This window comes from Furipterus horrens, unplaced genomic scaffold (assembly GCF_987537825.1).
Source record: "Furipterus horrens unplaced genomic scaffold, mFurHor1.1.pri manual_scaffold_3, whole genome shotgun sequence".
In the NCBI taxonomy this organism is placed as follows: domain Eukaryota; kingdom Metazoa; phylum Chordata; class Mammalia; order Chiroptera; family Furipteridae; genus Furipterus; species Furipterus horrens.
In genome coordinates this window covers 72,920,494-72,982,605 of record NW_028327173.1, presented here as the reverse complement: position 1 = coordinate 72,982,605, position 62,112 = coordinate 72,920,494, and the positions used below count along the sequence as shown (strand labels likewise).

Genomic DNA, 62,112 nt, shown 5'->3' with positions numbered 1-62,112 from the left:
CCAGTCACCAAGTCCTACCCACTCTACTTCCTAAATATTCTATCCTCTCCACATCCATTTCACCTGCCCTCACCCAACCCCCATTGGATCTTTCATGGTTACCTCCCAGTGGTCATCTTGCTTTCACTTTCAGTCTCTACAATCCAGTCCCCAAAGACAGGCCAGAGTGACCATTCAAAAACTAAAATGGAGTCCTTTCCCTTAGTTTAAAACCCTTCAGTAGTTTCCCCATTTCTCAAAAGGTGACGTCAAAACTCCTTAACGTGGCTCACAAAGCCCAGCATGGTCTAGCCCTTGCCTACCCACCTTGCCTCGTTTAGAATCACTTGAGCTCTTCATCCACCATGCCCCAGACACAGCTACCTCTGATAGTTCCTAAGCAGAAGACTGCTTAAACTAATCAATTTTAACGTGGCCGCCTGACGCTTTCGTGCAGCTGTGCAACACCTGTGCTGTGCGGAGCAGATGTGAGGTCCCCAGTCGCCAAGTCCTTACCTGGAGGTGCACCTGGAGCGGCCCGAGTTCGTTGACCAGCCTCTCTCTCGTCTCCGATGCAGCATCTGAGAGGGGTCCGAGGTCCCCCCCGTGGTCCCTTCTCCAGGGGCAGGCGCTTACGGGGGTACTGTGCACCACCGAGGCACCGCTTGCTGCACTTCGTGGCCGGGGGCCGAGAGCCAGCACAGCATGAGCAGCGAGCGAGAGCGAGCCCAGGGCAAGGCAGGCGAGCAGCACGGCCAAAGCTTCACCTTCCTCGCGGTCCAGATCTGCCTGGGCCCCGGCGTGCACCCGCCCTCTGTTCTCAGTCAGCTGTCAGCGGAGCCCTGTCTTGCTCCGAAGGTGGCCCGGACTCTTTCCGATCTGCTTGCTTCAATCCCTCAATCCCGAGATGCCTATTTCTCCGACTATGCCCGGGGGTTCCCAGCTGGCCCTGCCCCGCGCTGAGCCGGGCCCTCACGTCCCTGGGCTGGTCCTGGCTGGGTACTCATTAGCTGGTCTGCCACTGCCGTGAGCAGGAGGTGAAAAGTCTCAGCAAATGTGTCTTGAAGAGGGAGGACTGGTATGGCTCTATTAGCCATAGTCAATGTGTAAGAAGCACTTACTCTGTGCCATAGTCTGTTCTAATTGCTTTACAGGCATTATTAAATAATCAACATGGCAGAAACTATCGTTCTCTCTAATCTGGAGATGGTGCTGTTAGGAGAAAACCCAAAAGTCTAATCAGGATCAGTTCTGAAGAACTGACATGCAACTTTATTCAAATTAGTAAGAGGTTTAATAGGAGAAACTTTCATACACAGGCAAGGCAGCTGCCACACCCCGTTCATTCCGAAGGAGGTAACACCCCTGCTGGGCCTTAGGCCAGTGATGTCTCCAAACCCATTGGTCTAGCCAAGGTGCCACACTCACACAGTTTCCGTGCTCCTCGTCTCCTCTCCAAGCCTATCTGGGCCCCCGGTGCTTCTGTAGCACTTTAGCCATAACATTGCTCCTCTTCTACATGAATCCCTTCAACCCCTCCTTCACACTGCCTCTTCTGCCTGTCTATCCCTAGGTTACTCATGGTTAACTTTCCTGATATTCTAATCCATATTTTTTCCAAAGGCCTCTGGCACTTTTCTGACTTCTAGCTTCTCTCCAATGATGTTGGACGCTAGCTCCTGCCCCACTCCACTCCAGCCAGACAGAGATGAAATTAGAACCATTCGAGAGCTTGCTTTCCTTCAGTCGCCTGATCATTACCGCTGTGGGTCAGGTCTCCGGGTGCAGACCACAGCTTGAGCTAAGCTTTATTGACTGACTTTGGGCCCAGCACCTCGGAAAAGCTTAGATATTCCACCTTTCATGGCACTTTTCTCAAGCTTCCGTCCCCTCTCCACCAGCGCCTGTGGCTGAGTGCCCAGCGTGCTTTGAACCATGATGTTGGAATGTGATAAAACAATTTCTCTTCCAATTTCTAACTTGCACCTTAGAGAGTCAATTAGAGGCTCCGGGTGGGGACGTGGTGGGTGGAGACCATTGACTCAGGCCTAAGATCCTTCACCACCTTGCCTTCCTTGTCAGTTATGAAGACTCATTACTCAGACTGGAAGCCAGAAATAAAATGAAGGATACAAAAGGTCTGTGTAGTTGGTTCAGAAATGGCTCAAGATGCACTAGACACATAAGGGGTCCATTTGGCTATGAGCCAGGAAATGGGGTGGGGGAAGGGAGTCAAGCTGGTGTGTGTGCACAGCAGTCCCAGCCCTTCGGAGCTAGGTCATGGTGATTTCTGAATGAGGAAGTTGGAGGCTCAGAAAACTCTTTTTCTCCTTGAAATTTTGGATCAGAAATCTGGTCTCTGTAACCTTGATTCTTTTTAGCCTATCTCCACTTAATGAGGTTTGCCTGAGCATTTGCTTTGTGCAAGGACTTGGGCCAACTTGGGGTCGCAAACACCAAGCAGGAAGATTTGCCCCTTCCAAGAGGTTGTGCTCCTCTGGGGGTTGGTGATGAGACATGTGATGAGGGTCCTTTATCCAGTGCAGAGTTCTCGGAAACCTTCCTGGGAAAGGGTGGCTGACTTGAGTGACAAAGGGTGAATAAGAGATGGTGAGGCAGAGAAAGGTAGGAAGAGCATTCCAACCAGAAGAGACAGCAGGGACAATGGCTTGGATGCATGGAACTGCACAGAGAACCCCAAGCCATGCACTATTGCTGGGGGATAAACATGAGTGAGGGAAAGAGAAAGGGTTTGGTTAATCTGAGAGCAGGGACCCCCCAGCCATGTAGGGCCTGGCGTGGCCAACCAATGAGCTGCTTGTCTTTCTATAGTTACATCTTTACCATTCATTCTCCCTCACTTTGTAGAACAGATTTTGGAAAATGCTCCCCTGCCCTGGTTGTGTTCGGAAGACTGCAAGGGAAGGGGCTTGTTTTTGCCTTGTATCTCAGAAGAGTCAGGAGCAAAGGTGACAGTTTCAGGGATGGGCTTGGTAGGGGCAGCAAGAACGAAGTGAGAAAACCCATAGGGGGCAGTGGGACACATGGACAGTAAAGCCAACATACTCCCTAAATGTGATCCTCGGAACACAGCTCTTAAGCCCAGAAGGACTTCAGTTTCGTTAAAAAAAAAAAATTATTACAAAGGATTATGTATATTAAATTACATTATTTATGTTATATAATTTACTGCTAATCTTTCCTGTGAACAACTCTGTCGTTTGAAAGCAACTTTAACCGAAAGCAACCTTCCTTAGTCAACAGAAAGGGTGTCATCTTCCATCACAATAATGCTCATCCTCACACGGCTCAACTCACCAAAAATTTCTTGAAAGAGCTTGGTTGGGAAATGTTGCTTCATCCTCCATATTCTCCTGACCTTGATCCTTCTGATTATCACTTGTTTCGGGGACCACAGAACCATTTTGATGGTCTTAGGATGACATCAAGAGAAGAGGTTGAAAATGAGTTGGATTCATATTTTGCTTCAAAACCTAAAGAATTTTACAAGTGTGGCATTTATAAGCTAGTTGACAGATGGAATGAGGTTCTAGAAAGCAAAGGAGGTTATGTTAATGAATAAATATTTTCATAATCATGGGCTTTTTTATTTTTAAAATAGACCTCAAAATCAGACATTACTTTTGCACCAACCTTATATAATCTTTTGCATATATCAAATATTGCATAATAAAATTATATATAACACATGTTATATATGTAACATTTACCCTGGCTGGTTTGGCTCAGTGGATTGAGCGTCGGCCTGCGAGCTAAGTGTCGCTGGTTCGATCTTCCAGTCAGGGCACATCAGAGAAGGAAAACTCTGATTCCAAAAAACCTCCGCTGCCTTGCAGCATACCTCTTCAGGGGAAAGGCTAAGGGAGTAAACCCCCGACAGAAAATCCGGAGCCGGAGTCCCTAAGGCGGTTTGACGTTGTAGTCAACACCGGCAACTCCTGCGGCGCACCTGAAGCCAAGCTGTATCGACTCCGTCTTTCCCTTGGACCCTTCAGCTGCGAAGAGAGGGGGGGTCTGCTGCATGGGCAACAGCAGACCCTCCATATCACCCTGCCCAGGCTCTGTAGCTTCAGCTTCACTGGAGAGGACACTCCAGCGTCATCACAAGATGTCGATTCAACACGGGAGGAGGGAGGAGACAGATACCGTGTCACTCCCGAGTCGGACTGCACAGCCATTCTTGGCGGTGCAGATAGACTCTTAAGAAGCTACACCATCGTCTCTCGAGACGGACGGCTGCCGACGACGATATGTAACATAGGTATGTTTTTAGGCATAATAACATGAACACTCTGAACCCACTGCCCAATTTAAGAACATGAGCATTACAATAATATTCTTCCCAAACACAAGCCCTGCCAAACCTTCAGTCTTGGAGGTCACCACTGTTTTAAATTTTGTTTACCAATCCCTTGCTTAAACATGCTTATCTCACATTATTTTATTCCTTAAAATATATACTTTAGTTTGCTTTTGGGGGGATGACATAAAAATGGTGGTATATGGTAGTATAGAGTCATATGGAATTTTTTTCACTCATCATTGTTTTGGGGGTTTTTTTTGTTTTTTTTTGTTTTTTTGTTTTTTTTCATGCTTAGTTTTAAAAGTGAGGCAGGTCCTGCACAGACTTAAGAACCAATTTAATCAGACTTTCTAACTGTAATATGGAAGAGCAGAACAATTAGATTCTGAGTTCTCAAATTCTGTTAATGATAAAATGTTTGCATTGCTAGGGCTTCAGTGCTTGGTCCAATTTGTTGGCTTTCCTTTGTCCATGTCCATTTCCATTTCGTCAGATTGTAGTGTTATTTGTATATTAATCAGATCCCTTATCCCCTAGGTTTCTGAATTTGTGCAGAGGAAGCACTTCTATGAATGACCTCAAGACATGACCTCTAGACACTTCCTAATTTCCTTCACTGAGTTTGTTTATTTATGTTTAGAGAGAGGAGAAGGGAGGGAGAAATAGAGGGAGAGAAACATCAATGTGTGGTTGCCTTTCATGGGCCCTCCTAACTGGGGATCTGGACTGCGACCCAAGCCTGTGCCCTGACTGGGATTCGAACTGGTGACCCTTTGGTTCACAGGCCAGTGCTCAATCCACTGAGCCACATCAGAAAGGGCTCCTTCACCAAGTTTTGTACCTGTCTCTAAGATACCTCTTGCTGTAAACTTTTACCTTCACACCAGTCTTCAGAAACTGTTTTCTTCTTTCTATGTCTTTTAGTGAATAATGAGAGTTTCACAGCAAAACCATAGGGAAGCCTTTAGAAAAAAATCTTTGATGGGGCTGGAGACTGAACAGAGGAAGGATCTAACCTGATCCCTCTTGGTGTTCTGAGTAACATAGGTCTCGTATTAGTTTCCTAGGGTTCTGCAACCCATTACCACAAACGTGGTGACTAGAAACAGTAGAAATGTATTTTCTCACAGTTCTGGAGGCTAGAAGTCTAACACAGAAGTACTGTCAGGGCCCCACTCCGGAGGCGTTAGGAAGGATCTATAGTGTTCCCTGGCTTGTAACTGCATCACTTCAACCTTTGTCTCTTCCTTCATGTGGCCTTAGTTTCTGTGGGTGCCATGTGTCTTCTCCTTTTCTCTCTCCTATAAGGATACCTGTGACTGGATTTAGGGCCCACCTGAATCAGTACAGGATGATCTCATCTCAAGATCTTTTTTTTTTTTTTTTTTTTTTTTGGTTTTTCAATTACAGTTGTCCCATTTTTTCCCCATTTGTCTCCCCACCCAGCCCACCCCTTCTCCCATAATAATATTCCTCCCCGTTGTCCATGTCCATGAGTCATCTATACACGTTCTTTGACTAGGCCCTTCCCTTACTTATCCCCCTTCTCTCATCTCAAGATCTTTACCTTAACTACCTTTATTCTAAAAAAGAGTCACATTCTGAGGTTCCATATAGACATATCTGGGGGGATTATTTTTCTCACTAGAGACCTACGGAAGCTACAAAAAGAAAATGCCCTGTGGTTAGATAAGTTTTTTAAATATTCTTCTCTATATCTACCTCAGAGCTTCACGCTGTTTATCAGTACGTTAGAGACAGCATCACTCTGTGTGTGTGTGTGTGTGTGTGTGTGTGTGTGTGCGTGCGTGCACGCACGTGTGCACAAATGACTATTAACGCTGTTTTGGGAAGTGCTGTTAGGGACTACACATTTTTGGAGGGCATGGCCAACTTAACGTGTTGAAACTGGCAGGGTCTTAGTTGGAGTGTGCGGAGTGATTGCCAAGGCCTTGGGAAGGCCTCCCCGCCAGGTGTGTGGCCCAGCTTCTGTGCCCTGAAGAGCAGACTGAAGGTCACCCTAAATGTTCCTTGGGTAAGTTTCAGCAAAGAAAAACTAAAGATCATAAGTGATCATTTGCTGCTCTTGTTGTGTATATGCAAATGAACAGAATAAATTAAAAATGGACTTAATGCAGTCCCTTTAATGACAAGGAGGGTAATCTTAGGGAAAAGAACCATTATTCAAGGAAAATCACAATGATCAGCGGTAGACTATAAAGTAGGGCAGCTAACTGTCTCTAAAGTTTCTTTTCATTTAAAATATGTTTTCACTTGAAAGTTAAACCATGTCTGTGGTATCATCAAAGATATTTAAGTTACAGGCAAGAAGAATGTCAAGTGCCTTGCAACTGGATGTCTTTCCAATAAGACAGTCTTACAGATTTAGGGACTTGTTTGTAGGTTATAATACATAAATTAACGTGTTTTCTGTTTGCAAAGGGCATAAGCCTATGACTGCATTACCCGACTGATTGTCTGTACGTATAGGCCTCACTTAATCCTGTCTGCAGCGCTGCCTCCTGAGACTCAACGGTTTGGCTGAACTAAGTGGCTGGGTTGGCGAAGAATGGGGTGGTCTGTGGGCTTCACTTTAAAACTGGTTTCTCTTTTCTATCCTAATGGCGTGGACTGAAAGGGCCCAGAGGTCGGAGAGGGGGGAAACCTAAAATATTTCCCTCAGCCAAAACTAAGTATAATGAGCAAAAGGGTTTTGGACAAGTGAGATGTGCCTAGCACACCTTCCTCCAAAGAAGCCTTTTTTTTTTTTTTTTTTTTTCCCCTAATGTGGAACATTGAAAAATTAATCCCTGCCTTTTGTCATCTAGTGGTTATGGATTGAATGATGTCTTTTAGCCCTTTTTGCCAAATAGGTTGCCCCCAGAACACAACAAGGATGCCAGCCTGTTTAACCAAGCATGCCGTTGTCCGGAGACAGCCAACTGACCTGGAGTCTGCACGATCCTTCCCCATGTGGGAAGGCCACCCTCCCCTCCACACCCCCACTCTTATTAGGGATTTCTGGACCCAAGGGTAGGTAGGATGATGACCATGTCCAGCTTGAAGCAGCTAGAGGAGCATGAGACCTTCGCCCATTGTCCTTTATAAGATTATAAAGGGTCTTAATATCTAAGAGGGAAGGGTTGTTATTTTTTATTCTTAAAATCATTAATTATTTATTAAAAGGGGAAGAATAAGAAAAAGAATAGAAGGGTGAAGCAGGAGAACTTGTACGTACGAGCCATGGGTATGGACTTGGGGGCGGATTGCTGGGGCGGGGGTGCTGGGTGGAGGGGAGTAAAGGGGAAAAAGTTGGAACCATTGTAACCATATCATATCAAAACACTTCTTGAAGGACATCGATCAGAAGCCCAGTGCCCGCATGATCCAGGAGCGCCGCCGATGGCAAGTGGGCAGGTTCTCATCATTAGGACTCCCGTGATGTATGATGGCTGAGTCCCCATGTGGCAGTGGCGATGAGTTCAGCCAACAGCTGGCCAGGATGTTGTCCTGGGCCTGGGCCGCACAGATACATACTGAGGCTTCTGGGTCGTGTCTCAAGTTTTTCAGAGCTGGGTCATGGGAAGGAAAGGGGCCACTTGTGAAGACCAGGTCTCCACATGGGTCTCACACCTTACCTTCCTTCTCACTTCCATGACATGGCTTCGGCACCCTTTGTTCAACCTCCTCTCATCTTACTTTCCTCTCAGCTTCTTCAACGCCTGAAGCAAAACCTGCCTCCTCCAGGAAGTCTTCTTGGAGTGCCCCAGCCTACCTTCAGTTTTCCCATCAGCTTTCCCAGTTACAAAATTAATCTGCCCCTTTTAAGAGTCTGAAGTGCTTGCCCTGAACTAAGTGATTTTGAGTCTGGTTCTCTGAGTCTGGTTTCTTAGACTATAAGCTCCCTTAGGATGGGGCTATGTCCTCTGTCTTGGGGACTCCATGGTACATAACATGTACTCATCTGCATAAAGACTTAACACAACTGAATTGAGCTGAGGACCCTTCCCTTGGGACTTATCCCTTTCCTCTTCTATGACCCACTGTGGGCCTACGCATTCTCTCACTGGCCCCTGAAATCTCACCAACACAGAGCACAACTTACCGGCGTTAACTTCATGCAGATGCTCTTCCGTCATTACGCTCTTCATGGAGGGGACCAGGGACCCTTGAGAATAATCCGAGAGGTGAGCATACCTACCTCCTTACTCTGACCCCACCCCCATCCCACCCTCGGACCAGACCTCCTCAGAGGAGCTCTCCCTTACCCTTCTCCAGCCTTGCCAATGAGGACACAAAAGGAGAACTTTATTCTGACCCTGCAACGGAGTCCCCAAGAGAGGCCCTGGGAGAGGTGGCAGGCTCAAAGGGCAGGGATGGCACCAGGACAGGGGCACGATGTGGGCTGTAGCCAACTCTGACAGACAGCCCCAGGCAGTCACTTAGTCAGACTGGCCCTTAGTATCCTCACCTGAGACTGGAGGCGGTGCTGCCCCAGCTGCCCCTTCTCTGGGGAGTTTGAACCACAATAACATGAAAGACACCAAGTGCCTGGCATACCCTCCAGGCAGGCAGTTGGCAGGGCCCATGGAGGGGCTGAGACCCAGCTCCTCAGCGATGTTACTTAGCCCTCCCCTGCGCCCAGCCTGCATGCCTGGCTCCCAAAGTGCCACCAGATCCTTAAATGGCCTATACCTCTTGCAAGGCCCTTCCTACACTTTCTTACCTGGCTAATTCCTATTTATTTTTGAATATTCAGCTCAACATAGTTGCTCCTCCATGAAATCATTCCTGCCCCTGCCCCCAAGCTAGGTTAAATGCTTCTCTGGGTTCCCAGAGTCCCTGTGAGTCTCTCTCTATCTGTATATGGTCTGTTGTATTTTACATGTGACTTATGAATCTCCCATCAGACCAGGGGTTTCTTCAGCTTCAACTCCCTGGGGAGAGGTAGGGCAGTCTCCAAGGATCCTAGAGCATGGGCACAATTGTATGCAGATATGCATTTTCCTAGAATAGGTGTTCCTAACTTTCTTCAGAGTCTCACAAAAGATCGGTCACCCATGGAGGCTGGAGTCTTGCCCCACAGTGGGCGCTGTCTGTGGGCAAGGCTGGCACTGCTCAACTCTGTTCCCCCAGCACAGTGCCTGGCAGAGAGGAGACTCCTGCGGTGTTAAACTCCAACACTTTTAGAAGTGATTAATTTGGAACGAGATTGAGGAAGTAATGTCACTCCCCGGGAGAAGCTGCCTCTGAACAGGCCCCCACATTCTGAGGGCTCCCCCAGTCCGGGCATGACTCCTCTGTCCCATCACTGATCATGTGAACGGCATCACCCCCTGAAGGGTTCTTTGTTTCCCTGGACTAAGCATAGTGACTGACACAGAGTAGAGGGTCAACCACCATTTGCTAAACAAACCACTGAAGGGATCCACGGATGGATGGATGGATAAAAAACTGCAACTGATTTGAGGAAAGTCAAGGAAACATCACTTTACAAAGTACAGGGCTGGGAGCATCATCCTCTCTAAGCCTCTTTGCAGCAGGGCTTCCTGGTCTTCGGTGAAGGGTATGTAATTATTTTGTGGGGAGCGGGAGTATAGCTGGGAGAAGACATACCCAGCATGTCATCAGAAGGGTCCTGCAGGGGATTCTGGGTGAGGGGACTCTGCTATTTGTTTTTTCCACACAGAGACAGAGGCTGGCACTGTGGCGAGAATGAAGGTAACTAACATTGAGTGAGTACCGTGACGTGCCAGGCTTCACGTTAAAAAAAAAAAAAAAAATTCTTGTCTAGTCTGTGAAACAGGAGTTGCTCCCCATCTCACAGGTGAGAAAACTGAGCTCAGAGAGGGGGCATCATGGAGCTGAGATTCAACGTCACTTTTCCACGTCCACAGTGGCAGGTCCCCGCTGCGCCAGGGCCCAGGCTGCACTCCAGGGGGAACTGTTCTGCTGTGTATATTTGTCAAGGTTCTGACCTGCACAAGGACTCCAGGCTGAATTCAGCCTGTGGTCCACGCAGTGATCTCAGAGGAGAGAAGACCTTTCTAATTTGCACCACAACTATCTGCTAACCTAACCAACCCTCAAACCCCAGGGGAGGCACCCATCCAGGTGCCCAAAGGGCTGGCAGCTTCCTTCCACGTTGGAGATTGTGCAGAGCCCCAGGAGCAGCACTAGTGCCCAGGTAGGTTACCTATGAACATGACGGAGGACTTCCGGAGAGAGGCTCGGGAATTCTTGGCGTACTCCAGGCTCTGGTTGAGAAATGTGAAGGCGCTGTCTCGGTGGGTGTTCACCTGGGACAAAGAGAACCCCCAAAGTGCTGAGCCCTCATGAGAACTAATTACTCATCCACTCCTCCCGAAGCTGGGAATGGTGACTGTCAGGCAGCCAAGCCCTGGCCTCTTGCCTCCTGAAAATCTCTGCCTGAGCCCCCAGAGGCCAGGCCTCATCTTCTCCTGGCGGATTACAAAAATCACTTTTGTGGTCTTTCTGCCTTGAGTGTCTCCTCTTCCAACCCACCCCCCTGCTGCAGCTGGAAGGAAAATTCTAAAATGCAAGTCCATTCAGAGGTGAGGATGCACATGACGTACAAGGGACATGATCGATAAGGAGAAAGGTCTGACCAGGGTGAAGGATTCAAGTGGCAGAGCAGGTGGGAATAAACTGGAAAGTGAGGAAGTTCTTAAAGACCCTTAAAAGCCAAGCAGGCAGAGGGCTGACTTATGCTTTAGAAAATAGGAAGCCGGCATTCATTCATTTTTTTTTCTTATTTTTAGATTTTATTTATTACTTTTAGAGAGAGGGGGAGGAAGGGAGAAAGAGGGAGGAAAACATCAACATGTGGTTGCTGCTCACGCGCCCCCAACCGGGGACCTGGCCCGCAACTCATGCATGTGCCCTGACCAGGAATTGAACCAGAGGCCCTTTAGTTTGCAGGTGAGCGCTCAATCGGCTAAGCCACACAAGCCAGGGCCCAACATTCATTCTTGATAAGGTGATGGCAAAGCAATAATTTGGGCAAAATAATCTGACAGTGGTGCTTGGGATGAATTTGATCAAGTAGAAACTAGGGGGCAGACATCTTGCTAAGAGGCTGTTGTGGGAAATGAAGAGAAATCTGATCTGATCACTCCCCTGTTGACAATCTCCACATCAGGGAGTGAACTCCTGGGCATGATGCAAAGCCTTTATGATCATGTTCCTTCTCGGCCTCAACTTCCGCACTGCCTTCACCTGCCATGCACATTATGCTCCAGTCCCAGGATGTAGCCCAGTTCTCCTCAGATCTGTGCCTGATACAAGCAGTTGCTCCTAACTGCAGCGCCCTTCCCTCTCTTCATCTGAGGAATTCCCTCTCATCCCTTGAGGCTCAGCTCAGAAGCCAGCTCCTCCCTGAAGCTCCCGCAAACCTCAGGCAGAGCTGATCCCAGCACCTGTGATGTTTCTGCAGCATCTTGCACAATCTTTGTCACAGCACCTATGACATTGTGTTGCAATTATTTATACCCGTTTCCTCCACCAGAGCCTAAGCTCCCCAGAGAGAAGGAGCCGTCTCACTGCACTCAGGGCCTCAGTGCCCTGCACAGGACTTGGCATGCTGCAGGTGCCCAGAAACTGTTGGATGATGGATGGATGAGTGAGTGAGTGAATGAATGAATTGATGACTAGGTTCCCAACCCCTTCCTAAACCAAACGGTAGAACTTAACCTTCGCGTGAGCAAAACTAGGGACAGAGAATCCTGCAGAGTCACAAGCTGGCAGCCCACGGGCCATAAGTGACCAGCCAAGTGGTGACCCACACAGTGTTTTAAGCAAGCTAAACTGATTACTGATTAATGTCTTATAAAAATCTGGGTTTCACTCTGGCCAAGTAGCTCAGTTGGTTAAAATGTCTTCCCAATAAGCCAAGGTTATGGGGTCAGATCCCTGGTCAGGGCATATACAAGAACCAACCAATGAATGCATCAATTAGTGAAAAATAAATCAATGTTTCTCTCTCTAATAAAAAAAAAAAAAATCTGGGTTTCTAGCTTCTCTTGTGAAGGCGAGGACCTGGCAAGAGTGGCTGCACAGTGAATTGGAGCACTCCACTCGGGCTTTCAGCAGGGACTGGGCCCTGCAGGCTGCCACAGGCACTGCCACTGCCTCGTCACTCGTGATGATGTCTGCCCAGTCCCTGGGCACTGCAAGTATTTGAATTAGCGCCCCGGCCAAGCACTTCCTCCAGGGCGTTTTCTCTCTGTGTAAAATGATGGTAACGATATTAGACACTGGGTGAGGAGATTCTGAGCATTCCTGAGAATGGTGGTCCTGAAACATCTTCCCAATCTGATATTTTGTATATATTTGTTAGGTTGGTATGGGGAATACTGACATGCTCGGTCCAAATCTCCCTTTGGGTTTGAAAAATGTATTCTCCCAGCTATGGAGATTGCTTTGGCTTAAGAAAACCGTTAACCCAAGGTCACGTCCCTTCACAGGGGGGCTGGCGGCCAGAGACAGGCAGGATGTAAAGATATGACCCCCGACTCCAATTTGGGGAATCTCACGAAGTGCTGGCTGAGGCCTCCCTGCAACCACGAGGAGGCTTGACTGCTCTGCCACTCTTGCTCCTCGCTTTCCCTTCTGCAGGTGTTAACCCCAAGGGTGCACCCTCTTAAACCCCGTGCGTGCTAATTTGTCTTAGAGTCTGCATCCAGGGGAACCCTGCCCATGACAACAGGGAAGGTAAATGGGACCAGATGGCAAAGCTTCCTAAAAGTTATGCGGAGGTACTGGGCCATATCCAGCACTTTACTACCTTAGGATGTTCTCAGGTGTTACCTAGAAAAGGGGTTCTGTGTGGTCAGATAAGTTTGAAAAACCGTAAATTAAACAGCCATGAAACGTGCCCTTAGCACGGAACATCTCAGAGACTTCAAAGAGCTGATGGTGCTGCAAATACCCAAGAGGAAGATGACAATGCAGTGTTTCCCAAACCTAGTTTGGGACGTCTGAGAACGTCCTTTCTCCCCAGTAGGGCATATCCTATAGAACTGGTGTCATAGCCCTGGCTGCTGTGGCTCACTTGGTTGGAGCACCATCTCATAAACCAAGAGATCTCGGGTTCTATTTCCAGTCAGCGTACGTGCCTAGGTCTGGGGGCTGGGCCTGTCAGGGTGCATACAAGAGGCAACTGATCGATGTTTCTCTCTCATATCGATGTTCCTCTCCCTCTCTCTCTCTCCCCCTCCCTTCCCTTCTCTCTAAAAACCAATAAGCATGTCCTCAGGTAAGGATAAAAAAAAAAAAGAATTGTTGTCATAGACAAGACACTCTGGGAATTACTGTTGTAGAAAAGGGAGCCGGTAAAGCCCTTTCAGCAAGATAAACAGATGTGTGTTTTCACCAGACCACTCTGGTGGCCTGAGTGGGGAACGGATTGGAAAGGTGAGATTAAAAGCTGGGAGACCCACTGGAGGGCTAGACCCAAGTCCTAGCTGAGAGACATCCATGACCTGAACTAAAGGCAGTGACAGTGGGGGTGGGGAGGGAAAATCAGATTCAGACGTATTTAAGATATTTAAGATTGATCCAGTGTGGAAGGTGAGGGAGATGAAGGCGTCTAGGCTGATTCTGGGTTTCAGCTTTGGGGCTCAAGAGGGACAGAGCAAAATGGCAACAGGAAGTCATAAGTTCGGAAGAGACATGCTGAGCTCGCAGTGCGTGTGGTTCAGTTTGGGGTTGGGGGTTGTGTCTGGTAAACCCCTGGAAAGGGAACACTAGGAGTAAGGAGAGAAGTTAGAGACCGAGATGAACATTCAGGAGCCAACAACTCATGGGTGCTATTGGATTTCCAGTCAAGATGTAAAAAAAAAGAAGAGGAAAGGAAAGAACTGCCCATCTCCAACATACTCATAAGGAACCACTGGCATCTTGGAAGCACTCACAAGGTAGTTGCAAATCTTGGCCACCGTCCGTTGCTGGTTGTCCCAGGGCTTCTGGCTATAAGCTCTTTTTGGCAAGTCCCACGCCATGAAGCAAGAACAGCGGGACAGGGTCTTCACGCAGCACTGAGGACCAACAGAAAGAGAATACCAGAGCTGTGGAGTTCCGGGACCGCCAGAACATGTTCCAGAAGAAAGTCGTGTGAAACGGCACTTTGGAAAATCAATTCCCATTTGAAGTGGACAAGCGCAGCTGGTGTTTGGAAGAGGAATCCTGACACAGGTGCTTTCGGAAAACAGACTTCTCACCATAGTGGTTAGTGACTCCGGATCAGTTTCCATAAAGGGAGAGGCGCCCGCAGGGCCAGGGGCCTGCGCACACTCACCGGGCCCACCTTGGCGTTGCCCTCTTGCATGGTCAGCAGCAGGGGAACCAAGGTGCTGATCAGCTGTTCCTCCACGGCAGGGGTGCGGGGCAACGACCGCAGCTTCTGGACCACCTTGCCGTACAACTTGATGCAGGAGGAGCGCACATCTTCTCCTGACTGGGAGAGACGTGGAGGCTCAGGCATGCTCCCTCCTCCAGGAGGCAGCCTGGGCCTCTGCGCCTCACAGGGACACACCCCGGCCTTCCTTCCACTCATTCTGAGCGGCCCTCCAGGCACAGGAGGCACAGAGACAGAGAACAGCAGAGCCCCCTGGTGGGCCTGAGCTGGGGCCAGTGTCTCCCTGCTGGAGCCCAGGTCTGGAGCTCCTCCTGCTCTTCCCAGCTGGGCCTCCTGCTCACCCAAAACATGTCTTAGAGTCAAGTGGGAAAATGAGCCCTCTGCCTGGACCAATAAGAAATGCACCACCTGCAGGTGGACCAATAGCAATGAAGCAAGTCACTGGGAGACTTGATTATAAAAGAAGAGCTCCCTCCATGCGAGCCAATTAGAAAAGGACCTTTCTCTATGCAAACCTATTACAAAAAGATGCAGACAAGTTGGAATGATGAATGAGGTACCCCTTCCCCTGGGCTGACTTGGCCCTGCCCACTTGGCACTGCCCAGGTGCCAGTGGGCCATGGAGGTATTGCAACCTGCCGGGCAGTAAAGAACCATCCTCTATAGCCAACTCCCACCCCTCCCACCCACACCCAAGGGGGTCCCTTACATCACTGAAGTGTGGCAGCAGGATCTGCAGCAGCTCCACATAGGCTGAGCTGTCATTCAGTTTCCTGCGGTCCAGCCCCTTGAAGATGGTCTTGAGGTTTTCGCATGCCTCCATCAACAGCAGCCCATCCACATTCTTCAGAGCCTTCACCATGAAGGGCAGAAGAGCCTGCACCTTGGTGGTCTGTGGGGCAGGAGCATTTGGGATGGGGCCTCCTACTTGGGCTAACAGGTGGGAGACCCAGCCTCTGCTTCACCGAGAAGAACTCAGTGCAACAAGGCTCACTTCCAGGCCTTTGCTTCTGCCATCCCGCCGGCCTGGGACACCCTCACTCAAGCTCTTGCTGTCCCCAGAGCCTTCTTTGGCCCTGCTGACTCCTTCCTGGCCTGAATACCCGAAGCCCTTGGCTGTCTACTCCCTTCTTTGTATAATTATCAGTTAGCTTTAGAGTCTACATCTTGCCATTTCACCTGATATATATATATATATATATATATATCATGAGCTGTAACAGTGCTTGGTAGAAAAAACAAAGCACTTTAAGAAATGCTAATGATGTCCCAACAATCCTAGCCTTGGTTTTCTAATCTGTAAAGCAGGAATAATTACTGCCATCCCCAGCCCCTCTCACACACGCTGCTTTTAGGGACATTGTGAAAACTCTGGATTACAAACTACTTCAAAACAAATGAAGTATTTAGGGAATTATTAAGGGATATCTATTTTACAGATGGAGCAGCTGAGGCACGGACAGAAGCAGGCTCCGATTCTGATTCCAGCCATCGGCACCTGAAAGTCGATGACAGCCAGCTCCGTCCTTCCTCCAACCCAGAGTCCAGCTGGGCTGGGCTTTCCTCTGCCCTCGGCTTACCTTTCCAGTCTTGCGGGCCAGGGTGGCCAGGCCTCGGATGGACAGAATCTTCATGATGGGATCGCGGTGGTTCAGGCCTTCCGCCATCCGCCCCAAAGAGTATTCCTCAGGAATCTGCTGCACCTGCTCCATCTGGAGGAGCTAAGGGAGAAACAGTGATTACTCCCTGGACGGAGGGGATAGGCAGCCCTCTGGGTCCCATGCACTGGTAGCACAGGCCGGATGACCAGGGGCCGGGTGTGGGGCACAAACAATTACTGCCCAGTCAGCACCGTCCAATGCAAGCCACGTGTACAGGCCTAAATTTCCTAATAGCCACATTAAAAGAGTGAAAAGAAATAGGAAACATTAACTTTACTAATACATCTTATTTAACCCAGTATATCCAAACTAGTATCATTTCAGCATGTAATCAATATAAAACTTATTGATATATTTCACACTGAAACTTGGTGTGAATTTTATACTCCGGACACATTTCAATTCAGACTGCATTACAAGGGTCAACTAGGTCCCATGTGGCTGGTGGCAACCGTATTGGACAGTCCAGGTTTGGTTGGTGAGAGCCACTGGTCCTCTGTCTCCACCCAGCACTCAGTGGTGACGGCCCTGCGCCCTGTCCTTTCTGCCCACTCTTCCCAGTGAGCCCCCCATTCTCAGAATCTTAACTGCTGTCCCCGGGTAAATAACTCCTAAGTCTGTGCCTCCAGCTCAGCCTCCATCTGGAGCTTCCAATTTGGAAAACCAACAGTTCACCGCACACCTCCACCAGATGTCCAGCACCTCATGTCAGAGCTGAACATGTCACTACCCAGCTGAGCCCCCATTCTCCCCCATTGCCTTCCTCCATCAACCCTAATTGCTCTGGGGCCCCATTCATGCCTGCCTGCCCTCTAGCCCCACTTGCTATAAACCAGCTTCTAAACAAGCTGCGCACCATTCATGGAATGACCCAGACTGTTTTGTCCCTTTAGGGTGGACAGGATGCCCTTCTGCCACAGCAGCCACCTCCACTCTAGCCCCTGCTTACTTTGCATGACTCCATCTAGAACTCAGCCCCTGAGAAGCCACGTCTGACGGTGCCCCCAAGACTCACCTCGGCTGCTGGCTCCCTTCTCTGGGCCCCCTAGGGCCCTGAACATGGAGACCTTAGGGCTCCCCTCTGTTAATGTGTCTGCCTGCCCTCTCCCATTGTGGGTTTCCTTGAGGACACAAACAAGTGTTTCTCCTTTGGGTCCCTTTGAGACAGCTGTGGTGTGGCATATATGCTTAGGGGACACTTGTTGCCTGAAACATGAAATTTGGTTCCTTTCCTCATTAGAATTGCCCTTCCTCCTGTGTCCCCATTGCAGGGTTAGCAACCGCCACCCCCCCAATTCTTTTCCCAGCCCCAAACCACACATCACTCTCATCTCCTTCCTTTCCCTCCTCACCCTCCCCACCCACCACAACCACCGGTCTTCAATTTCTGCCTAGTTGTCCTCATAAACACTTCTCCTACCTGTTACCCTGCCCTATATCTACTGAGACTAGTGAGACCGTGTGTCTGTATAATGAGAAGAGAGAGCTGGGGAGAGGGGCTCCTACCCATCCATACAGGATACTCAGGCCTGCTATGCACCAGGTTCTGTGCTGGGCACTAGAAATACAGGAAAGAGTAAAGATGATGATGATGGTAATAATAGCAACAGAGCTGACTCACAGAGAGCACTTCCTGTGTCCTGGAACTGTTCTGAGTGCTGGATGTAAACTCACTGAATCCTCATCGAAACCCTATGAGATGGGCAGTTCATTATCCCCACATTACAGGTGCGGAAACCGAGGCACAGGCAGGTTCCGTGACTCACCCAAGGTCACAAAGCTCCCTAGAGGAGTTCCCTGGCCATTGGTAGAAGCAAGTACACACACGACACCCACAGCACAGGGGCCTGGGGAGCCAGGGAGGAACATCTGAGCCTCATCAAAGTTCCAGAGTGTATGCAGCAGGCCTGGCTCTGGCCAGGAGCAGACCACCACCTCTTCTGGGAAGTAGGAGAGCCTAGGGGAGGACCCTTGCTCCTGGAGGAAGGGCCACTGCTCAGGGTTCCAGGCGAATGCTGGGGAAGATTAAGTCTAGAGTGGTGAACACAAGAGCATCCCCCGAGATCTGGCAAGGTCCAACTTCCCACGCCCTCCCTGAAGAAACTGTGCAGCAGCCACTTAAGACTAAGGCCGATTGCAATAGAAGAGCCAGTCATGGAGACGTGGTCTGAAGCTCTCTGGACTCCCTGAGGTGCGTGACCTGGAAAAATGCCCCTAAACTTGAGCCTCACAAGTCTTCCTTTGCAGCACTGCTGTGCAGATTAGAAGGGTAACTAACAAATGAAAGCAGTCAGCACAGGGTTTGGGACATAGTAGGCCCTCAAGAAATGGCATTTTCCCTTTCCACACCAGAACCATGCGGAAAATTAGAAGTAAGACCCATGCTTATCATCCTGGAGGTGATGTTCTGCTGGTGCCTGCAAAGCCAGGCAAAGTGTCCACTCTGACCCTCACTTCTCTATTCAATCTCCCCATCTGGGAGCCCTCTGAGGACTGGGTCTGGGGCTGCAATGCATGGCCCCTGTTCTGCAGACTCACAGTCCAGAAGAGGACTTCTGCAGAGGCGGAAAATATGCAAGGAGTACCTGGAATGCCATGCTGCCTCCTGTCCACCTGGCAGACTTTGCTCACCTGTCAAGGCCTGTCTCAGATGGCACCTCCTCCAGGAAGCCTTCCTTAACTGAGCCTCCTGCATCTGAGCCCCACTGTACAGACCCCAGTGATAGCCCTGACCCACTCCATGGCAATCAGCAGGTCAAAAGAGGCACACAGGGGTAGGTTAAGAGAGTGGGTTTTGCAAGTGTCCGTCAACTGATGAATGGATAAACAAAACATGGTATATACATACTACGAAATATGATTTAGCCTTAAAAAGGAATGAAATTCTACAACATGGGTGAATCTAAAAAACCTTATGATAAGTATAATAAGGCAGATAGTGTAGATTTCACTTATCCAAAACCTAGAAAAGGCAGATTCACAGAGACAGGAAGTAGAAGGTGGTTCCAGGGGCCAGGAGAGGGGGGATGGGAAGTTTCAGTTTGGGAAGGAAGATGAAAAAGTTCGGGAGATGATGGTGGTGATGGCTGCACAACACTACGAATGCACTTAAAGCCACTGTGCTGTGCAGTTAAAATTATAAAAGTAGCAAGTTTTGTGATATACATGGTGGGGCAAAAGTAGGCTTACAGCTGTTGGTATGGAAAATAATACAATAATTAATAAATAATAATACAAAAATAATGTACTCACAAGTGTAAACCTACTTTTGCCCCATGTGTATTTTACCACACGCGCACATACGCGCGCACACATACACACACATACACACAGTGTTCTAAGAGCTCAGATGTCTGTGTTTGAATTCCGGATCTGCCACTTACAGGCTGCATGGCCTTAGGAAAGTTATTTAAATCTGTGCCTGTTTATTCCTCTGAAATGGGAGATAGAATGGTATCTGCACCATCAGATTATGTGAGGATTACATGAATCGGTATGTGTAAGGCTCCTAGAATGTGCCTGGAAGATAGTAAGTGCTCAGTACGTGTTCTATTATTATAAGTCAGTCTCCCCTTCTGGGTCTGACCCTAGCCATGTCCTGACTCATCTTTCCCCAGCAACCCCCTCCTAGTACCCACACACACACTCACTCAGCTTAGATGTCACTTGCTCAAGGAAGCCCTCCCTGATGATCCCCATCATAGCACACATCACTCTACAGCACCCCATGTTATAATGGGGATGTCCCCTCGCTCCTTTGTGGCACCACGGATTCATTGAGGGCAGGCCAGAATCAAACGTATGTTTATACCTCCAATCTGGTGCTTGGCACACAGAAATGCCCAGCAAAGGATAGCGGTTGCCTGGGGAACAGAAGGGGTCTGAGAAGAGTGGAATGGGGTGAAGGAGTGGAGAGAGGAGGAGAAAAGGGAGGGAAGAAGGAGCTCTTCCTATTCAAGAGAAATCATGCTCACCACAGACTGTCAATTGTTAAGTACTATTTGCGCAGGAGAAAAGACCACTAATGTGAACTGAAGCCTATGCTCAGGGGAAGGCCTGGGAGCAGCCCCACCGTGCACGCAGTGCCCCATTGGTACCTCCACTAAGAAGGCGGTGGCGGTGATCTTGTGCTTCTCGTCGCCTCGCTCCAGGAGCGGGATGAGCAGGTAGAGGATGCGGCCCAGGTCCCGGCAGGAGCAGTGCACCATGGCCCTGCAGGTGGGGAAGGGGAGCAGTCCCTCAGGCTCTCTGGCCCCAGGGAGGCCTGCTGTGTGGGAGTCTGGCCGAGACACTGGAAACCATGGACAAGACAGGGTCACCTGGGCTTCTGCATTCCCAGGATTTCCCACCTGGACAGGACCTCGGAGGCCATCTAGTTTAACTATTTTGTTTTACAGATGGGGAAACTGAGGCTTAGAGTAGGAATGTGGCTTGCCCAACAGCACAGGGCAAATCAGTAAGACAGCCTGGCTTCAGACTGCCCACTGAACAGGACCACCCCAGGAGGAGGAGGCCGGAAGGAGAGGGTGTGAGGACCCGCTCACTAAGCGCCCGGCAGCAGCCAGGTGCTTTCACAGTGTTATTGCATTTGATCGTCCCCATTAAGCCTCGAGCAGATTACCATTATTATTCCCATTTTCATAAATAAGGGGACAGGGGCTTCAAGTGTAACCTGCTCAGGATCACAGAACCGGAAAAATGGCACAGCTGGCACCCCAGCCCAGGGCCCCCCACTCCAGCTGCCTTGTTCGTTGTACCAAGTCAGTGGTTCTCAAAACGTGGCCCCTTGATCAGCAGTATCAGCATCCCTGGAAACGTGTCAAAAATTCACATTCTCGGGCCCCCATCCCAGACCGACTGAATCAGAAACCCTGAGAGTGGGGCCCAGCAATCGGTGTTTCCACAAGCCCTGCTTGCTAAAGTCTGGGGACCACTGCACTATGCTCCATTATCAGCGAACCCAGGAAGTGTGGCAGTTGTGCACAGAGACTGGAGTAAGGCAGCTCGGGCTCAAATCCTGGCCCCACCACTAGCTGTGTGACTTTGGCAAGTCACTTAACTTCTCTGTGCCTTGGTTTCCTCTTTGGTAACACTGGGATAACAGTAGTACTATTTCATCGGTCACGGTGAGAATTAAATGGAATAATTCACATACATACAGCTCTTTGCACGGTGCCTCAAGCATAGTAAGTGCTCAATAAATGTGCTTGTATCCTGAGACCCCAAGGAGACCCCATCCTGGGCACTTGGTGCAGGGCTGAGGCAGGCATTCCTGCAGGACTCACATCTTTAAAATCAAGGTGTCTGTCCTCTCCTGACTCCATGGGAGGCTGTGTGTGGTTGCAGGAAAGAGCCCCATTTGGGGTCAGCAGGTCATTTCCCAGCTTGGCCACTTCCAGGCTCTGTGACCTTTGGGACACAACTGTCCCTCTCTGGCATCCTCCTCTGCATCAGTAATTCCTGCCCCACCAGGCAGCATAACGATAGTAAGAGCTAACCTGTGTGTCTGAGCTCTGACCATATGCCAGGGGCCGTGCCAAATTCTTTACTTAATCCTCACCCCAAATCTTGGCTGTGGGTCCTATTATTATTTCCTTATGACTAAAGGGAAAGCCGAGACATGGACAGGGATGTAACTTGCCCTGGGTCACACAGATGGGACGCAGCAAGCGGGCATTCAGACGCAGGCAGACCACCTCCAAGGCCACACTCTGACCCTCTCAGCCATCCCATCATTTCTGTAGCACTGGGGGTATTAAATTCATGATGCTGTGAGGGAAGGTGCTTTGTAAACAACCCAAGTGCTCTGTGGTTGCCAGGTCCTGTGATACCCGGTTTGCTCTGAAGAGCGTGCACCGTCGTTCACATCTGTGTTGTCTACCCACCAAGGCAGACGGGATCTGCTGGTTTTAGAGGAGAGGTGATGGACTGAGGGAAGGGTTTTGCCCAGAGGCCTGCAAACCCAAGTCTGTCTGAAGACGCTGAGGTCCCTCCCCTCCCTCCAACCCCTGCCTTGGGGGCCCCTGGCCTCACCTAGCCAGCAGGGACACTCCTCGGTGGTGGTTCTCCGCTTGTCCCATGAGCTCCCAGCCGCCCTGGTCATCCAGAAAGGTGGCCTCGGACGAGCAGCCCATCTTCAGCAGCAGGGTTTTCACCACTTTGACCACCCAACTGCCAAGATAAGGGGGCTGAGACCTCATGTCACCCCGCTCCCAGCAGGCTGGGCCGCCCTCCACCCAGGACTCTCCCACCATCAGCTCCCATCTGGCCAGACAAGCTCCTCTCTGTCATGCTAATCATTAGCTAGTGGTGTCCAGTGTATCCACAAAAAGTGGCTTTTTTACAAACAATTATTAGCTTTGAGGACAAGAGTGTAAACAGAAGCAAGATGTCCCTCTCTTTGGAGCTGCTGCTTTACCCTCCCTTTTCCCTGAGTTTCTTTACTGAACGGAGAGGTCGGATTGGAGCCTCCCGCCTCCCAGGTCCTGCCTCAAGCTTGCCCTCCACCCCCATCAAGCCCATGGCGGGGGGAGCTCCATGGGACAGTCCTTTCTGCTCCTTCAGACACAGTCTCCTGTCCAACCCTGAGTCCTTCATTCGCTCAGGACACTTAAGGAGTGAGTCCCAAGTCTAGGTGCACAACAAAAGTCCCTGGGGAGCCTGCACCACCCGGCGACTATCAGGCTGGGACGCCGGTCTGTGCTTTGAAGGCCCTGGGTGAGCCTGAGGAGCCCCGGTACGAGGGAACAGGAGGAGGGCTCCGCCAGGGGCTGTCATCCGCCTGCATGCACGGCCCCGGCTGCTCATGGGTATATATTGTATATGTGTGTGTGTGCGGACATGCACGTGTGTAGATCTGTGAGTGTGTGTATGAGCCTTTAGTAAAATAAAAACCGACAATGTGTGGAATAAAGTTTACATTTAAACACAGTTTTCCAGAAAGCCAAACCCTTGCTTTAAGCGTTTAAGACACGGTTTTGTGGGCATAGTTCAGCTGATGCTCAGGGCTGGTGGTTCTCAGGATCCAGGACAAGGCATCAAAGCATTTTGGAACTCAGGTGATGTTCAGGAATTTGCTCTGAGTTTTTCTCTTTGGGGTTTTGTAATGAATATGAGTCCAGTGTAGAAATTCAAGTCATGCAATCTTTGTGCGGATTCTTTGAAACATGTGCTGTCGGGGACAGTCCTTCACCAGTCATGCCATTAAGAGTTTAAAGTTACACACACACACACATATGCATACATGCACACACATGCATACACACACACACACACACACACGAGGGGATGGAGTGGGGTAGGCCCCAGATGTTGTTCACCCTAACAGCCGAGGGCTCACCCTCCCCAACTCTCCCATCCACTGTCCTCCCTCTGCCCCTGAAACTCCCAGCACTGGCTAAGCTGAGATTTATGCATTTTGTTTAGAGAAGGAAGGTTATACCTTCCAGTTCCAGTATTAGCAGCACCTTTAACTAAAACAGAACAAACCACCTGCGTGTGCTCTCTGTTATATGTCTCCATGTCCGGTGGCAGTTGGTCACCTCTCGCTAACTGGTTTGGTGACAGCATTGAGCTCAGGGCTCAGAAGCTCAACAGGGAAGAATGTGACTTAAGAGGTTTCAGACAGTCACAGCAGACCCCTGACCTCATCTGTGCAGCCCACAAAGAATGTAGATTTAGGCCAAAGCTTCCAAACACAGAGCTACATCATTCATAGTTTGTCTTCTCCCACTTCACCACTTTCTCAATAAGGCTCCAAAGTTTAACAAAAATGACCTTCTCCATCACCCTTCCTCCCACCTCACTCCCGAAGAGACACCTGGAAAAGCTCAAAGAAGGCCCTGTGCTGCTTTGTAAAAAGGCAGAGGTACACTGTTGGGAGAAAGCTGCGGGGTAGGGGGTGCATTTCCTTTGGCTCCCCAAACACCAACTCAGCGGGCTTCACCTTCCTGGAAGGTTCTTGGCTTTTCCCAGCAAATGGAGCCAGTGTTACCCTGTCCCTGCACTGAGATGGGGGGTGGGAAGCGGGCAGGGAGCAAGGATCCAACACCAGCTGCTTCAGAGCCCGAGGCTGCTGCACAGCATGGAAGCTGAACTGCACGGGATGCACTGTCAAGCTCTATCTATGGTGTCCGGTCCGGCAGGACGCCCCCACTCCCTTCAAACCCAAGTCCGTGTGACAGAGCTGGGGCCCACACTCATTGCCTCCACCCACCTCTCCTCACGGGAGGCTGTGACAGTCTCTGTGCACTTAGCCATCTCCTTAGAGCTTTTCCTTTCCTTCACCGGGGCCTGGAACACCCACGACCCACTTGACTTCCACGTCCCGGTGCCTAGTTTCCTCGGGCTGCCCCAACCAACGGCCACATAATTGGTGGCTTAAAACAACAGAAATTTATTCTCTCTCCATTCTGGACGCCAGAAGTCCCAGATCCAGTTGCCAGCAGGGCCCTGCTCCCTCTGAGGGTCGAGGAGAGGACCCGTCCCGGCCTCCGCCTGCTTCCGGTGACTCATGGCGTTCCTTGGCTTGTGGCTGCGGCTCTCCGGTCTCTGCCTCTCTTCACGTGGCCTTCTCCTCCGTGTGCGTCTTTTCCTCTTCGTATAACAACACTTATTGCTGCATTTAGGACCCACCTGGCTCATCCAGGATGATGTCATCTCAAGCTCCTCAATTATCTTCAAAGACTCTTTTTCCAAATAAGGTCACACTTGGAGGTTCCAGGTGGGACCCGCCATGCAGCCCTCTCCACCCAGGTACCACCTTGTGGCTTTTCTGGTCCCCTTCAGCGTGGCACTTGCCCACCTCTGGTTTTCTGTCTCAGATGCTGCCTCCTGCGAGGCAGAGGTGAGGGTGGACGCTCAGGCTCTCTTCCAGCTCCCTGGTGCAAGCATCAACAGATTGAAGCCCTCCATGTCAGGAGTTTGCACCTTCACTCGGCAGCCCAGGACTTTTCCACGATGTGTTCCTCTTCTTCCTCCTCCACTGCCCCCTCCACTTTCCTCTGGTTTTGTTTTCCCTCCAGCCACCAGCTTTCTGAGTCAGGGGTGACACCCTCATGGCAGCACCTGTGAGCACCAGGGGAGTGAGTGCCAGTGTCCCGCTGTGATGCCATCCTATTTAGTCCTTACAACACACCTAGGGGGTAGAAATCCCTTACCCCATTTTATAGGCAAAGGAACAAGCCACCAAGACGTTAAGGTAGTTTCCCTAAAGTGCAAACCACAAAGTGGTGGAAGCATGACTCAAATCCAAGCCCAGCTGCAAAACTGCTTGCCCTGTGCCCCTCAAAGTGCACCTCTGTGAGCATAACACGCAAGAGAAGCCAAAAAGGAAAAAGCTAACAAACTGGTCTACATACATTTAAAATTTCTCAGTGGCAAAAACAAACAAACAAAAAAATAAATAAACAATAAAATAGTTGCCAGTCATGTAACAAACTAGAATATAAATGACAAAGAGCCGTGTCCTTAATATATAAAGCACTTCTACAAATAATTAAGGAAAATTCCCAACAGTTTTGTATAAAATTGGACAAAGGACAAGAACAAGTGACTCACAGAAAACACAAATAGCATCTCAACCTCAACCCCACTCACGATAAGAGAAACACAAACTAAAAATGCAGCAAAATACAGTATTCTCTCACTTATCGCAGGTATTATGTTCTAGACCCCCCCCCCGTGAAGTAGGAACCTTACATTTATTCTACACTCTTAAATCTACGTAACTTTAACACCATACGTATACAGTACCGCAAAATCCCGCGATATAGCGAAAAATCCGCGATAAATAATTAAATATATATATTTTTTAATTCCGCGGTGCAGTGAGACTGCGATAAGCGAACTGCGATATAGAGAGGGACTACTGTACCTTTTGTTCCCCAGTTCTCAGACTGGCTGAGATGAAAATGTTTTATACAGTATTGTGCTGGCAAAATGCGAGGAGACAGACACTCATACACCACTGGTGGCGGTGCCCTTGTTGGAGGCTATTTGGCAAGTTCGGTGCTTTAGGATATATTGCAATTCCTCTTCCATCACATCACTGGTCAGGAACTCTTTTCCCCACACATTCCTATTCCACCTGACTATTTAGATGCAGAGACCTTCTTTGCTGCAGCCACCCTGCTGTCAGGAATTCCTCCTATACATACGATCGCATGTGTGCACATACAGACATGTGGACAAGCAAACTCACTGCAGCATTGTTTGTAATCACAAAGGGCTTCAAAGTGCCTAAACGAAGAGGACTCTGGTAAAATAAATTACGGTACATTGAAATTAATATTGAAATTAATTTTTTTACATGGAAATATTATGCAGCTGTGAAAAATGATGGGTGGCACTATATGTAATTATCTCCAAGACATAATATATGCTAAAAGCAAAAATGTGTAACTGCGTAAGGGTCACAGTTCCATTGGTAGAAAAACAGAGAAATAAATGTGTGCTTATCTTTGTACACACCACCTCTGAAAGGTCATAAAAGAACTCTGTCCTTCTGGGGAGGGTGACTGGGTGAAGAAAATATCTTTTGAGATTTTTACCATGTGCATATATTACCTACTCCAATTAATCATTTAAAACCGGATGTTCAGGCCTTAGATAAAACCCCCCTGGGGAGGGCCGATTCTCTCCCGCAGCCCAGCACTAAGCAGAGTCTGACACACAGCAAGGGCTCACAAATAGTTGCTGAACAAATGATTGCCTCTCATAGAAGTGTGGTTCTGTTTTCTCTTCCAGTCTCACAGCTGATTTCTATTTACCGATTGCCCTAAAGACTTTCAGAAGGGCCCTTGGGGGGGGGGGGGGGCCCTCCCTGAGCCAAGAACAGCAGGAGCATACCGCACAGGTACGAAGGCAGACAGCTGTGCATCCTTCTTGGCGTCCTTGTGGGAACCCACGAGGCCAGACAGGTTGAGGCCGATGTGGTAATGGACCTGAACGAGCAAGGCCAGGAGCAGCTGGGGATAGATGCGCCTCACATGGTCCAGGCAGCTGTTGACGGACAGGAGCTCACACAGGCCGCTGGCTGCCTGGGGGCAGAGAAGAGGCGTGTGGGAAGTCCTGGCCCACTGTCTCAGCATTGCTGGCAGGGGATGGACTGCTTCTCTAGGAGGTCAGACCTGGATCTTTGCTCTACTCTGGCGTGGCCTGGGAAAGCCCAGATCTCCCCGAATCCTGACTCCCACTCCTGGCTTTGTGGGTGAGCCCTGTTCTGGAGCTATAACAAAAGCCTGCCTCTTTGATGTTGACACACCCCTGGAAGATCATGGTGGTGGTCTTGATCCCACTGTGCCAGTGAGGGGACAAGAGCAGAGGGGTGATGGGGCTTGCCCAAGGGTCACCTAGCCCCTGGGGTGCAGGGCTGAGTCTTAAACCTAGGATTTCAGATATGGCTGGAGCGTGCCCTTCCTCTTCCTCTTTTGTACCACAGACACACAGACCGTGCTTCCCCAGCTGACCCTTTACTTTTGGGCCATTAAGGTGGACTGCCCTCACTGCCTCCCCATGTGGCCAGCAGCTAAAAGAAACAAGCCACAGCCTGGAGCAGGAGCCAGGAAGGACCTGTTCTGAACTCCATGACAACCTGCCTCACACACCTCCCCCGACACCAACCCTCCCAAGCCCTGGGAATTTGGCTTCGTTGGCATTTGTCCCACCAGGTTCCCAAGGACCAAATTTGCACTCACCGCTGCCCCCCTCCAACTTCCCCACCTACATTCACTCTGGTCCTGGCCTGGGCCCACCCCTCACACCTGGCCCACTGAGTCCTCCCTAACTTGCAGGACAATGTGGGGGCAGGGAGCAGGCAGTGATGGGTTGGGGTCACAAGACCTGATGGCTCTTTCTGGCTCCACCGCTCCCTGCCCCCCTTTGAGCCTCAGACTCATCCTCCATAAGGTGAGGTTACTGGGCCTCGTCCAGCCAGCCCCACAGCTGTGGTGAGAAGTGACTGAAGGAGAAGGGAGACTGCTTCCTAAAGGAATGATTGAAATCTGCGCCACCATGCAGCTGGCCCATTTAATTGTGAAGTGAAAGAGCCCATGACTTGTTCCCATGGAAATAAATGACATAATGTGGGCTGGAGGAGAACAATAAACAGCCCTTATTTGTAATTCACGGCTTAGGAAACCCTTTCATGCGTCCACTATCTCACTCTTCTCAACAGGTAGAGACAGAGAGGCAGGAGTTATTACTACTCATTTTACAGATCTTACTAGGAATGCTAAGGAAGGGGAAGTGACTGGCCAAGGTTACACAGAGAGGCAGTGGCAGAGCTAAGAGAGTCTCTTGGACTCAAAGCCTTTCCACTTGTCAGCAGCCCAAAACTAATACTTCATTCAAAGAAAACAGTCTGCGGTGTAGAGAAAAGCCTCTGGTGATGTGCATAAGGCTCTGCTCTTGGCTTAATCTTGCTCAAATGGTGTATTAATGCCACAAGGTAAAAATCTGCCCACGCCGTATCTATGCTCAAACTATGCTTGTTCAGCAAGACGCATGGATGAGTGACTGGAGAATACATGGGAGGAGTGAATTAAATGCCGAAATCAGGGAGGGCACGGGGTGCCTGATCCACAGAGCTCGATGCTGGGAGAGAGAGGCAGAGGGATCCGATGGGGAAGCACGGGATCTGGGTTTGAGTCCTGCCACCACCACTCAATGGCTGTGTGACCTTGGGCAAGACGCAGACTGTTCCTGAACAGGAGGACCTCCCTCTGTAAAGGATAATACCACCCACTCCTCCATTCCCCATATCTTTGCTTATTTGCTTCCCTCCCTCAGAATGTCTTGCTCTCTGCTGAGTCTCCAGAACTTACATGTGCTCAGTAAAGAATTGTTAAATGTATCAGTTGAACTTTCTTGAATATCTGCTCTGTGCCAGGTAAATGTTAGACGTTTACTATTCCAGGCCACTGACGTAACTGTAAGTAGCAGCCATCGATGGATCACAATCAAGAGCAGACAGACAGACACTTACCCAAGGCCACACAACTAGCTGCTCGCAGAGCAGCACCCTAGAAGCTGGGCGGGTTGAGTCCAGCAGGAGGGGGGAGGAGAAGAAAAGGGGCAGGCAGACAGGTCTCACCGCTAGCGGCTCGCTGGAGGCCCTGCCCTTCTTGGTGACAGGCTCCTCCTTCAGGATGATCAGGAGCAGGTTCAGGACCTTTTTGACATGACGGCTGGGCTTGTGCAGTATCAGCTGCCTCCACATCTCTGCTCCATTGCTGGGAGGTTGGGGGTAAGATAGTTATGGGGACCAGGCCCAAGCTGGGGCAACCCAGCTTCCCACTGGTACCCATGGGCATGCTAGCAAATTCCTGGAATGGTCCAGAAAACACTCCCTATGAGGCAGGGGGCTAACACCGATACAAAACCCTATTTCCCAGGTATTATGCCAGGTGCTTTACAGACAATTTATTACTTCAGCAAATATCGATCATCTGCTATCGTCCAGGCACTGAGCATATCTCTGGGGATACAGATACGAAAAGACATTTAAGACATTCAGGGTCACTGAATTCTCACAATGACCCTCAAGGTGGGTTGTTATTGCCATTTTAGACATGGAGAGTTGAGGCTCAGAGACGTGCAATCACCAGTATAAGACAACACAGCTCATGAGTTGCATCATCAAGAAGTGACCGGGTCTGGTGTCCCAAAGCCTGTGCTCCTTCCCCTAGGCCAAGGAGCCCTTTGGGGCCTGGACCCTGCATCTGTCACATGATATCAAGAAGCCCACGCCCCTGTCCCTTAGGAGGCAGTACCCCAGGCAGGGGAAGGCACCTGCGCCAGGCGGCACCGGCCTGCGGGCATTCCGATGGGCCGGTGAGCTATAGGGTTAACCCAGCCCTTTCTACCTTCTGCAGGAACACGTGAGCCTCCCATTAACTTTCCAGCTCTGTTCCCCTGGAAACCTGATAAAGACAGTATGTCAACTATGTTGCTAGGTAACATTGTTTATGGTAAAAGTGACCCAACTGGTAAATTGCATCTGAGCTGGGAGGAACTATAAATTAGCTATAAGAACCGATGGGGACATTGTAGCATTGAGCTTCCTGGGGCGACTGGGCTTGTCCCTGTGGGGACCCTGGAAGCCAAGTCTATAGAGTTGTTAGAAGAAATGCTAGTTCCCGTGTGGCCTGAGCCACTTAAGCTAAGGCAGCTCCCGCACCTTCCGCCTGAGACCCACGAGACCAACTCTTGGAACCAGGGCCAAGGCTGGGGTAAGGGAAGTGAAGCATCCAGGGCACAAAACGTAAGGAGTCCCTCACTCTCAGGCTCACACAAGTGCAGGCAGGCATGTCACCTGAGAGCAAGGGCCTCCTTGAATTTTGTTCCTGCTCCGCCTGGCCAGCTTCATGGCCTGCTGCAAGGTCTCCTGCAAAGAGGAGCCCCTGATGCCATCCTGTCCTATATCCTGAGTGACTCTGATTTCAAGTGTGGCCTCCGCAGCCTTGTGAGTCTGCATGTCTAGTGGCTCCAAGAAGCAAACCCTCTGGTGGGCAGTTCAGTCACAAGGTTTAAATTCTTGCAGGTGGGAGGACAGATATGTGTCACCCCAGCCCTCACCACTGATGTCCTTGGCTTCTGTGAATGACACCAACTCTCCTTAGAGACACACCCCATTTGCATAGCTCTGCACAATTCTGTTACCTTCACTCTCAACCAACCATCTTAAGATGTGGACCACATGCTTTCTGCCTTGATTTAGTCATTCAAAGGTGTGGGAGCATTTCCAGGGCCAGGAGGCTGCACCAGTCACACTGGTCTCTCCTGGCCATGAGCTCACCATTGGCCACAGTCCCCTCGGCCCATCAGACCACCTGCTCCCTGAAGGCTGAGGACACGGTGCACCCTCCTGCACAGGCCCGGCACAACTGGCTGCATTACTCGGCACAACCACCCATATGGAGTGGGAATGCAGGGATTATTTCTTCCTTTGGCCTGTGGGGGACAACTGAAGCCCAGAGAGGACAAGCAGGCTGCCCAAGACCACACAGCAGCTGAAAGCTGAGTAAGGACTGTCACTCAGGCCTCCTTTCTATGGCATCATTATAGAGCTCTGGGCTTGGAGTTGGTCAGATCTGAGTTCAGGTCCTCATTTTGTTGCTGGCTCGGTGGATCCCTAGGGTAAGAAACTTCCCCTGAGCCTCAGTTTCCTCATCTGTAGAATGGGGTTATTGCACTATTAATGCTGAGCAAAGACAGCTAGCAGTGTTTGGGAAGTGCCTAATGGTTGTCGTAGTACCACAGATCACAGAAGAGAGGCCACCTAGAAAGGGCAAGGGATTCCTCTGGGTAGAAGGAGAGTCCCAGGCCAGCGTGGGGGCTGCTTCAACCCTCTGAGGCCAACCCCCACCTTGGTACCTGTCTAGTGGGAGAGGGCACAGGAGCAGGGCGTCCACGACCTTGGTCATAAAGGAGCGGGCCAGGAGAGAGACGGGCAGCAGGGCCACCTTGCGGGCCTGTGGCTCCTGGATGTGGCTCAGCTGCACGTAGACAGCCTCCGTGATTTCTGGGATCTGGAGGATGGCGGGAAGCCATGAGCACGCAGAGGGCCAATGGCGAGGCCAAGAGAGTTGTGGGGGCAGGGAGACGGAGGAGGAAAGGAGTGAGAGGATAGAAGGGGACACACAGGAGAGAAATGGGGAAGTGGGCAGAGTGCCTGCTCCTTCCCTGAAAGCGAGTTACTTTGTCTTCACTGCCCACCCCCACTGCCCCACACTGGATGGGTGAGTTCTTCCTCGCCTTGAACTCAGCCACCACCACCCCTGCCTTACCTGAGGGACCAGCAGGCCCTGTGGGGTCTCCCAGCCCAGCCCCCACTCCCAGGGGCCTTACCACTTCCCGTGTCCTGTGTTTGTACCACTGCAGCACTGAGCGGAGTGTCACCTCTGAGGCCAGCCACATCGTCTCCCCTGAGTCTTTCCCCTGAGCCTCCGAGGCACCCTTCAGCCCTTCCAGGGCTGCTAGCAACAGGTCCTTTACCTCCTCGGGCCCCAGGAAGCTTCTGAATTCCTGAAACAAAGGCACAGAGATGCTGGCACACATGGACAGACCCTGAATGAGCCATACACAGATGCATAAACACCGCCAAGCACACCCAGAGGTCAGCAGGGAGAGCCCGCAATCTCTGGGGAGGAGCTGCAAAACAAGAGGCGACGTGGCCTCAGAGCTGAGTGACTCAGCCCACTCACTGTGGCTCAGACCAGAGGGGTCGTGGGCACTCAGGATGGCCCGTGTGGTCAGGGAAGCCTTCCTGGAAGATGGGATAGGAGGGGAGGGCATTGGGCAGGCTGGTGCTGCCCTTCTCCCCCATTCCCGGGAAGGCCCAGGGCTGGCAGGCAGCAAGCAGTCACCGTGATCACACGCGGAATGTTCTGGCGTGGGCTGACGGGGTTGTAGGGCCCCAGGAAACGCTTGTTGCTCTCATACAGTTCCACTTTGATGATCTCGTTCTCATCCCTGGCTCCTGTAAAAAGAGGACCTTCTCAGTGAGGCCTGATCACCCTTTCTCTAAAACTTCTTGTTAAACATAGATGTAGCAAGTGCATAAATCATAGGTACCCAGCTAAATGGATTTTCAAATGCTCAACCTATCCACGTAACTGGCGCCTAGGTCAAGAAACAGAATGTGATCAGCACTCCAGAAGCCCCTCGCATGCCCTCTTTCAGTCCACTCTGTCCCTCCCCTACCCTGGGGTAACCACTATTCCGACTTCTCAGCCCACAGATTAGATATCCTTACTGTTGGACTTCTACAAATGGACTCATATATTATGCGATCCTTGATGTCTGGCCTTCACTCAACATCATGTGGGTGAGCTTCATGGCCCCTGTTGCAAGCAGCATTGCTCCATTCATCCTCAGTGCTGCGCAGTTTCCCATGGTATGAATATACTACAATTTATGTATCTGTTCTACCTCTGATGGACATTTGGGTTGGTTCCAGCTATTGTGCATAGTGCTGCTATAAACACTCTAGTATGTCTAGTCATGTCTTTTGCTGACTATATGTACACATTTGCTAGGCAGATAAGTAGGAGAGAAATTGCTGTGTCCTTGGGTAGACATAGATTCAGCTTCAGGGGATACTGACAAACAGCTCTCCACGGTGGAGGCCAGTGATGCTCCCACCGCAGATCCCGAGAGCTCCAGTGGCTCAGGTTTCACCAGCATGCGGCATCGTCCCTTTCATTTTTGCCATTCCGGCAGGCGTATGGCAATGCCTCTTAATCGGCAATCCCCCTGCTCCTGGCATTCCCAATTCCCCTTTTCCACTTCCTTTTTTCTTTAGGACTCATCATCATCTGACTTACTATAGGTATTACTTTTTTATTTTGTTGTCTACTGACAACAAGAAGGTAAGTTCAACAGGGTGGATTATTTGATTAATTGAATTGATATTTATTTCTTCACTGCTGTGTCCCAGGGCATAGAATAGTATCTGGCACATGATGGTTTCTGTTTTCTACCGAAGGAAACACATTTCAGATGCATTTTATGAGCCCTTACTATGGCCTGGCCTGGGTCCTTCCTGGATCTCCCAGTGTAGGCAAGACATGGGCATGAGAAAGGTCCATCAGGTGGAGTGACCACATGAACCAAGTGTGTGGGTTTTTTGTAAAGGGAAGGAGCTTGGGACCTGGAATCAGGCAAACGCACGTTTTGTATTCTAGCTTTGCTGCTTCCTACGGTCAGGGGGTCCAGACAAACCACTTTTCTCCTGCAGAATCTAACAGAGTGGATTTGGCCTAGGCTTGCCAGATAAAATACAGGATAACCACTTAAATATGAACTTCAGGTAAACAAATAATTTTTAGTGAAAATATCTCTCAAATATATAATACTTTCAATCAGATTATTCATTGTTTATCTGAAATTCACATTTAAATGAGTGTTCTGTGTTTTTATTTGCAAAATCTAGCAATACTAACTTGGTTTATGCTATTCCTGACGTTAAGGCTGATTATTGACATGACTTATATCACTTTTACCCATTACACAGGAGGTCTGAGTGGTTCCTGGGCAGCAGCAAAAATAGTCCGGGGGCCAAATCTTTGTCCCAAATGTTAGAGGTCAAGAAAAGCAGGGACACCAGACAGATCCCAAGGCCTGAAACTAATAAGACCATCATTGTAGGCATGGAGAAAAGAAAACTTGCCCTGGCTGGTGTGGCTCAGTGGATTGTGCACCGGCCTACAAGCCAAACGGTCACTGGTTCAATGCCCAGTCAGGGCGCATGCCTGGGTTGCAGGCCAGGTCCCCAGTTAGGGGTGCACAAGAGGCACCCACATGTTGATGTTTCTCTCCCCCTCTTTCTCCTTCCCTTCCCCTGCCTCTAAAAACAAGGAAATAAAGTCTTTAAGAAAGAAAAAAAAAAAGCTCTATTTGACAAGTGCCATATATGATCTCATTTAATTTTTCAAAAAGCTTGCGAGTTATATGCTATTTTACCCTTTTCTACAGATGAATAAATCTAGACCTGGACAAGGAAAGTGCTTGTCTGAAGTCATACAGCTAGGGAGGGCCAGAGCCAGGTCTTGTACCTAGGTCACTCTGCCTCCAGAGCCAGGGCAGTTTAAACAACATGCCAAGGTCCCTTGGTTTGAGGCAGTGTTGGGACTGTGGAAAAAAGAAGGACACAAGTAATCGATGTTATGGTGCACTTCTAGGTGCAGTGCCTTCTGGGCACCTGTGTCAGCCCATGCTGCAACACTAGCTCCCTGGAAGAACATCCCAGGAATGTTCCCCACTTACAGGTTTGAACCACTGTGGTTCTAAGATAGAATCTGTTCTTTGTTCATTCATTCCATAAATATTCACTGAGCACCCACCACGTGCCTGGCCCATGGCTAGCCCTTGGGGGTTCATCGGTGAACAAGACACAGCCTTGCCCTGTCCTCAAGTGAGATTATAGTCTAGTGGAGAAGACAGACCAGGAACTAAGAGATTAGGGCTATCATGCCTGAGTATACATGGTTCCATGGGAATGTGAAAAGGAGAGTCACAGATTAAATTTGGAAGGATGAGGAAAAGCTTAGATAGAAGGATTGCTTCAATCAAAATAGGTTTGTTTATAGCCTTTGTCCCTGGTCCTGTGGGGACTAATTCTTTGTACCTCTGCATACCCCATCAGACCCTGTGCTGGTCTCCACCATCTCCCACCAGTGCCTTGCTACTGCCTTAGTCAAGTGCCTAGCTGAATGCCTGCTCAGAAGCTTTGCTTCAGAGGTGCTCTAGACTTACCTTTTCGGAGGTTCAGGATGGTATAAAGGATGGCGATGCCCTCCAGAGCCTCCCGGCTAATATCCTCATCGGGATCCCCGACGCAAAGGGCGAGTCTTCCCAGCACAAGCCCCAGGCCCGTGGATCCGAAACATACCTATTTGTGTTGTAATAATCTTAGGGACTGAGTCTTAAAGGTTCAATAGTGCTATACAGTAAATGGTAAAAAGAGGTGGAATGTCTGTCCCTGATAGCGGAGCCCTCTGAGGATGGTAAGGGCCACCTGGGAATCTCTGGACAGGTTGGACAGGTGCACAGGCTCCCTCAGAACTGGGAATATTCTCCCCAGGAGGCCCCCGCCCCACCTCCCAGAGGCCACTCACAAAGTAAGGCACGGTGAGAAGCGCGCACTTCAACAGGGAGACATTGCTGCTCACAGCACGAGCTCGTTCATGGGCCTTTCCAGAGTTCATCCAGGGCCCCAGGGGCTGTGAGGACAAGGGTAAGGCTCAGAGCTACAGGCTGGCTGCCACCCCTACTGCCTGGGTGGGCAGGCCAATCTTCACTGATCAGCTTCTGGGGAGAGCATAAAGACCACTCCCCGCAGTTCTTCTCTTCTTCTTAGAGCATAGGGAGTCATGGGGTCCAGAAGCTGAGAATAGGACTGAAAGACCAGAGGGAGGATGGTCAATGAGGAGAGAGATGAAAGATGGAGAATCGTGAGGCTCAAAGAAAAAGACAGGGGCATGAATGAACGGAGCAAAGATACGGGGGCCGCTACCATGGGAGTATGGAGGGGAGGGAGAGAGTGAAGAGGCACGGGTCTGGGACAGGGAGGCAGAACACTGGCACAAGATCACGTCCTGAAGTCAAATCACTCCTTCTGGGTCCAGCCCCCACCACCCCCTCCTCCTAAGCCAATCCTCCTTTCTTCTCCACCCTTCCCCTCCTCCCCGTCCCCTCACCTCCAAAATGCTCATCAGCCCAGCAGCGATGGGACACTCAACAAAGAGAGCATTGAGCAGTGTCTGCAGGGCTTCCAAGGTATGACAGTAAAGGGTCTGTAGACAGGAGAAGGACCAAGCTACTAGCAGGCCTCTGGAGCAGACCCTCACCCCAGGCAACCCCTTGTGTGGACCCAGGAAGCTGCTCTTTGGTCCCACCCGAGACTAACTTAACGTATGATACTGGACACATTACTTCCCCTCCATGGGTTACAGTTTCCTTATCCACAAATTGGTCGTTATTATCCCTGCACTTTTTACCTTATAGTGAAGGAAGCAGACACCCAACATTCACTAAGAATCTACCATAGGCCAAGTAAGCAACAAATGAGAGGGTGAGTGGGAAAATGCTCCAGAACTCTAAGAGCTAGGTAAACTTTTATTATTGTCTCTAGGGAAGCGCTCTGCTCCTTTGTTTAATTTGCTACTCCTAGACTTAAATAGGTTTTCCAAGTCGCCTCTTCAGGGCCGCCATTTCTTCCACGCCCGGGCTCCTCCCCTGTCAATCACACCACAGGCCTGGGTTTTAGGAAGGTGCAGGCATTACACATACACAAGGCTGAGCTATGGGTTTGAGCCACTCTGGAAAGGCCCTCTCTCCTCCGCCTTCCCTTGTCCTGCCAGTTCCCCATGTTTGCCTCTCACATTGTTGTTGCCCAGGCTTCCTGAGTCTGTTCATTCACACCAGGGTTGCACCACAACCACCAAGCAAACCTCACTCTCCAGCTACGCCCCCCGGTCCTTCTCATCTGCAGCCCGGCACTGTGCAGCGCTGACCTCTGCTGGCTGGACCTGTTACTACAAGGGGGCCTCTGTCTTCCTGGGCCCAAACAAGGATTGCCCGCCCTTCCTCTGGGTCTTATCTCAGGGCACCACCTCTGGGACCCAGAGCCCTCTTACCGCCACATGCTCTGCCCCCACAGCTCTCAGCCTCACTTCTCAGCACTCTCGCCCGACCCTGGGCTCCAGCCACACCGCCTCAGTGTCATCCTTGCTGTTGCCATGTTCTCTCCATCCTCAGGCCTCTGCACAGGCTGTTCCCTCTGCCCGGCATGCTTTTCCTTCTGCCAGTGCCACTCCCTTCAGCTAACAAGCTCTTCTTTAACCTCGCAGCTCCAGCACCAAGAATCCTGAACCTCCGCCCACCTAGGCCAGGTCCCCTCCATTCCAGGCTCTTCATAGCAGCAGTACTGCTTGCTCGCAGCATTTACCAGTGTTGTAATTTTGCATTAACTGCATAATTCTCTGATAAGGTCTATCTCACCCCTGCCCTTGCCCCTACTCTATCCCACCCCTGTGCTTCTAGTAGGCCCTCCATTAATATTCAATGAATGAAAGGATGAATGAATGAATGAATGAATGAGCTTTACTCTGAGCTGAAACACCACTCCCTTGACTTCCCCCACTGACCCTGCACCCTACACTAAAGGAAACCTCTGACCGCTCCTCCTAGGACAACTGCAGAGGTTGAAAGGTTTCCATGTGTTTGAGCTCCTTGAGGTCCTGCTTCTCTGGGCCACAGCCAGTCTTTCTTCCTTGTGACCTAGCCCTCAACCAGCCTCCTGTCAATCCTGGCTACCTCCTCTGGCCATGCCAATGCCTGTCCACCGGCCTCTCACTGGACAGGGCTCAGAAGTCAATAGAACCCTCCAGATGAGGGACTGATCCCTATTCCAAAAATCCGTTCACTCACCAAACATCCCTCTCACACCAAGAGAGGGTCAGCACATTGCCCCAGGCCCTGCAACTCGAGCAAGCACCCTTCCTTTCCCTGCTGGGAGTCCTACCATGTACCTCACTCTGAGGACCCTGGACCACCCTAGGACTCACCGGGGAGGGCCCTGCTTACCCGTACGGTCTCAGCCTTGGCCTCATCTTTCTCCTGCATGGCCTGCACAGAAGGCAGGGAGAACACACTCTTCACACACGTGTTCACCAGCTCTGACATTTCCCAAAGATCCAGCACAGGATGGCTGTGACTGGTGAGGAGACAGAAAGCAAAGGCATAGAGTGAGGGCGGCTGGAGCTATGAATGCAGGGCTGGGGCGAGGCTACCTCGACGGGGTGCCAGGCGTGGGCCTGAGATTCAGATCCACGAAGGGTGAGGTGAGGTGGGGGGAGGAGGGAAGTGGGTGTGGAGGGCAGACAGCCCTGGGAGGGACTGGGCACGGGGAGAGGAGAAGACCCAGGAGTGGGGTTAGGGCACAGCAGAGAGGCTCCAGAAGACAGAGGCAGAGCCCATGGCAAGAAGAAGAGGAGATGGGGGTCGGGGAGGGGTTGTGGACACCTCAGCTGCGTCAGGGTCTCCATGGCCTGCTGGCGGACGGGGCTGGAGAGGGAATCCAGTGGCTCCTCCTGGATCTGCCTCTGAGCAGGGCACACAGAAGGGCCGATGAGGGGAGCAGGCCGCTGCAGACCACCACGGCTGCGGCTACCCCTCCAGGAGCAGCTACAGCAGCCCCTCAGCCTGGGCAGAACTCCCCACCTCCACGCTCTGGCAGCCTCCAGTCGGGGGGAGCCAGTTCACTGCTCAGACCTGTCTGGAGCCTCAGTTCAAAGTCACCAAAATACCCCACGTTCTAACCAGCTGCGTCTCTGAAGCCTCATGGTGGGGAGGTTTATTTAAACCACAGACCAGCCCAAAGCAAAAACACCACAAAGGGCCCTCGAAAGAAATCCAGTTGAATTCCTTTTAAAATGTTCTTCTAATTACTTCTCACTTTTGATTTAGTACCTACAGACAATAGGTGCTCAATTAATATTAGTTAAATGAAGGTATCAAGGGCAAGGATATTTTCCCTCTTTAAGGGACTCAAAGCTAAGTATGATTTTGGAAACTTCTCTGCTTATCCCCACCCAGCACATGCTGGTGGATAACTGAGAAATGACTGTATTTAGCAAAATGATAAGAAAATTCCCCACCAGAACTAACTTTTGGTATTAAGTAATAAAACTGCTCCCAGGTACACAATGCTTTACAGTGGACCATTGGATTGTATCCTCCCCCCCCCCCCCCCCCAAGCAGTGACACAGTCATTGTCACGGATGAGCAGAGTGAGGCTCAGAGAAGGGACCTGACTTGCCTGGGCCCCCTCTAGACAGGCAGAGAGCAGTTAGAGGTGGAGCTGAGACTCAAGGCCAAGTGCCCTGCCTCCTCGTCTCTCCTCTCCCCGCCTAGCCCCCTGTCTCATCAGTGGGTAGACTCAGGACTTCCGCTCCTCCCACCCCAATGCCACAGACCAGATGTGGCTCTCGCACCATCATCTTCTTCACCATAGTCTTCTTCTCTCCTTCACCTTCCAGCACATTCTGGCTCTTCTGGAGGGTGACGACATTCTCAGCCTCGGGGGCAGCAGAGGGCAAAGACACAGGGTGAGAGGCGCACTGAACCCAGCTTTCAGGGGCTGTCCTCACCCCTGCATCAGCCACCCGCCACCTGCAGGCATGCCAGCTTGCTCCTCGCCAGCTGCCAGCCCCAGCGTTGCTCAAGAGAAATGAGAAACCACAAAGGGAACATCTGGGGAGTGGGTGAGACTTGAGAAGGTGACCGCAGGGGTGTGTGGATAATCCTTGAAGTCCAGCGTTTGGAAGAGGACAGATATCAGGGGCTGCAGAACTCTCTCCCTTTGCCAGTCAACTAAGGGAGAAGCAGCGGCTGCGGGGACAGAAAGGGTCCCCCACACCTCAAGCTGAAATATCACCATAAGTAATACCTCCTATGGGCCCTCTGCTATCTACCCTTCTTAAGGACACGTCCTAATCAGATTAAGGCACTCTGCTACCTGAGAGAGGCAACACATTTACTAATGTCCAATTCATCTATTCATTCTCCTTATCTTAGGGCAGAAGAAGGAGAAAAAAACATGAAATAAATAAAATAATGAATAAAATAACTTCATATAGTAAAGAAAGCAAAACCAGGTAATCAGATGAACAGTGTGGTGGGTTCAAGATCCCACAAGTTCTTTCTTACTCTGCCTATCAAGATGGCTCTGGGCTCATCCCACCACTCGTTTGGACCAACACAAGGCCATGCCAGTGCTGCTGTGCAGTTTCTGGCCTGACCCTTCCAGGAACTGGCAACTCTTCCCCTCTGGAACCCAGCTGCCATGGAATGGCAACATCAGGTACACAGAGACTTGGGAAGATGGGGCCATCTTGGATGTTCCAGGCCCCCTCCCCCAGTGATCTCTGTCTACACCACACAGAGCAGAAGAACCACCCGCTGAGCCCAGTCACACTTTAGAATCATGAGAAATTGGGCCCTTTCCATCCTTACTTCCCCGGCTGTCAGAGTGAACTTTTAAACCACTAAGTGTTGAGGCAGTTTGTTAAACAGCGATTAATGACTTTGGCTACTAAAGTGACGGGAGAGGGATGGCTCACTTAGAACCAACTGTCCAGGAAAGCCTCTCAGGGCAGATAATATTTCGACTGAGTCCTGAATGACAAGAAAGAGGTAGCCATGTGAAAAACAAGAAGGAGCGTCTGTCTGTCTCTCCAAAGTAGAACATCATTTCGCTAGTATATCTCTAGTGCCTGAAACAGTGCCTGGCACATAGCAAGGGCTCACCTAAATTTGCTGAGTGATTGCAGTAACAGACTCTTTCTGTGCAGGGACCGTGCTCAGTGCTGTGCCTACATTATGTAACACAGACCTCACTTACTTAGGCCTATCTTATAGGAAGAACCTTCCTGACAGAATAACAAGTGCAAAGGCCCTGAGGTAAGAATGAGTTTGGTATGGAACAGAAGAAGGCTAGTGTGGCAAGGGCAAGGTGGACAACTGGAAGAATGCCATGGGGTAAAGACAGATGCTTCCCAAATGCAAGACCCCTTCATAGTTCTGTCACCTTCTCCCCACCCCCACCCACATGCTGCATTGAGCTGGCCTCTGAATCAGCCTGAGGGCAGGGCAGGGCCTCCCCCCTATAAGTCCTGACCTGGGTGGATCCCCTACCTCCAGACTCTGTCCGTCAGCCAGCCTTGCCCACATTCTGTGTGTCATACTCGTGTCCACCAGCCTGTCCCGTCTGCCCCAACTGGCCCTCAACAAGTCCTGCAGACACTGGCTTTCTCTGGCCTCCCGAGGCCTGGTGCGTGGCCAAGACCTGGGTCAGGCCTATGTCCTGAAACAGGCCATTTCCAGCCTTTCTGTCACCATTACAGACCCTCTCACAATTCATTTAGTTGTTTAGAAAACTTACTGAGCACCTCTGATATGCCAGGCACCACAGCAGATGCTGGGAATACAGCTGGGAATAAGACAGATGAAAATGCCCAGTGCACAGGAGATACATATAGCGAGAGAGACTGATAGAAGATGGAAAGCATCTTGTGCTTTGGATGGTGATGAACACCATGGAGAAAAGAGGAGCTGGGCAGAGAAACAGGGATGGCTGGGGCTGGGGCTGGGGCTGGGGAGTGGGGCCTGGGGGGCATCCCAGGAAGTCAGCTGTTTGTTGGGCAGGATGCATACCAGAGTCATTTTGTTGCCATCCTCTCCCTTCCCTGCCATGTTCACCAGGAATGAGGCCACTTTATCAAAGGCTTCTGCATGTCATTGTTTCGATGAGGGAAGAAAAGAGTAGAAAGATATAACATACCTAGGGGGCCACAGTCCCTTCTCCCCTCCCTAACTGGGCTTCTCTAATCCTCACTCTCCTGGCAGCCAGACTGGGCTCCCCCTACCCTAACCCTTCAATGGCGCCCCAGTTCACTGAGCATAAAATCAGCATCCTTGTCAGTGCCTTCAAGGCCCTGCCAGGTCAGCCTCCCTGACCCCACCCCCAGCCTTACTGCCGCTGCTCTCCCTCACTCACCATGCTCTGGCCACACTGGCCAGACAAGCTTCCAGGCTCAGGGCCTTTGCACAAGGCAGTTTCCTCTACCTGGACCAATTCACTGCCACGCCCCCTTGCCCAGGTCCTACACCTGTCCTTCAGGTCTAAGCTTGCCTGCCTCTCCTCAAAGAGGCCTCCCCTGACCTTTGGGTTAATGGGGGTCCCACTGTGATCCTCTTGTGCATCATCTTACTCTCTTTTTTCAACCATTATCACAATTTATAATTAAACTCTCATTTGTTATAGTAGATACCTGCTATTTTGTCAGCCCCAGGTTTGCTCATCTTTCCTTTGGTAAAAAAGAATTCCTGCCTTCCCTGTGGGTTACCCATTCCATATAGTTAGATGAAGCTGAATCCTTCAAGCCCCACCTATCCCCCTCTTCAAACAGGCGCGGGCCTGCAACCCAAGCTTGGCCAATAAAAAGAGTCCTGTGCCCACAGCCACAGTGACTGGTCCAGGGATGGGCTCTTGGGTGAGCAGGGCAATAGAGCTCTTTATTTAAGAAAGTGTGTGTCTTCTCCTTCTGAGGACCTAGGAGAGCCTAGAACTTCAGGGCCCTCTTGGCCACCAGAGGCTGCTGGAGGATTAAGCCAAGAGAAAGAAGCAGAGACATCCCAATAGTAGTAAATACAGCCAGCACCAAGATCTTGGCTTCTAAGTACCATTCTCCACTAAAAGGAACAAGGCTCCTTGGGCTGATTCTAGGACTTGGGCAGGAAAAATATAAGATGAGCTAGAAGACAAGGAAGAGACATCTTGAAACGGAGAACAAGAGAACTCAAGCAACAATGAGGCTATGTCAAAGGGCACAAAAGCTTGCTTGAAGAGGAGTCCACTGGTCAAACTGCGGAAAGTTTCGGTATCACAATAAATAATGGCAGCAACACATGATACAGTCCATTGAATAAACTAGGAAGCCACAACTCCATACTAATATAAACAAGTAAATGAATAAATAGAAAGTTTGATGAAGAATGGGGTACTTACATAGTTTCAGATAACCTCCTCACAGGATATTTATTACGAAGGGGTAAATAGTGACTTCACAGTGGTGACCTTGGCAGCAACCATCTCACTCACGTGACTGAAGTGAGCATCATCAGTAACGGAACAAGCCAAAATCACACACCAGCAGGTGGGACGCCATGAGAAAAGGCTAGCTTCCCTTCCATGCTCTTCCTGCCAAAGGCGCATGACACGAAGGTGATCATGGGAAGCATCAGACAAACCCAAACCTGGGTACAACTTACAAAACAGCTGGCCTGTAATCTTCAAGTGTATCAAGAACACGAGTGTCAGGAGATCCAATGTGGCTTCAGCTACCCTTGACTCCTCAGAGGCCCCCTGCAGCCATAGCCAGCAAGGGCTTGCAGGACCTGAAGCAGCAAGTGGAAGGGGTAGCCCAGGCTGCAGCCATGGACGGGGTGGCCAAATACACCCAGAAAAGCATCAACAAGACTGCTAGCCAAGCCTCTGACACTTTCTCAGGGTTGAAAGGAAAAAAATAGGCTTCCTGAGGTGACAAAGGGGAGCCATGGGTGACTCCCCTCTAGGCCCTGAGCTCTGCTCAGCTGCTGCCCCCTTGGCCTGACAGTTCATTAAAGCACATGTTCAGAAAGAAAAAAAAAGAACATGGAAGTCAAGGAAAGGCTGAGGTGAGGACTGAGGAAACAAAACAAACTAGACAAAAAAGTGCAGTGAGTTATTCTGCACTGGATCTCTTTCTTCCAGAAAAAATTACCGGGACAATCAGTGACATTTGAATGGGGTCTGCGAATTAGATGGTAACAGTGTATTAATACCGATTTCTTGATTTTGATGGTTAACCTTTGTTCTTTTTTGTAAGAAATAAAAAACAAAATTCAGGGATGTGGGACATCACTTGGCCACTTCATCAAATTATTCACAGACAAAAAATTTTATACTGTGCTTTCAATTTTTCTTCAAGTTTTCATTGTTTTAACATTTTTTAAAGGAATGAAAGAGAACTAGAGGCAATTTTTTTCAGACAAAAAATGATAAAAGTTTACCATCAGCAGAATTCACTAAAGGAAATTCTAAAGTATGCTCTTCAAGCAACAGGAAATCAATGTCACATGGAAGGTCTGAGATGCAATAAGCAATGAAATAAAAGAAAGATTAGTATTTGGGTAACTATAAGAACATTAACTACATAAAATAATAATAATGTTATAGGATTGAGAAAATAATGAATATGCATTACCAGGACAGCATATAAATTAGGGGGAAGGAATTAAGTGGGGTTAATGTGTTTCAATCACAAAGGACCACATATTTATATGAAAAGTCCAAAACAGGTAAATTTATACAGGGAGTAGATTAGTGGTTGCCTAGAACTGGGGGACAATGGGTTTGGGGTGATATCTAAGAGGTTTGGGTATGTTTTTTGGGGGCGGGGGCGTTGATGAAAATGTTCTACAATTGATTGTGGTGATAGTTGCACAATTCTGTGTGTATTTTAGTACCATTAAATTATACACTTAAAGTGGGGAAATTTTATGATATCTAAATTATAACTCAATAAAGTTGTATTTTAAAAAGTTCAACATACAGAAACAAAATTTCTCTACACCATCAAGCATCATCAGTACAAAAGAGGAATTGTATTAAAAAATAAGATATGATTCATGCAAGCAATAAAAACTATAAAGTACATAGGAATTAACCTATCGAAAAATATAATAGATCTTGATGGAGAATTTTTCAGTTCTAGTAAAAGCTATATCCTATATAAAGGAAAACTTCAATAGATGGATAAATCAATAGCATTCCAATAAAAATGCCAGCAAGATTTTTCTGAAGACCTAGACAAACATATTCTAAAATATACATGGACCCTGCCCGGTGTGGCTCAGTGGATTGAGCACCGGCCTGCAAACCAAAAGGTCGCCGGTTTGATTCCAGTCAGAGTACATGTCTGGGTTGCAGGCCAGGTTCCCGCTTGGGGGCATGAGAGAGGTAACCACACACTGATGTTTCTCTCCCTCTCTTTCTCCCTCCCTTCCTTTCTCTCTAAAAATAAATAAATAAAATCTTCTTAAAAAGAGAAATACTTTTAAGAAGAGAAATATCTACAGAATAGAGAAAATATTTGTAAATCATATATCTCACAAGAGTTTAGAATCCACCACTTGGCGTGGTGAATACACAATACAATATACAGTTGATGCATATAGAATTATACACCTGAAACCTATATGATTTTATTGACCAATGTCTCCCCAAGAAATTCAATAAATAAATAAATAAAAATATAGAGAGAAAATTAAAAATTAAAAAACTCTAACAACTTAACAACAAAAAGATAAACAACCCAATTTTTAAATCAGCGAATGACTTAAACAGGACACTTCTCCAAAGGAAGTGGGGGTGGGGGGGTATATACACACACACACACACATACACATATATACTTGAAAAATAGTCCGTCTGGAAAAAGTCCAGCCATGGTTAAAGAACAAGAAAGGTTTGTGCAACATCAATGTAAGCTGGTAGCCAAGGCAAGTGGACTGGAATACACATGTGTAAATAATGACGACTTCACTGTACTAGTCAGTGAAGGTGGTAGCCACCGCTGAGGGAGCATGTGTACTGCGTGGCTGTCACATCCAAAGGGACTGAGCGAGTAGAGCATGAATCTGCATCGGTTCTGCATTCAGCTTGAACACGCCTCCAAAGAGACTATTCAGATGACTCAGAAGGCTGCGGCTACGAGCGGCAGGTGATTGCAGCTTCATGAGGACGATGTGCTCGCTCATTCATCACATCCTGTGCAGAGTTTTTGGTGAAACATCAAATCACCCAGGTGACCCGGCCCCACTACAGCCCAGGTTTGGTACTTCTGGCTTTCCCCAAAACTAAAACCAATGAGTTTCAGGAAAATACCACAGGGCAGCTGATGGTGATTGGGAGAACTGTGTGAGGTCCCAAGGTGCCTACTTTGAAGGGAACTGGGGCATCATTGTCCTGTGTACAATGTCTCTTGTAAGCTGTATCTTCTTCAATAAATGTCTCTGTTTTTCATATTACATGGCCAGATATCTTCTGAACAGGCCATATATATAAAATATTTTTTTAATATTTTATATATATATATATATATATATATATATATATATATATATATATAACCAACAAGCACATGAAAAGATGCTCAACATCATTAGTCATTAAGGAAATGCAAATCAAAACCAAAAACAGATACTACTTCACACCCATTAGGATGGTTATAATTTTTTAATGGAAAATAACAAGTGTTGGCAAGGATGTATAGTAATTGGAGCCCTCAAATTGGATGTGGGAAATTGGAATCCCACTGCTGGTGGGAATGTAAAATGATGTAACCTCTGTAAAAACCAACTGGGTAATTCTTCAAGAAGTTAAGCATAGAATTATCATACAATCCAGCAATTCTACTCTTATGTATATACTCAAAAGAATTGGAAATTGGTGTCCCAACAAAAACTTGTACACACATGTTCATAGCAGCACTATTAACAACAGCCAAAGGTAGAAATACCCCTAATGTTTGTCAGCTGGTGAATGGATAAACAAAAATGGTATATCCATACAACGGAATTTTATTCAGCCATAGAAAAGAATTAAATACATGCTAAACATAAACTTTGAAAATGTGCTAAGTGAAAGAAGCCAGACACAAAAGGTCACATATTGTATGCTTCCGTTTATATAAAATAACTAGAATAATCAAATCTAGAGATGCTGAAAGCACATTAAAGCAGACAAAAAAGTTGCCAGCGCAGAGAAAGGAGGGACTGGGAAGTGATGCTTCATGGGTACACGGTTTCCTTCTGGACTGACAAAAAACATCCTGGAACTAGGTAGTGGTGTTACCCAACATTGCGAAGGTACTAAATGTCACTAACAATACATTTTATGCTAAGTGTATTGTATCACAATTTTTAAATGCTTGTAACAGACAACAGGGGATAGACCCACTTTTCCCTACTCCTGCCTCCTAAATACAACTAAATACCCTGAAAATAGCTCAACAGACAAGTCAGTGAACTAGCTAGAAACCTCAGGACTTAAGGGATGACATGATAGTGAGTGCTCCCAGGTTTCCTTTTTATCTCCCATGAAACCCAGACAGTTCTGCCAAGAATGCATACAAACACACACACACATGCACACAGAGAGAGAAAAAGGAGAAGAAAAGCTTGCTTTCTGGCCAAAAGATCAGGAAAGGAGAAGTCCAATAGAGGGGAAGTCCCAGTGAGGTGCCCCAATCCCCACTCTTCATCTACATGTAGGCAGTGACAGGCCAATCCAACTTCAGTGTCAGTGTTAGCAGAGCCCTGCATCTCTGGGCCCTCCACCCAGTGGCAGAGAACTTGCCAGGTCCCACAGTTCCTGGATCTCCAAGGACAACATATGTCCCAGGGAAGCACCGTCTGCCCCTACAGGCAGCCCCAGCAGTGCCAGAAGAACAAAGCAGACCAAGGTTGACTCCCTGCTGAAACAGAAGATTCAAGTAGGGTCGAGAGCCTTTTGATGTCCAAAGCACCAACGATACAATCAAAAATCACTCATCATACCAAAAAATAGGAAAATCTTATCTTAAGAAAAGGTAATCAACTAATGACAACACTGAGATGAATCAGAAGTACAGAATTTGTGATTTTAAAAGTGTCAAAAATGCCTCAAAAAGCAATTTTGAGTATTCTTGAAACATATAAACATACAAAATCTCAATCAGTAAATAAAGTTATTAAAAATACAATAACTGGAATTAAAGTAGAAGTTATTGTAAAGGCACAATAACTAAAAAAGAATTTTTAACTCACTAGATGAGCTCAATAGCAGAGTAGAGATGACAGAGGATAAATCAATGAACTTGATGAACAGATCAATAAATTTACTTAATTTCATTGACAAAAAGAAAATAGGCTGAAAAAAATAGAGACTCAGAGATCTGTAGGAGGAAATATATATATATGTATATATATATATACATATATATATATATATAAATCATTTTTATCATGAGAATTCCAGATGGAGAAGAGAAAGAATGCTGAAAAAAATTTTTTTCTAAGAAATAGTAGCTGAAAATAAACCAAATTTAGTGAAAGATACAAACATACAGATTCAGGAAGGTGAGAAAATCCAAAATGGGATAAACCCAAAGAAATCCATTTCAAAACATCATGATTAAACTTGTGACAACTAAAAGAAAAAGAAAAAGAAAAGAAATAAAAAACATCTTCAGAGAAACCAGAGAACATTACCTATAAGAGAACATCCCTTTGAATGACAGTGGATTTCTTATGTGAAACCATGAGGCCAAAGAGAAGTGCTATACATTTTTCAGCTGCTGAAAGAAAAGAACCGCCAACTACAGATTTTCTGTCAAGACTCTTTCAGGAATTAGGTGGAAATATTGATATTCTCAAATAAAGAAAAAATGCTTGTAAATCCAACTACACCATTTCCCTCTCGGACCTCCTCTGTGACTTCTCATAGGCTTTCAGATTCTGGGGTGGGGGTATAGTTTATATATTTTTTTAAAAAGACAGATTGCTGGACCTTGCTCTCAGAAACTCTACTTTGTAGCTCTGAAGGGGCCCAGGAATCAGCCTTTTTATCAAGCTCTTCCCTACCTCCTCTCCCCAAAGTGATGATCACATAGCTGGTGGATGGACACCCTGATCTGCTGTCTGATATGTGTATCCTTTACCAGTAAGCTCTGCCCATATGCCTCACCCCTCCATCTCTTCAGCGACATCCATCCCCGTCCCTGGTGCAATCCTTGAGTCATTCTCAATTAAGTTGCACCCCGTGCTCAAGCCATTCACAACTTCTCCCAGTGCCTCAAGTGCATTGACTTGGGGACTTTGCAAATACTCTTCTTTCTTCCTATAAACTTACCCAAGGCTACCCAACTAAACTTCCGTCACTTCCCCGGCTAACATATAGTCACAAATTAGATGCCAGCTTAAGAATCTCTTTCTTCAAGGAGTCTTCCTGAGACCCTCAAATGTGGGTGAGGAACCTTCCTCACATGAGCGACTCTCTTATCAGAGGATTGCTGTTTATTTACTTGTACATATACTTCTCCATCTAGAAAATGAGCTTAGTGAGTGTCTAGCTGTCCAGTTATCCCTGTTCTCCCAGAACATGACATAGTGCCTAGCACACAGGGGAAGTTCAGAAAATATTCATAAAATAAAAAATTGAATGAATGAATGAATGACAGCTCTTCAAGGTGTCATTAACCTTATTTACTGGCATATTAATTCAGACTGTTCACAGATATAAAGTGATTTTTGCAAAGTCCCCAGCAAGTGGCAGAGGCAGGATTCAAGCCCAGGTCCTCTAAACTCAGGTTTCCCTACAATATTTCAGAGATTCTCCAAGCATGAATCACTGAGTGAATCTATGTCTTCCCATTTCTCATTCTCTAATCCATCTGCCACTATTAGGCCTCTATCCTAAAGGAAAAGACCAATGAAAGCAACAAAACTCTCCCAATGCTTATAATACACAAACCCCGGGCTTTGGAATTAGATAGACCTGAATTCAAAACCTGCTCTGTCTCCCACCAGCTGTGTTAGCCTGGGCACGTAGCCTTACCACAATGAGCATCAATCTTAATATGCAATCCACAAGATTACTGTAGGGAACAAAGTGAACAATGCAGAGAGTGATGCTCACAGGGCCTGGCCCCCAGCAGGCCCTCAATAAATATTCATCCTCACCATCTCTTCCTCCCCTTAGGTAAGGGTACAGTGGGGGCAGGGGGACTTGAGAAAAAGACCAAATCTTGCTTCCAGGTTGTCTGCCTTCTCTGTCCCCCAACCTATGGTACTGCCTCCTTGAGTCTTTTTCTCACTCTCTTCCCCCTCACCTGCCCCCAACTCCCACCCACCACACTCACAAAATTTTCTCTGTGAGCTTTAAGTTGCTGGTGTTAAGTTCAATGCGTTACCTCCATCTGGAGGATCCACGTGGTAACAGAAAATTCAGCTTTAAGACAAAGGTATGAAGTTCCAACTGTCGAATTAAAATCTCAGGAGAGAGACTTTTACCCAGGAAGGGTGGGGTTAAGTCCTTAACTGCCTTGTGAAGGCTGTGAAGGCTGCCCCCACTCCTGGAATGTTTCCAGAGTCACCTCTCAGGTTACCTAGGCTCCCCCAAGCCCAGGCCAGTGTTACAGTCTTTGTGAGGTCGACATGATGACACGGGAGTTCCCAGCCAATGGGGCCCTTGCTCATGCCAACGCACCGGTGAAAAGCAGTTAAGGGTTCCTCTGAGACAGGCTTGTAGACCAGGACAAGTGGAACAGGCAAACTGAGATAGTTAAATGACCAAGCAGTTTACAGCCATCTGGTAAATCGTGAAATCCTTGGTTTCCTAAGCAGAGGATAAATAACTTAAATCACCCTACTCACGGAGACAGATAACAGAAATCCAATTAGTGCCAACCACACCCAAGGACAGATGAAGTCAGGGGAATAAATCTCATCTTGGCTCCTCAGCAGAAAGCTAATGAACATTCTATTGAGATCTCCCCTAGACCTCCCCCAAATCTCCCAGCCTTTAAAACCCTCAAGAGGAAGGACCCAGCACACACTCTCCCACTGCTGAGTGGCCCAGGCCTTTTCCTTTTCCCTCGTCTTCCCCCTGTAAGGGATAAGAAGCCAGTGACTCTCAAACCAGTAGGAGATAATTAACAGATGAATCGTGAAAACAGGGAGAGGAAATGACATTCCAAAGCTCCTCACACCTATCTCTGGGATCAAAAGGAGGAAGATTGTCATCACCAAACACAGAGAAATAGGAAGATGTAGCTACATAACTGCAAATAAGTTGGAGATAGACCTATAAGTAACCCTGGCTGGTTTGGCTCAGTGGATTGAGCGTCGGCCTGCGAGCTAAGTGTCGCTGCTTCGATCTTCCAGTCAGGGCACATCAGAGAAGGAAAACTCTGACTCCAAAAAACCTCCGCTGCCTTGCGGCATACCTCTTCAGGGGAAAGGCTAAGGGAGTAAACCCCGACAGAAAATCCGGAGCCGGAGTCCCTAAGGCGGTTTGACGTTGCAGTCAACACTGGCAACTCCTGCGGCGCACCTGAACCCAAGCTGTATTGACTCCGTCTTTCCCTTGGACCCTTCAGCTGCGAAGAGAGGGGGGGTCTGCTGCATGGGCAACAGCAGACCCTCCATATCACCCTGCCCAGGCTCTGTAGCTTCAGCTTCACTGGAGAGGACACTCCAGCGTCATCGCAAGATGTCGATTCAACACGGGAGGAGACAGATACCGTGTCACTCCCGAGTCGGACTGCACAGCCATTCTCGGCGGTGCAGATAGACTCTTAAGAAGCTACACCATCGTCTCTCGAGACGGACGGCTGCCGACGACGAGACCTATAAGTAGATTACCCTTAATTAATCACACCCTGAGTTAAGTAGTTAATTGCATTAGATTGTGAACCCAGATTAACCAGTAATGGAGAAACAGGGGAGAAGGAGAAGGGTGGGGGAGCTAATCGCGTTAGGAAGGGGAGCTAATCGAATTCCTATAAAACCAGTTTTCTTTGTCTACTTCGCACGCACAGGCTCCTGGCTGGCTTTGCACCCGACTCTGCAGACTCGTGAATAACTGCCTCACTTAGCTGCTGAAGTCCTGTGTCCTGGTGTTTTACTGTGAGCCTTTCTCACACCCCTCAGGTACCGTACCTTTGCCTTTCCCTCTCCTAAGCTCCAAGGGCCTTTCTTTTGCTTCTGTAACTTGTTTCCTGAGCCTGTGCAACCCAGCTGGCTCACTTCTACTACCTCTGTAACTTTCTAAATAAACTTTCTCTTATCATCTGAGTTCTTGGCTCAGGATTCTTCACTGAAACCAAGAGCCGAGGTCCAATTTTGCTTCCAACACCACCAGTAACACTTCCAAAAGAAGGATCTGTCTTCAGACCCTCCACCACTGCCTGGCAATGACCTCACTCAAATGAAGACAAAGTTCCTTGCCCTGTGCTCAAGCCTCCCCATAAAAGCCCCACTGGCTGTATGCCTCTGTTTATCTTGGGGTGGCAGCCTGGTTCTAAGGAACATTGCAGTGTGGGGTGCAGCAGACCTGATGTGGAGCCCCGTGCATAGTGTGTGGGCAAAGGGTTTTGCAATCAAGTAGTCTGTGATGAGGTAACAGACCCACAGAGGGAAAAGACTGGCCCAGAGTCAAGAGCGAGGACACTGCCCGGGCACCTTATCTTCCTCCTACTCCACCCTGCCTCCCCAGGAGACTCGGAAATCAAACCTACATTCTACGATAAGAAAAAGCTTTTTAAAGGATGAGCAATAACGAAGCTATTAAGATAACCAGTGACTAGACAGAAAAACGAGCCCTGGCTGGTTTGGCTCAGTGGATTGAGCGTCGGCCTGCGAGCTAAGTGTCGCTGCTTCGATCTTCCAGTCAGGGCACATCAGAGAAGGAAAACTCTGACTCCAAAAAACCTCCGCTGCCTTGCGGCATACCTCTTCAGGGGAAAGGCTAAGGGAGTAAACCCCGACAGAAAATCCGGAGCCGGAGTCCCTAAGGCGGTTTGACGTTGTAGTCAACACCGGCAACTCCTGTGGCGCACCTGAAGCCAAGCTGTATTGACTCCGTCTTTCCCTTGGACCCTTCAGCTGCGAAGAGAGGGGGGTCTGCTGCATGGGCAACAGCAGACCCTCCATATCACCCTGCCCAGGCTCTGTAGCTTCAGCTTCGCTGGAGAGGACACTCCAGCGTCATCGCAAGATGTCGATTCAACACGGGAGGAGACAGATACCGTGTCACTCCCGAGTCGGACTGCACAGCCATTCTCGACGGTGCAGATAGACTCTTAAGAAGCTACACCATCGTCTCTCGAGACGGACGGCTGCCAACGACGACGAGACAGAAAAACGTCATGGGGCACCACTTCCAAAACAGGAAGGAAACTGTCCACTAAGCTGCATTCCCATTTACTTAGGCCATGAAATCTCAGGATAGTGTGGGTAAGTCATGTGATATTCTGAGCTCTTCAGTCCAGAAATCCACCTCATCACACGCGGTCCCCACCCACAGGCACCTCAGCGCCTGAGAGTGTGGATGTATGTAAGAAACATCCAAACCCGTAGAAAATTTGTATGAGTTTATTTGAGCCCAAACTGACAACATATGCTTGGGAGCAAGTTTCTCTTATGCATTTACAGTTTCTTTTATGAATTTAAAATTAAGGAGAGAACAAAAGGAAGATTGGAGAAAGCAAGGGGGTAACTGGACTCCAGGAGCTAAGATTTCTGTTCTCTTGAGGGTGGTTACATGTTGTAATGAACAGTCTGAAAGGCGGTCCTCACATTTAGAAGGAGGGGTCTGAAAAGAGGCATTTCAGAGGTGTGTTAACCTAGACCAGCGATTTTTCAACCAGTGTGTTGCAAGAATTTTTAAAACATGCAATACCTGACTATTTAGTCAGGGGTACTGACCTCTTTCCCCTTAGACTGGCAAATTAAAATATGGCAATGACCAACACAATAGCCAGCCAGTGTGAATGAATCAAAATTTACTTTTTTGTGTGTCAGATCAGCAAGAAACACTTTTTTCGCGTGCCATAGAACTTTGGTGGCTAGTTTCTGCATGCCATGATATGAAAAAGGTTGAAAATTGCTGACCCAGATGCACAGAAGACATGGACAGGGTTTGCTCGAAGCAAAGATAAAGCTTTTACTAATTGTAAAAATTTACATGCCTGGGGTGTGACTACCCAGTGACCTGCCCAGTTAGGAGTTTATGATCAAATCTCCCCGTGAGGTTACTTTCCATATTACCCCTTTTCTCATCCACCATAGTGAATTTTCTCCTGTCCACCTCGTATCTGCCCTGCACCTCTCGTTCCCTCCTGCTGCTTCAGGGGACTGTGTTGTCCCAGTTCTTTCTCTACTTGCTTCTTCCCTGTGGCCTGTGAACATGGCTAAGTTTTCTCTCAGCAAAAATCCTTCCTTCAAGTTCATTGCTTCTCCCAGCAGCCCCTCACTCAGCCCCTCACTCGCTGCAGTGACCAGCCTCTCCCCAGAACCCTTTTTGACTCCTCCCTTTCCTCACCTGGTCTCATGCACCTAATGAACCACCAAGTCCTGTTACCAGACTCAAGGGGTCCATTTGCCTGCACACATCAAAGCCCAATAAGACACCAACAGGAGTTTGCAGCCAAGAAAGTAAGGATTTATTAAGGCGATGGCGCCATGCCCGGAGTCACAGGTAGCTAATGCTCAAAGACCTGGCTCCCCAATAGCTTCCAGGGGGATGAATTATATAGGGAAAAAATCATTAATCATGGTTACTAAAGGAGTTAGGCTCGTGGTCTCTACTGATGGATTGGTGCTAGAGTAGGGGGGTAATTGGTCGTTGCATCTGTTCCTGATGTCAGCCATGGAGTTGTTCTGTCCAATTTCACAAGGATTTGTTCTGTGGGATTGTTCTGCCTTCTCCGGGTCTGGAGCTAAAACACAACTGAGGCCAAGATATTGTCTTTAGTTTGATTGAAAACTCTGTAGTCACTAGGCCCAGGACTACTGGAGGCTGACCAGAACCTCATTGTCCTGAGGGATTAATGATTAAGCAAGGAGGAGGGAGGTGGGTGAGCCAGGGCGCTGGGTGAGGCCAGCTTGGGTCAAAGGAAAAAATAAAATAAAATAAAATAAAATAAAAGGCCAGATTAAAGAAAATGAGGTTCCTGTGCAGTTACAGTTCTTTCAATTTTACGTCCAAATCTCTCCTGTTCCTCCAACCCCACACCCTCTAGCCTGGCTTCGGTCCTCATCATTAGACCCGCTCTTCTCCGGCCACTCTTCTCAATAATGTCCCACAAGGCAGGCTCTCCCCTCTGCTAGCCACATTCCTCCTGCAGCTAAGCAGCTTCCCTGACAGCTCAATGCCCCCTTAACCCCTTCAGTGTCTCCATGCCTGCAGGGTCACGTGCAAGCTCTTCAGTCTGGCTTTGAGGCCCCTTTTCAGTCATCTCTGCCTGCCTGTCCACCTCGTGTCTGCTCCCTTTTTGATTTTTAAATTGTATGCTGAAGCGTCATACAGATATAGGAAATTACGCTTACTCTCAATGCTGATGCATTTTCACTGAGCGAGGACACCCATGCAATCAGCACCCAGATCTAGAAAAATAGACCACTGCTGCTCACAACCCCAGAAACCTGCCAGTTCCCATCCCCCACAGAGGGTAACAGATCTTGACTTCCAACGCCACTCTAGATTTGTCTGCTTTTGACTTATACACATGGAATTACACAGCAACACCCTTTTAAGTTTTTGGCTTCTTCGGTTCAATATTATGTTTGTAAGATTGTACATATTTTTGCGTGTAGAAGCTCTTCCTTCTTTTAAATGTTGGCTCCCCTCTACATCCTTCCTGATTTTGAGCTCTTTCTGGAGGCTTCACGTAGTTGTTTTGTATATTTTGTTCAGAATTCATATCTCTAGGAGGGTTGCTCTGATAGATAGGAGCCACACTGGCGTTGCCAGGGGTAGACTCTCCTTATCGTTATCTTATTTTTCTCCTCTTTTACTTTCTCTAGGATTACCACATTTGCCATCTTTTTCATTCCTTTTTTCCCCCTTTTCTATGCCATTGAAAGTTCCATATTCTATATTTATCCTTTAGAGTTACTTTAGCCATTTTAACATGCATACCTCATACAGCAAAGTGTAAAATTAAGTAATACTGTTATCCTCCTTCAGAAAAAATCAAAAATAAGGAACACAAGGACCGTAGAAAAATCTAACTTCAATCGGCCACCTCCCAACTTATATATTATTTTTTTAAAAACATTTTTTTGTTTTATTGGGTTTCTTTTTTTGCTGTTTTAGTTTATTTCTTTTCTTTATATACGTTATTCTTTATTTTATTTGTTTTGCTTTTTAAACCCTATCAATTAGACATTATTGTTTTATGTAATGAATATTTGTTTAGATTTAACCAACACCTCATTAATATCTTGGCTGACTCTTTTTCCCTGAACTCCGAAAACCCTTTGCATTTACTAAGATTTTGATTGACCATTTTTTAAATTGAATCTCGGGCTTTTATCTGGGATTTGTTTCCTTCTGCCTAAAGAATAGCTTTTATAAATTCTTTAATGAGAGTTTGTTAGTAGTAAGCTTTTTTCATTTTTGTTTGCAAAAAAAAAATATTTAATCTTCATTCTTTAAAATATTTACACTGAATGTAGGATGCTGAGATGTCTTTTACTTTATCACATCAAAGTTAATGCTCCATTTCTTCTGGCTCCCATTCATGCTATTGAGAAGGTAGTCTGCTAGGTTTGGGGTGGGTTAATCTGCATTTCTGGCTGCTTCTAAGGTCTTTTACTTTAGTGTTCTGCAATTTTGCTATGACATATATAGTTATGAACTTATTTTTTTCTTCCTATTTGAGATTCATTGTGATTCCTAAATCTAGAGATTGGTGCTCATGAATGGTTTTGAAAAATTTACAGAAATGTTGGAAAATACTGCCTTTTCTTCATCTTTCTTTGTTCTTCCTCTGCAGCTCTGATTAGATTCAGGTTACCTCTCTCTCTGTCTTAACCTCCGTAATATTCCCAGCTCTTTTCGTTTTTTTGTCTGTTTTGTTCTTTGTTTTTGTTTCTCTACGTTAATTTCTGGATAACAGTTTGAGATCTTATCTGATTTGCTAATCAGCTGTGTCTAATCTTAAGCCTTATATCCTACTGTTGTTTGTTCATATTGTCAAGTTATTTTTTATCTTTAAAACATTAAACATATGAATCCATGTCTGATAATTTTGAATTCTAAAGATTTTGTGAGCCTGAGTCTGCTGTGTACTCTTTCTGTCAGTTTTCACTCATGGTGCCTTATTTTCTTACGAGTTTTGGGTCTATTGAAAATTTGCTTGGGAATTCTTTTTTTTTTTTTTAAGATTTTTATTTATTTTTAGAGAGAGGGAAAGGGAGGGAGAAAGAGAGAGAGAGAAACATCAATGTGTGGTTGTCTCTTGCACACCCCCAAGTGGGGACCTGGCCCTCAACCCAGGCACGTGCCCTGACTGGGAATCAAGCTGGCAACACTTTGGTTTGCAGGCCGGTGCTCAACCCACTGGGCCACTCCAGCCAGGGCTGCCTGGGAATGCTTTAAGGTCTGGGTGCAACTATGATCCTCTTGAGGAAGCTTATTTTTGCTTCTGCTCCTCACTTTAGGGTACCACGTACTTTAAATTTCACCATTTGGAGTTTGGGGACCACCCAGACCGTATGAGTTTGGACCAAATATATATGTCCCCCAAATACATATGTGTGAGGGACAGCTTGTGGCTATTCATTTTCGGGGGAATTTTTTGTCCCACCAAGTGCAAATATCAAAACAGCTCAGTGGTTTTATTTCTCTTTGATTCTTGCAAGGGTGTAGCCTTTGGGGTACCATTCCATGAAGGTGTGTCCCACTAGAATTCCCCTTTGGGAGGGGGTCCTAGGCTTAAGCTCTTGTCATCAACACCTGTATAGCCATCGCAATGGAAGCAAAATTCCTCAGCACAAAAGTCAGCCTTAAAATTGCTTCCCTCTCAGGGTTCCAGCGTTCATGTCAGTTTTTGGTCTTGGGGATTCTTTACTAGTATACCAGTTTAGAGTTATGCTTAAAAGAGTATTTTTAGTTTATTCAGCATTTCAGTTGTTTTCAATTGCTAGCTTTTTTCAGTGTTTATAATCCATTATACTGCTGAAATTTCCCCCCAGTCTCATCCCCTACCATTTCCTCCTGTACAATTTCTGCTTTAGCAACCCAGTGGTTCCCCCAGACTCACAGTGATGTTTCTTGCCTCCTGTCTTTTCTAATGATGTTCCCTCCATACAGAATGTTCTTTGCCTCCCCTCCATACAGAATGTTCTTTCCCTCCCAATTTTCCCCACTTCACTCATCCTTCAAAACCCAGTGGTACCTCCTCTAGGAAGTCCTCCGTGATAGCTGCCAAGCAACCCAACTGAAAGAGGAAATAGCCCCATCCTAACATGGAAAATTCCACTCCCAAACCCCTCACAAGCCCATCTTTTCACACAAGTCTGCTTTGTCCCCAGCTCATAAAAGCAGCCAAGCAGAACCAGCCCCCCAGCCAGTTCAGAGGGCCTTCCTTTCCTCTGTGCTGTCTCCCTTGTGCTCAAGCATAAGCTTAATAAAATCTGTCTGGAAATATCTCTGGGCTTTCCTCTCAATTTCTGTCTTGGAGAATCCAAGAACTTCAATGTCTGTTAACACAATGAGGTCATGAGCCAAGAAGTGCAGACAGACTCTAGAAGCTAGAATAGTCCAGGAAGCGGATTCTCCCCTACGCCTCCAAAAGGAACTCAGCTTTACCAATATGTTGACTTTAGCCCTGTGAAATCTATTTCAGACTTCTGACCTCCAGAAGTAGAAGACAATAAGTATATTGTTTAAGTTATTGAATTTGTGGTAATTTATTACAGCAACAATTGGAAACTAAGACACCCACCAAGAAAGCAAAACAGAGTATCAATAAATGTGCATTGAAAAAGAATGGAAAAATCTTTGATAAAATCAAAACCAGTTATAACTGGTGAGGATACCTTTTTAATTTAAAATCATGATAACTTCCTTTTTCCATTTTTCTGAATTTTCCCATATCTTTTTTGTATCGCTTTTATAAAGGAAAAGAATTACCTTTTTTTTTTTTTTTTTTTTTTTTTTCCCTCCCTAAGAGATCCTATCCGTCCTTCAAGGTCCAGTTCAAATGCTGCCTCCCTCAGGAAGACTCCCAGCTGCCTTGGCCAGAGCAGACTCTGCTCCCATGGCCTGAATGCTGTGACTGGATTCTAAATGCCTCGGGAGCAGGTTGGATTCTCCCGAGGCTCAGCAGACCCCAGCTAGTGGGTGTTGAAAGTCCACAAGCTAGAACAACCATTTTTCCAGAGATAATTCAAGGCTACTTTCCCCCATACTCACGGGCTTCCCTACAGAGGAGCAGCCAGAAGCTGGTGAGGCCTCTCAGGGCCCAGCAGGCAGCACCTCCTGCAGCACCAGCCCTAGCTGCTCCACATCTGAAATATTGGCACTTCCCAACAACCTCCCATTTAGGGTCCCTATCTTCCAGGGGACGGGGTGGGGTGGTGGTGGGGGCAAGGTAACCCAGGTAACAGTTCGTGGGGCTCAAAACTTGGTGAGCATTTGGCTCTTCCAAGCACAATGATGTGGGAAGTCACATGGCTCTGTCGGAGGCTGGGATTGGGGCAGCGCTACAACAGGGTGGTCGGGGTGCTAGAAAAAGTTGGGCCTTTTCAAGCCATTTTTAAATAGCAGCTTCCAGAATCACCCTCCAAAATACAAAGCTGAGCACATCTCCTGTGTTAAAAGACAAATTTCAACTGAGTAAATGTAAAGGTTTAACTGGCTTTATTAAGCAATTCCTGAATCAGTCGCATCCCATCTAGCAACCGGAAGAGAGCTCTTGGGGGCTGAACAAAATGGAAGGTTTTTATGGGCAGAAAGAGGGTAAGGCTAAGAAGTTAAAAGAGCTGATTATTTCAGGCAAAGTCCTCTTCTCTTAGGGGAAGGTAGGGGATCTTATTAGGAAAGTTTTATAGGAAGCAGGGTAGGGAAAGAAAAGAAAGATTATTTTCTTTGGGGAGTGAGAAGGGAAGGCTTTTTATTATGCAGACTGCCTCTTCTTTCTGTGGGGATGGAGAGGGCCCAGGTGACAGGTTACCTTACTGGTGCTTGACCAGAAAATTTCATACTGATCGATTAAGATTTAATGTTTCTGGGGAGGGTGGAAGCTGCAGTTAGATACGGTATTAAATCTAGGTTATGTATCAGAGACTTCCAGCATGAGTGACATCATTTTGAGCCTGTGGCTTTCTGTGTAATACCTGCTCCCCATCTCCTCCGGGTCGTGTGGTAGGCAGGCAGATGTTACACTGACATGAGCAGGGCAAGGATGGGCAAAGCACAGAAAGTCACCGGGACAGAAAGCCCCGGGTGCCTCGCAACCAGCAAAACTAGGAAAACGAGGATCTCATCCCCAGCATACCACTGGTCATGTGGGTTTGACCCTGACCTTTCATATCGGTAGTTAGGCCTTTCAGACTATCCCCTGATTTCTCCTTCCCTGGGTTGTTGATAGTCATGTGGTAGACGCCCTTAGAGGAGGGACAAGGGGGCTGGAAAATAGCCTCACACGACTGCCATACAAGCCCTGGCATGACCACTCCCTTAAGCATGAAGTCGTGGAGACAACATCTAGGGCTCGGTTGTATTTTAGCTCCAGGCTCAGAAAAGTAGCAAAACCAGATGGAGCAACTCTGGGGCTGAAATCAAGACCAGGAGCATTGACTAATGAACCCCCTCCCCTAGCACCAACCAATCAATGGAAAACACAACCCTGAGGGGACATACCTGGGAAGCCTTCAAGACAAAGAATCCCATTGCCTCTCGCTATGGAGCACGCCCAGCCTTTTCGGACCTGCTTCCCCCAGGTGCATTTTCCCTGTGTCTCCCTCCTAAGCTTCGAGGGCCCTCCTCTTGTCTCTGTAACTTGTTTCCTGAGCCCACTTTTTCTACATCTCACTTCTATTTCTGTGACTTTCTAAATAAACTCTCTCTTTTTTAAAAAAGATTTTTGTATACTGTATTTGTTTTTCTCTTACAATTTGAGTCTTGGCTCTGAATTCTTTACTCAAGTATTGAGGCTGCCGAACCAAGGTCTGCTCTGACTCCACCGGTCTAACAGCTGGTGCTGCTTTCACCAACAGCTGGAGCCAGTTCTTTATCAGGGTGACCCAGGCCTGCTTATCCCCATTTCCCACCAGCAATCCTGTCACACCGCACTGCAAGCCCTGTTTGCTCCTACACACACTGCTGCTCTCTTGTCTGGACTGTCCTTCCCTAGCCCCCGACCCTTTATGATTCACGAAGTTCACCCTGACTCTCCTGAAAGCCACCTGGCCCACCCAGGTGGTTGGTCCTCCTCCTCTGTGCTCCTAATCCTGTCTCCTTAATCCATCATGCCCCCTCCACTGAGGGCTCTGCCATTGGCACCTCCTCACATGATCCTGCAGCACCACCTCCAGAGAGGCTGCTCCACATCTGAGAGGCTGGAGCCCCCCTGACATGCCCCACTTCTTCTCTCCCACAATAGGTCATGGAGAGCAGATGGGTCCCTAGAGCCTAGCAGAGTGCTGGGCACAGCGTGGGGCTCAGCACCCTAATTAGTTGTCTGTCCCACAAGAAATGTCACTGGTGTTAGAGTCCTTTGTAGCCTGGAGTCTGCCCCAGAGCTGGATAAAGTCCCTCTTCCCCCAAGATACAGCCTGCAGAGCCCTCACAGCTGAGCGGAGTCGGGAGGGGCTGGGGGAAGGAGGGAGCCAGGCTACACAAGCCCTGATGGGAGGAAAGATAGGCCCAGGGGAGAGGGGATGGGAGGGGGTCCCTTGAGATTGTCCTGACATCTAAATAAACAAACAATTCTAAAACAAAGGCTGTTTGTACATGGAGAGATAACTGTGAGATCTAAGTTCTGGATTTTTCTTTCAAAAAGGTTCATCCAACATTGGTGTTAAATATTGTAACCCCCTAAAAGTGGCCAACCTGTTATAAATGGAGACCATGGACACCGTCCTCCCCAATATCACCATCACTTTTTATC

At 48.2% G+C, this 62,112-nt stretch overlaps 1 protein-coding gene across 1 annotated transcript; it reads right to left on the bottom strand.

Annotated features, from left to right (window-relative positions):
* Window positions 1–7,666: 7,666 nt before the first annotated feature.
* LOC150015320 (maestro heat-like repeat-containing protein family member 7) lies at window positions 7,667–38,907 on the bottom strand. The gene is made up of 19 exons (XM_090268289.1): window positions 38,870–38,907; window positions 38,432–38,561; window positions 36,544–36,639; window positions 35,962–36,066; window positions 35,600–35,735; window positions 32,710–32,822; window positions 32,192–32,368; window positions 31,718–31,872; window positions 29,436–29,574; window positions 27,191–27,381; window positions 22,376–22,513; window positions 20,440–20,554; window positions 16,262–16,402; window positions 15,391–15,573; window positions 14,622–14,780; window positions 14,239–14,361; window positions 10,500–10,602; window positions 8,409–8,471; window positions 7,667–7,875 (listed from the first exon to the last, which is right to left on the bottom strand). Exons 1-19 carry the CDS (start codon window positions 38,890–38,892, stop codon window positions 7,667–7,669), a joined length of 2,499 nt encoding a protein of 832 aa, XP_090124415.1. The 5' UTR covers window positions 38,893–38,907.
* Window positions 38,908–62,112: the final 23,205 nt, after the last annotated feature.

What these genes read in the sequence shown, in the direction of transcription:
- LOC150015320 (XM_090268289.1), bottom strand. Translation starts at nt 38,892, where the DNA reads ATGGAGACCCTGACGCAGCTGAG. An exon ending in GTCCTCCGTCATGTTCATAG is followed by an intron (nt 8,472 to 10,499) that starts GTAACCTACCTG and finishes ATTATTCTCAAG; the next exon opens with GGTCCCTGGTCCCCTCCATG. An exon ending in TCTGCATGAAGTTAACGCCG is followed by an intron (nt 7,876 to 8,408) that starts GTAAGTTGTGCT and finishes CCCATGACCCAG; the next exon opens with CTCTGAAAAACTTGAGACAC.